This window comes from Pempheris klunzingeri, chromosome 6 (genome assembly GCF_042242105.1).
Source record: "Pempheris klunzingeri isolate RE-2024b chromosome 6, fPemKlu1.hap1, whole genome shotgun sequence".
Taxonomy (NCBI): Eukaryota; Metazoa; Chordata; class Actinopteri; order Acropomatiformes; family Pempheridae; genus Pempheris; species Pempheris klunzingeri.
This window is the reverse complement of record NC_092017.1, coordinates 27,239,317-27,308,334: the sequence shown is the minus strand read 5'-3', so window position 1 is coordinate 27,308,334 and position 69,018 is coordinate 27,239,317. Positions and strand designations below refer to the sequence as shown.

Below are 69,018 nucleotides of genomic sequence, written 5' to 3'. Positions count from 1 at the left end.
CACCTCGGTCTTCAGCAGCACCGGGTCTCCCCAGGTGGACAGAGCCGGAGACTTTGAGTGCTTCTCTCCATACACCTGACCTGCAATCCCACACAGTCAGCTGGTCAAGCCAGGTAACTCTACAAAGCAAGCTCGATCAGATGGTTAAACTGTTCTCTTTCTTTTTTTCATGTCCAATATAAACAGACACCAGTGTGTTGTGGTGAAACTGGACAGACATGTTGCTGTTCAACACACAGGAACACAAACTTGTGCTCATCTCCTCAGTGTCAGGACGGACATGAGGAGACGCCGCTGACTGTGCAACATGTGGACAGAGCAGCGTCTACTTTTTAAAGACAGTTTGCTCGTCTACCTCCTTTCTTCACCACCAGAGTCCACATGTCCCTCCAGCTGAGGTTGAGGGACACCTGGCTGCCCAGACTCTTCAGCAGGTTCTTCGCAGCGTCCTTCAGGTGGAACGTGCCCTCGTCCTGCAGGACAAAGACGCACTTTCTTTTCATCTGTCACATGAATAGAACCAGAATAACCGATATCTGATTCATCCCCGCAGCTGCGGCAGCGACTGACCTTTATGGTGAAGATGAGGACTCGACCCCGGGTCACCATGTTGAGGAAGAGGATCATGGCTTCGTCCTCGTGGGGAGAGTAGGTGTCGAATATCCTCTTGGCCATCACATGACCCTGAGCAGCAGACACACACACCGCAGACAGTGACTGATGTATCCGACCTTTCCACTGACCCCATTTAATTAAAAAAAAAAAGATGATTTTCTTCCATTAAGAAGCAAAAATATCTTTATTTGCATAAGTCTGCAAGACAGTGTCATTAACGGAGTGCCTGTCGTTTGTTGTAGCATTAACATTAAACAAAGAACACATAGGAAATGCTTACAGTTGCCTGGTTGAGAACAATCACATGGATTCCTCTGCCCTGCTCCCGCATATCATCCTCCAGCACCTGCAGCACAAGAGCAAGATAAGAAGGTTTTACCGATTTCCTGGACTTCACAACAAAGCTTGTGCTCTCACTTAGCAGCACGCCCTGAAGAAGCACCAAGATAGTTTCTGGTTTTATTTAACTTTGAGTAAAAACTGGATCTGAAGTGTTTAGCTTAGTGGTTTTGTAAACACAGAGTGATGTCATAGGAGGCCAATGCCCACGTGTGAGCGATCCAATTACATCTTAAGCATTTGATAGAAATCCTTCTAATAAATAAACTCCACCTGCAAATTTAGCTTCACATCACAGAAGGTAAAGTTACACTCTCACTTTAAAAGGTAATTCTGGTTCTTACTATCAAAGTGTGAAAAACACAAGCAGCATTTATTTGTTGGTAATAACTAAGGGACTGCAGAGGAAAACTACACCTTAGTTAAAACAATCACACACAGAAACTTCATCATGTTACATCATTTTGTAACGTTACTTACTTTACTTCATTACAGGCACTTAATATGAGCAAACTCAGATCTTTTACTACTCTCAGGTTTTGACGTTGTCTCTTTAGGTGCTTTGTGTTTTTGTCTGACTTTGTCTGTCTAACAGTTTGTCTGTACTTGTGCTGAAGACACATTTTAACTGTACACTTTAAAACTGAAATGATAAATAAACACAAGCATGACTTAAACGCTGGAGGTTTATTATAATTTTTACTGTTTGCCATCAGTTCTCTCCCAAATAAATCCAGTTACTCTGAAGTTTTGCTTCCAACCTGTGTCCTCTTTTTAAGCAAAACTGCTGCCTTCCCAGGATTAACTTTGTGAGTAAAACACCATTATTACTGATTAAAATAACAGGTACAAGACACAAACGATAAGACTCAGCACGTTTTAAACCAGGAATATTGATTTGGGACTGATTGGAATTGAAAGGATTTCTGCGGTGTTGAACTCACAGTGGTGCCGTCCACTGCCACGTAGACCTTGGAGCGGCTGGAGTACACTTCAATGTCCAGGACCTTGCGTCCATTAGCCGGCCTGCGTGGTGTCTCCATGTTGGGTATTGTGTCATCTGAAAGGGGAACAAGATTAAGTTCTCCACAATATAAAGCAGAGATGTGACGCATATTCAGTCTCAAACATTTACTCAGTACAAAGAAAAAAATCTGGCTCTAAACAGACTTGGAGGTGCCAGAAAAAAGGAGATTCATACTTTGTTAATCTGCTGGACGGACACACAGGCCCAGCCTCACATTCTCATAGAGCCTAATCATCGTTCAAACACACTGAACTTCTAGAGAACACATTCCTGTGGATATCCTGATGTTTCCAAAGATGCCAAATACGTCCGACAGAGTTTTGAGGAAATTGTGTACATGATATCTAGAGTCATGGTTTTACCCATGTCGCTCCGTTAGGGGTTAGGACCAGCTGGTAAATAAAACATGTGATCCTGACGGTGCAGAAAATGTTTTATGTGCTAAATTTAAATGGCGGGAAAGAAGGTAACACTGATAGTTTAAGAGGGTTACAGATTTAAGAAGGTGGATTGTCAAATTTTGCTCATTTTTGCCCAACAAAGCAAAAGACAAAAGCCTTATAGAAGAAACACTAAGAGGGGAGATGATCTCGAGAGACAGGCCCAAAAAAATGTGGTGGACCAACCAACGAAAGAGGCATGTGTCCGACCAAGCCCATCTAATTCAACTTCATTTATAAAGCAACAGCAGTTAAAACCCAAAGTGCTGCACAATCAGCATAGCAAGACACCAAAAGACAACAAAGGAAGTGAAACAATTTAAAATATAAAAGGACATAATGATAAAAACAACAGGACAAAAAGAATCATACAGATTTAAGTCAGGCAGTGTAGGGGCAGCCTAACAAGCAGAGGCAACTTGTTCCAGAGTTTAAAGGCTATAAAAGCACAACCAGAAGAAGCTGGTCAACAGATCTGACTGACTTTGATGGGATGTGGTGGTGTAGGAGATCAGACAGACAGGTTGGAGCTAGTCCACTCAGAGTAAAATCTTAAAAATCAAATCCTAGAACATACGGGGAGCGAATGAAGGGAGGCCAGGACGGGAGAAACGTGGAGATATACATCATATTTTAGCCTAAAGCTGAAACTAAAGCACACAGCAGATGAAAGGAGCACTGGACGTGTTTCTCACCGTAGTCTTGAGCTGCTGCATCTTCATTAGCTACTCTTCTTGTGTCCAAGATGAGCTTAATGTTGACGATGACGGTTATCAGCAGAAACAGCACAGCGCCGGCCTGCAGATGGAGAAAAAAAAAAACATCATTTAATGTCATGTGGGTCTCATTAGCTGTTAAAACTAGTGTGTCACTGTGGAGGAGCCTTTCTTTCTCTCTGTGATCAATATGTTCAGCTCTACTAACTGAACAATCCCATCACAGAGGCAGAAACCATTCACCTCTTTACCACACCAACCGTCTTTCTTGTTAATCTTATAAATTTGCGACTACGAGGTTCATTTATTTTGTAAATTCTACAACACAAGGTTGCATAATGAAATACAAGTCGTAGTCGCCATAAGAAAAAACTATGATTCATGGTGCAGGATGAGAAAGAAGCTGCTGTGTAAAATGGTGGTGAGACAGACGGCAGCAGGGCGAACCGGCTGCTGTCTTCAAGTATCTTTGGGCTTCAGAGGAATTAAAGGAAATGTAACACAGCATCGTAAAACTGGATTTCTTCTGTGTACAACAAGGAAAAATAAGATTATCGAGACTGAAGTCTGCAAAGATTTTACTTTGGCAAAGACAAAAGCAACCTTTTCTAAGAGTAGTTTCCATTTGTGTGCAGTTCAAACCTTAAAATTGAGAAAGTATCTACCACAGTGCAGTTTTTGAAACTCAATGTGGCACCAAAGCGTCAGTTTTAGTCTCATTTGGATCAAACTGCAGGATGCAGACAGAGAGCACCTCCTTCAAAGACAAGACTCACCTGACAGAACCGACGGATCGTCCTCTTGTTGGTCAGTTTGTATTTCCAGGTGAGGTACAGGCTTCTCTGTTGGCGGGGGATGAAAGGCTTGGCGCGGGGATTTGGGGTCCAGGTCTCCATCCCGGACACCGACACCGATCTCAGACCCTCCGCCTGCCCGCCTCCTCCTCCACCTCCTGCGGCCGGGACATGCACTGCTCCACAACACCACGTCTGGCTGTCACATCGTCATCTGGAAAGAAACAAAAACACGGGTCAGAAATAAAGTCAGCTGACCACCAAGTTCAGCTAACGACAGCTAGCTAACTATTTTTACACCAGCGAAGTAACGAAGTACTTCTAGCTCACTGAGCCAGGAGTTTAAAACACTCCAGCCGCCTCTTTACTGGTGAAACATTAACGTTAGTACTCACAGAGTGGCCATTAATCCTCGCTTCGTCTTTTTAATCTGACAGCAAGAGGCAAAATCCAGCAAAGTCACTTGTATCTGCTGCTACATGCTACAAGCACGGTGTTTCTGTCGCACGACAATGACGTCACGAGCGTCTTCTTCTTCTTCTTTAAAAAAAAAACTCTCCTCTTGCTTCTTCTTCTGTGTTTTCTTTGCTGTATAGAAGCTGTTAGGCTCATTACTGCCCTCTAAAGGATTAATGATAAATTAAATAAAATTAAAAAATGTGTGTTTCTTATGTAGGCTACATTAAATATTACATAAATCAATATTATCATTATATTAAGTTAATTTTTAAGGGAAAAAACCTTAAACCTTCTGCAGTGTTGTGCCTGAAAATCTTTAATAATCAAAGCCACCTTAATGTAGCCGTGTGAAATACTACTGATGACGAAGGTTATTAGTTTTGGTTCTCTTTTTAGGCATATCATGTATCACATGTCCAGCTACCAGCTCAGTTCAGCCCCATGAATCCAGTGATCTGCACACCCAGGTCCCCACTTTGTCTGCTGCGTGGCTTACAGTGCACCACTGCCTGTCCCTGCAGGTGGTGGGCCACAAGGTGACACCTCCATGTAGATCCACATTGGTTGGGGCCAGGTTACCAGATGCTCTCCGACAAGCTCCCCTCCCACGTCTGGCTTCAGGTGGGGACCTTGGTTTCTCTGTTGCAGGTAAAGTACAGCCGCTCCTTCTCAGCTCCCCCAAGCTGGCTTTTCTTAGGGGGCTGTTATTAACAAGACATCTCAAACACTGGCTCAGGGGGCTCCAAAGCCAGTCACATAACTTGGACTCAATATTTGATATTCAGGTCATAACTAAATTTAAAAAATATGTGTTTCTGGACTCTTTGACTCACTACTTCTCTTAGACTTTAACCTTTTGACATTTGCCTTTTGGTTTAGAATTTAAATTGTGCTCCAAAGTGTGGAGTGAACCGATTCTTCATTTTCCTGACTCCAGATCACAGCAGCCACATTCAGACTGATAATGGCAGCATGCAAAACATTCAGCTCAAAGTGTATCTGTCAAAAAGGCACCGCTGAGTGTCACAACTACAGTTTTTCTCTGTTTATCACTTTTCTGTGTGATTACATTTTGGTAACTGGTGTGATATAATTCCAAGAAAGACTTTCTGGGTAAAAAAAACTCCATGTCAAGTCTACTGAGTCCTGACTTTTTTCAGTATGGCAGACGTGTCACACTATTACTACATAACAGGGGAAAGAAAGTCTGAGAGTCCAAATCTTGTGTTCAACGTGACATCTTTTACAACCTGTTAGAAGTTAAACATTACTGATTTCATGATGCCGCACCCAAAGCAGCACGTTACACAAAGAGCTGGAACCAGAAGAATATCTAGAAAAGCACAGGAAACAGGTGGATGATGAGGTGAGTATCTGCTTCTGGATGTCACATTGTTGATGTGTTAAATAATGTGGATAACAACCTTCTGACCTTTATGCTTTCAGTCTGCACCTCATTCCCTCTTTCAGTTTTTCTTCCTCTCCTTTTTGTTTCTTCTGATAATTTTTTCCGTCGTTCTTTCCTTCCACTCACACACTCCCTCCTTTTATTGCCCCTTCCTTCTTTCATTCACCGAAAAAAAATTGTTAATGATCTCTAAAAAGCGCCTGATCCAGATCCTTAACATGTTAGACAAACAGTCCTTCCTTCCTTTCAGCTCGCTACACATGTGATTTAACATTTGTTGTCCTTATTATCCATCAGTGCTGCTCAGAGTCCGTCCACAGCGGAGGCCAAGCTGCAGGCGCTGCAGTGCCACTTCACCTGGGATGTCGACCCCAGCAGGTCCAAACTTGTCTGTCTCAGGGACCAGCTGGAGGACATCGGCGCAGTGGAGGGGTACAGCTGGCTGGGTCACATCTACAACCTGCAGGGGTTCATCCACTACCAGCTGGGGCTCACCGATGACGCCCAGCGTTTCTTCGGCAGGGCTGCAGAGGCCTTTCGCCAGATGAGAAACACCGTCTCAGATGAGGGCCCCTGGTTGGTGGTGAACCATGGGAACCTGGCTTGGCTGCACTACCATAGAGGAGAGCAAGCAGAGAGTCGGGCTTACCTGTCCAAGATCGATGCCCTGATGGATGAATACCCTTCTCCGTCACAGGACGAGCCCCACCCGGAGGTCTACGCTGAAAAGGCCTGGACCCTGATGAAGTTCAGTACAGACAAAAAGCGGCTGGCAGCTGATTACTTCCAGAGAGCCATCAGGATGCAGCCTGACATGGTGGAGTGGCACAGCAGCCACGTCTTGGCGTCAGTCAGTGCCTTAAAACACAGCAACAAAAAGTTACGGGCTGACGTCTTGGAGAAAATGAAAATCGCCAAGGAACATGATCCAGAGAACTTGTACCTTGCTGCTCTTTACCTTGAGGCATGTGCCGAGAAAGGAAATATTGAAGATGAAGCACGTGAGCTGGCCAGAAGGGTTTTAAGAAAGCCCGTCAGCAGCTACAGTGGCATCAAACCATTACTGAGGCTGTACAGAGAGTATGTATCTGCCGACGAGGCTATTGATTTGGCAGAGGAGGTTCTGGAAAGACATCCAGATGAGCGTTACCTGAAGAGGTGTGCTGCGATCTGCTACAAGAAGAGGCTCTTTTCACACAGGGACAATCCTCTGGAGCACAGCATGGTCGACAGAGCAATCAGTCTCTACAGAGAGGTGATTTCTCTTTACCCTCATTCTTCAATTAAAAGAAGAATATCTCTCGCAAAAATATACGCAGAGTCAAATTACCAGGTTGAAGCTGACCAGATCTACAAAGACCTGCTAGAGAGTGACCTGGATCCTGAGGGGGCACAGATGCTTTACAACAACTATGCAAAATATGTGCATTTAATCCGAAAGGAGAGCTACAAGTCGATAGAGTATCACATGAGGGCAGCGGCGATACCGTTACAATCTCTCTATCGGGAAAACAGCATAAGAACACTGAGGAGGATCAGAGACAGAAACAGGAACCGAATGTGTGGACAAATACAGGAATTTCTGACTGACCTGCCAAACTGAGAGCCTCTATAAAGAGGGAACACTTCCTGTACCGACATCAGGCCTAAAACCAGAAGAATCTATTAATAAATATGTTGAAAACTGTGGTAGAGAGGTTGTGTTTGTGTGGATGTGTAGAATTCGGATAAGGAAAAACTCCCCTCAAAAAGAATTAGCATGAATTTGAAGAACATCAACTAACTTTAACTTCTCACTCACTATTTTACTTTGAGCGTCCTCACGAGATGCATGTTCGTTGGTTGTCACTGTCAATCAAATGTTTGTTTATCAGAAGTACAACTTTGACTGTTTGGTGAAGGACGACTTATTGATCTAGAGGAAAACTTTAGCTTGTAGTCAGCGTGTGTGTATTGCAGCATGTTTCTATAGAACGTGAGGGCTCGACATGTGTTGGTTGGATCACTGTTAATGAGCAGAGAGAGCAGGACTGTTGTCCTCATTGGCTTCACAACCAACACACTTCCTTGTTACTCACTCACATGTGACTGAATTAACCAATCAGAGGCCAGAACAACTTCGCTTCAGGTAAAACTACAGAGGTAGATTCTGGACAATATCTGAACACTACTAAAGATGCTTGAGTTAATATTTAAACATGTAAATTATACCTCTAAACACTAATATGTAAATAATTAGCTTGTAAACACTTGAAATATTTATTTATTTGAATTAAAACCTTTTTCTTCTGCATCATCAGGTTTCTGCTGCCTGAGGTTTTCACTGAGCAGCTCACAATAAATGCACAGATAAACCAGGAAGCCTTTTATTCACATACAGCAGAGAACCTCATTAGAACAGTTTGAACACTGAAGAACAGCTTTCACTAAATAAATCAGCAATTACAGCTAAACTACCCATGCAGCAAAGAGGAAAGATGCTTTATTTATTTATAACTACGCTTGCTGACAGATCATGATTTAGATATTCTTAACTACTGTGGTGTGTGGCTGAATTAGCTGTAGCTAGATGTGTCCAATAAACTGGAAAATCACCGTATATTTGCTTCATTAGATGGAGGAGTGCTTGTTGTTCTAAGTGCAGTTGCTGTGGTTAAAAATCAAACTCAAATGCTTTAACACTGTGTGAGAAACAAGTAAAGACATGTTCTGGCTTTTTATATCTGGTCTTGGCTCTAAAGGACAAAATGCACAATGAGACCAAACAGTAAAGGACCAACACTCAGCTTGGCAGTCCAGGCCGAGTTACAGAAGCTGGTTCCACAACACTGTAGTGTACTGGTGAAGTTCAAACCGTGAACATGAGCAGTTTGTAGTAGTCGAGGGAAATCTTCACACATGCTTGCAGATGCGCAGCCAATGACCGGAAGGATGCGGCCTTCTGCTCTGCCGTCGACCACTGTGGATGACAAAAATCACTGTTTTACAAACCCACTTTGAACCAGTTATTTCAAAGTCCCACATGGAACACTTGAGGGCAGGAGTGGTACATTTTGTGACACGGTCTTATTTATATTCTGTTGTACGGAATGGGACTGGCTGAACCCACAACGGAGACCGACACAGAGACACTGGTTAGGAGGTTGGTAAATGTATTTGTAACCAGGCAGGTGGTAGTAGCAGGGAAGAGCAGGCTGGTGGAGTGAGGGACTGGACCGCGGTGGAGACCGGGGGGAAGCGGGCAGGAGAAGAGGGAACCGGGCCGGAGTGGAGACCAGGAGGGAGCAGGCTGGAGATGAGGGAGCAGGGCCAGAGTGGAGACCAGGAGGGAGCAGGCTGGAGATGAGGGAGCAGGGCCAGAGTGGAGACCAGGAGGGAGCAGGCTGGAGATGAGGGAGCAGGGCCAGAGTGGAGACCAGGAGGGAGCAGGCTGGAGATGAGGGAGCAGGGCCAGAGTGGAGACCAGGAGGGAGCAGGCTGGAGATGAGGGAGCAGGGCCGGAGTGGAGACCAGGAGGGAGCAGGCTGGAGACGAGACGAGGGACGAAGACAAAAGCTAGCACAAGGAAAACTGGAGAAGAGGAGCCGAGAGTTACCATATGGGAACAGACAATCTGGCAGTGAGTGAGAGAGTGAACCAGGCTTATAAAGACTGGGGAGGACTAGGTGGCTGATTACTGATGAGGAACAGGTGTGTGATTATTGCAGGTGTGTGGGTGGATGACTGGGAGTAACCCTCCTGACTCCGCTCCAGCAACAGACAGGGGGAGACAAAACACACAAGAGGGAGAGAGACAGCAGGATCATGACATATTCAAGGATTCAAGGAACTTTATTATTCATACCAACACACGTTTACACACGGGGTGGCACTAAATTACGCTCTCAAGTCCTGGTTTAAGCCACAATAAATATATAGAACACAATGTAAAAAATAGAGGTACCATATGAAATTGAAGTACTAAAAGAAGAAGAGCAGTAGAAAATAAAATTGAATGCAATGTACATGTCTAGAACAAGCAGCCAAATTTAGCTTAGCTGACATGTGTGTATGTGCAAGTATGCAGTGTGAATATGAAAAATATGCCCCATGAAGTCTCACCAGTTCCATTAATGCAGCGGTCCTGGATTCCTAAACACTTTACTGTCATGTTGCAGACGTTATGCAGGGGATCACTGCAGCCAAAACACTGCAAGCCGTTTTCATTTGTATTTGCATCTTGCATCTTGGAGTCTGAGACAGGAGACACAAGGTTTACAGAGACACTGAGAACTGTCTGTTGGAAAGATGACGCCATGTGTCTGTGGGCGTTGGCAGCAGTATTGGTGTACAGCAGGCAACACGTTGTCTTTAAGCTTCATCATTTGATTACTTATCCACAGAAAGTTTCAACAGTTCAGACAGGCTTTATATTCTCAACTATCATGAATCAAATTAAAATATACTTACGATGGAAAACTTCATTGCAGCCGTCTGTGTTGCAGCAATGAAGAGATACAGCCAACAAAGCAAAGCCAGTTCTGTATGACAATGTCTGACCATGTAGAGCGCAGAAAGAGGACGCCACACAGGAACTGTCGGTGCTCTGTTTGACCTCCTCAGACTCATTTACTGAGAACCATAAGCACATATTGGTAAATGTTAAAAACACACACACAGACCAATAATGCATGAAATGACTTGAGCACAACAGATTTATTTTTTACCCTGAATGTGAGTTGTTATACACCTCGCATCATCAAAGCCACAAGTCTGAAGGTTTGTATTGTTGCTTATTCCATGTAGACACTGAAGAGCTTCAGCTGCAATGAGGGAAAACATGTGAATGTATACAAAAAAAAGGTTGATACACATTAAACATTATTATCTTCAGGTAAAAAGTGAGCTCCTGCATCCATCTTTACATCCATCTTTACTCACATTAAATTTAAGAGTTACCTGTGCTGGAGAGGGTCCAGATGAGCGTGAGAGACAGGATCAGCTTCATCGTGAGTGAGGAAATGTTCTGGTCAGTGGTTCCACTGTGGTGCTGCACCTTATACAGCGAGGCTTGGTTTAAAAAGAGGAAGAGACTTTTTTATTTTTTTATCATACTTTGAACTGATCAGATGGAATAATTTTCCCCAATGCATGAATGCACTTGAGGAAGAGACGGTGCATACATGACAAAAACAAATATAAACTAGACATTTCAGCAGTTTTATCATAATTTGCAGAGAAAGGTTTGTGACATTCATCTCCCTCTTTTGGTGCAATGCACATGACTGACAAATCACTAATAGTTCTACATACATGTGAATTTAGTCTAGTTTTTTTTTGGGCTTACTTTCTTTGTTATACCTGCTCAGGAGCTGTCACACATCTTCCATTTACTTTTCAGTGAGGCTTACCTTACCGCCACCATACCCTCCATCTGGAAGATGTCCACCATAATCCCTGTCCCCAAGAAGCCGCGGCCCACTGAATTCAACCACTACCGACCTGTTGCCCTCACATCCATAATTATGAAATGCCTGGAGTCTGCCCACAACTGGACCCCCTCCAATTCGCCTACAAGACAAATAGGGGCACAGAGGGCGCTGTAGCCTGTCTGCTGCACCTCCTTCTTCAGCACCTGGACTCTCCAGGCCACTTTGCTTGGATACTCTTCGTGGACTTCAGCTCTGCTTTTAATTCCATCCAGAGGCATCTGATGATCCAGAAGCTGCATCACCTCAACATCCCCACCCGGCTGATACATCTCATCCACAATTTCCTCAGCAACAGGCAACAGGTGGTACGGCTGGGCTCAACTACATCTCCTGCTCTCACCACCAACACAGGAGCACCGCAGGGCTGCGTGCTAACTCCATTCCTGTACACACTCTACACAAATGACAGCATCACCCAGGATAACGTATCTAAAATATTCTGATGAAACAGCCATTCTTGCCCTACTCAAAGATAATAACTCCGTCATGGACTACCACACTACTGTCACACACTTCACCCAGTGGTGCAAGGATAACCACCTGGACCTCAATGTCAGCAAGACAAAAGAGCTGATAGTCAGTCCCCCCTCACCGCAGCACCCCACTGTCATTCATAACCAACCAGTTGAAATAGTGGGAGTAACTTTAGACAACACACTCACCTTTGATCAGCACATTATGGACATTCAGAAAAGTCATCAGTCATCCGTAAACTTAAAGGACTTCATGTTACTCCTCATCATCTTCTACTTCTACTCTATCAAAGCATCATGTATTGTCTGTATCTGTATTGTTCCACCTGTTTCTTCACCACGCTCACTACCAAAAACCGGACCACACTCACAAGGGTAACCAACACTGCTGCTAAAATAATAGGTCTTCCCACACCCAGTCTCACTGAACTCAATAACAGAGCCATAACACGCATTGCAAACTCAATAGAACGGGACTCCACTCATCCACTGAATGAACATCTCGCCCCGCTGCCCTCAGGGTGCAGGTCCAGAGCTCTGAGGGGCAGGAGAGCCTGATTCCTGCTGTCATAACAGTCCTGAACAACAGACCCTGCTGAGTGTGACTATGGCTGTTTGCTTTGTTGGTGTTTTTCTATGTGTAAAGGTAGTGGGAAGTGTTGTATTGTGAAGTATTGTTAAGTCTGCTGTTGTTGTGTTGTCATGTCTACTGTCTGACTGTCAGTTTGTCAAGCAGAATCAGTGCTGTGAAAAAGAATTTCCCCCCCGGGGACAATAAAGTCTAATAACAATACATTTCCTGGCAAACGTTTTTTCGTTCCTTTTTTTCTCTCCCCAATGATAGTTGTTGCACGTACCACATCCTGCCACATGTTTTCAGCTGAGCCTGCTGACTTTTTCACTTCCCTATAATCTTTCAATAATCTTCTTCATATAATCTTTTTCTTCCTGTACCTCTGACCCACTTACTGTATAAAGACACACAGAGAAATCAATAAAATGTGCTAATATTCTACTCTCGTCAAAGTTAAGTTCATTAGGTTTCTGTCACTGCATCTGTGGACACAGGAGACGTTTTGAGCTTGAAGATTTCAGAACTCAACATTTCAAATGTTATTAACAAAATGAAACGTGCTGGTGAATGATCCTTTGCTTGGTAGACAGCTGCCTCTGGAGACAAAAGGCCTCATACATCTCTTTTACATAGGCAGTAGTGCTCACAAACATCTGTAAACAGACTTTGATATGTAGAATTAAAAAACAATCACATTCCTGCTCTAACAGTATTTAAAGTATCTTTTGTGTGTGTAACATTCAGCATAAACTGGTTTTTACCACACAGTGCAGTTTGCTGACACAGGCTTACACCCAAATCACACAGAGAAACAACTCAAGGTTAAGTACTGAATAAGGGAATAGTGGTAGTTAGAGAAGTTGAACCAAAGCACGTAAAGAGACCCAAAGATGAGGGAGTGTAGGGTTTCCTCCCCTTTAGGGCGCTGTCTCTGCTGACTGGATGATCTGTGCACCAAACCAGGAGAGCTGAGTCTAAACCACGGCTCCTCCCCACCTTTGATGAACCAGTCAGATAGTTGCACATTTTGAGTATATGACATTGTGTCATGCTAAACTAGCTCGCTCTCTTCTGGGACGTTGGCTGCAGCTAATGGTTTACCAACTGTGGTTTTCAGAACAGAAGAGATCCTCGTACAAGCCATTTTGATTGTCCAATATAGCTGATCTCTGAACTCCTCTTCTGCAAATAAATGAACATGCCGACAAGAGGCCTGAAAAAGGCAGATGTGAAACTCTATGGACTCATACATCCACAACCTTCAACTGAGTGACCAGCGGCAGACGATTAGAGAGCAGCTGGTGAACACGGTCGACTATTTAGCAGCTGGAGAGACACATATTGAAACAGAGCAAAAGCAGCGCACCACAGAGTCCAACAAAAGATAAACCAGGAACCCTTTTATTCACATACAGCAGAGAACCTCATTAGAGCAGTTTGAACACTGAAGAACAGCTTTCACTAAATAAATCAGCGATTACAGCTAAACTACCCATGCAGCAAAGAGGAAAGATGCTTTATTTATTTATAACTACGCTTGCTGACAGATCATGATTTAGATATTCTTAACTACTGTGGTATGTGGCTGAATTAGCTGTAGCTAGATGTGTCCAATAAACTGGAAAATCACCGTATATTTGCTTCATTAGATGGAGGAGTGCTTGTTGTTCTAAGTGCAGTTGCTGTGGTTAAAATTAAATTCAAATGCTTTAAACTGTGTGAGATTTGTCGCGTGTTCGTTTTTTTCGATGAAGGACAGGCAACTTCTCTCATTTAAGGTGTTTTATTCTCTGTGTGAATAAGTATTGAGCTTGATCAAGGACTCAGTCTGAGCTCTGAAAACCACAGTCAGCAAGCTGTTAGTCTGCAGCCAACAGGTCACAGAGTGAGCCCCGAAACACGTATGCAGTAACAGTATATACATTCCACCAAGAATACAATTAGTTTTGATTGGTTGTCTAGGTGGGGAGTAGCCGTGGATTTATGCTTGGCCCTCCCTTCGTTGGTGCACAGGCTGGTCCCAGCCTCTTGGCATCACCACCTTCATCCAGCAGCCGTACCTGTAACAAAATGGTTCTAATGGTTGATTATATAGTGTTATTAGTTCACTCACAGGTCACTTGGTTAGTTCAAATAAAGGTTATACAGTTTACTGTTAATATAATGTTAGTCATACAGTTATTATTGCTAATTCAAATCCAGTGTTCGGTAATTAGTTTTACATATAGTGTTGTTGGTACAAGTTTAAGGCACACAGTATTATATATTTGGCCTTTTTATAAGTAGTGATTAAAAGTAGTATTAAAAGTAGTATTAAAATTCCTCACAGAAACAAGTAAAGACATGTTCTGGCTTTTTATATCTGGTCTTGGCTCTAAAGGACAAAATGCACAATGAGACCAAACAGTAAAGGACCAACACTCAGCTTGGCAGTCCAGGCCGAGTTACAGAAGCTGGTTCCACAACACTGTAGTGTATTGGTGAAGTTAAGATTGTGAACATAAGCAACTAGTAGTTGGTTAGAGAAATCTTCACACAGGCTTGCCGATGCGCAGCCAGTGAACAGATGGGTGCTGCCTTCTGCTCTGCCGTCGATCACTGTGGATGAAAAAATCACTGTTTTACAAACCCACTTTGAACCAGTTATTTAAAAGTCCCACATGGAACACTTGAGGGCAGGAGTGGTACATTTTGTGACACGGTCTTATTTATATTCAAGGATTCAAAGAACTTTATTTGTCATACCAACACACGTTGGTATGACGAAATTACGCTCTCAAGTCCCGGTTTAAGCCACTATAAATATATAGAACACAATGTAAAAAATAGAGGTACCATATGAAATTGAAGTACTAAAAGAAGAATAAAATGTACACATCTAGAACAAGCAGCCAAATTTAGCTTAGCTGACATGTGTGTATGTGCAAGTATGCAGTGTGAATATGATGAATATGCCCCATGAAGTCTCACCAGTTCCATTAATGCAGCGGTCCTGGACTCCTAAACACTTTATTGTCACGTTGCAGACGTTATGCAGGGAATCACTGCAGCCAAAACACTGCAAGCCGTTTTCATTTGTATTTGCATCTTGCATCTTGGAGTCTGAGACAGGAGACACAAGGTTTACAGAGACACTGAGAACTGTCTGTTGGAAAGATGACGCCATGTGTCTGTGGGCGTTGGCAGCAGTATTGGTGTACAGCAGGCAACACGTTGTCTTTAAGCTTCATCATTTGATTACTTATCCACAGAAAGTTTCAACAGTTCAGACAGGCTTTATATTCTCAACTATCATGAATCAAATTAAAATATACTTACGATGGAAAACTTCATTGCAGCCGTCTGTGTTGCAGCAATGAAAAGATACAGCCACCATATCAGAGTCAGTTCTGTATGACAATATCTGACCATGTAGAGCGCAGAAAGAGGACGCCACACAGGAACTTTGGGTGCTCTGTTTGACCTCCTCAGGCTCATTTACTAAGAAACCTAAGAACATATTGGTAAATGTTAAAAACACACACACAGACCAATAATGCATGAAATGACTTGATCACAACAGATTTATTTTTCATATTTTTTACCCTGAATGTGAGTTGTTATACACCTTGCATCATCAAAGCCACAAGTCTGAAGGCTTGTATAGTTGCTTATTTCATCTATTCCATGTAGACACTGAAGAGCTTCAGCTGCAATTAGGGAAAACATGTGAATGTATACAAAAAAAGGTTGATACACATTAAACATTATTATCTTTAGGTAAAAAGTGAGCTCCTGCAACCATCTTTACATCCATCTTTACTCACATTAAATTTATAATACCTGCAATAAGCCTTCCTTAGGAGGCGTAGAGTTACCTGTGCTGGAGAGGGTCCAGATGAGCGTGAGAGACAGGATCAGCTTCATCGTGAGTGAGGAAATGTTCTGGTCAGTGGTTCCACTGTGGTGCTGCACCTTATACAGTGAGGCTTGGTTTAAAAAGAGGAAGAGACTTTTTTTCATCATACTTTGAACTGATCAGTTGGAATAATTTTCCCCAATGTACGAATGCACTTGAGGAAGAGACGGTGCATACATGACAAAAACAACTACAAACTAGACATTTCAGCAGTTTTATCATAATTTGCAGAGAAAGGTTTGTGACATTCATCCATCCGTCTATCCATTTTCAACCGCTTATCCGGGGTCGGGTCGCGGGGGCAGCAGTTTTAGCAGAGATGCCCAAACTTCCCGGGCCCCAGACACCTCCTCCAGCTCATCTGGTGGGACCCCGAGGCGTTCCCAAGCCAGCCGAGAGACGTAGTCTCTCCAGCGTGTCCTGGGTCTTCCCCAGGGCCTCCTTCCGGTGTGACATGCCCGGAAAACCTCCCCAGGGAGGCGTCCAGGAGGCATCCGAAACAGATGCCCGAGCCACCTCAGCTGGCTCCTCTCGATGTGGAGGAGCAGCGGCTCTACTCCGAGCCCCTCTCGGATGGTCAAACTCCTCACCCTATCTCTAAGGGTGAGTCCGGCCACCCTGCGGAGGAAACTCATTTCGGCCGCTTGTATCCGAGATCTCGTTCTTTCGGTCATGACCCAAAGTTCATGACCATAGGTGAGGGTAGGAACGTAGATCGACCGGTAAATCGAGAGCTTTGCCTTTTGGCTCAGCTCCCTCTTCACCACGACGGACCGACACAGCAACCGCATTACTGCAGATGCTGCCCCGATCCGCCTGTCGATCTCACGCTCCATCCTTCCTCCACTCGTGAACAAGACCCCGAGATACTTGAACTCCTCCACTTGAGGCAAGGACTCTCCACCGACCCGGAGATGGCAAACCAGTGCACACTGGAGGTCTCGGCCCGACGAAGCCAACATGACAACATCATCCGCAAAAAGCAGAGATGCTATCATGCGGTCCCCAAACCGGAGACCCTCCGGCCCCTGGCTGCGCCTAGAAATTCTGTCCATAAAAACAATGAACAGAACCGGTGACAAAGGGCAGCCCTGCCGGAGTCCAACATGCACCGGGAACAGGTCTGACTTACTGCCGGCAATGCGAACCAGACTCCTACTTCAGTCGTACAGGGACCGGACAGCCCTTAGCAAAGGGGCCCGGATCCCATACTCCCAAAGCACCCCCCACAAGATGCCACGAGGGACACGGTCGAATGCCTTCTCCAAGTCCACAAAGCACATGTGGACAGGTTGGGCAAACTCCCATGAACCCTCGAGCACCCGATGGAGAGTGTGGAGCTGGTCCAGTGTTCCGCGACCGGGACGGAACCCGCATTGTTCCTCCTGAATCTGAGGTCCGACTATCGGCCGTATCCTCCTCTCCAGTACCCTGGAATAAACTTTCCCGGGGAGGCTGAGGAGTGTGATCCCCCTATAGTTGGAACACATCCTCCGGTCCCCCTTCTTAAAAAGAGGGACCACTACCCCGGTCTGCCATTCCAGAGGCACTGTCCCCGACCGCCAGGCGATGTTACAGAGACGTGTCAGCCAAGACAGTCCCTGTACATCCAGAGACTTGAGGTATTCAGGGCAGATCTCGTCCACCCCTGGTGCCTTGCCACCGAGGAGCTTTCTGACCACCTCGGCGACTTCGGCCTGGGTGATGAACGAGTCCACTTCTGAATCCCCAGCCTCTGCCTCCTCAATGGAAGACCTGGCGGTGGGATTGAGGAGATCTTCGAAGTATTCCTTCCACCGCCCGACGACAACCCCAGTCGAGGTCAACAGCTCCCCACCCTCACTGCAAACAGTGTTGGTGGGGTACTGCTTCCCCCTCCTGAGGCGTCGGACGGTTTGCCAGAATCTCCTCGAGGCCGACCGGTAGTCCTCCTCCATGGCCTCCCCGAACTCCTCCCAGGCCCGAGTTTTTGCCTCCACAACCGCCCGGGCTGCAGCACGCTTGGCCTGCCAGTACCTGTCAGCTGCCTCAGGAGTTCCACGAGCCAACAAGGCCTGGTAGGACTCCTTCTTCAGCTTGACGGCATCCCTTACTTCCAGTGTCCACCACCGGGTTCGGGGATTGCCGCCACGACAGGCACCAGAGACCTTACGGCCACAGCTTCGAGCGGCCGCGCCAACAATGGAGGTGGAGAACATGGTCCACTCGTACTCAATATCTCCAGCCTCCCCCGGGATCTGTGACAAGCTCTCCCGGCTTCCTCCCCTGCCAGCGGATCCAACTCACCACCAGGTGGTGATCAGTTGACAGCTCAGCCCCTCTCTTCACCCGAGTGTCCAGAACACACGGACGGAGGTCAGATGACACGACAACGAAGTCGATCATCGACCTCCGGCCTAGGACGTCCTGTTGCCACGTGCACCGATGGACGCCCTTGTGTTCGAACATGGTGTTCGTTATGGACAATCTGTGACTAGCACAGAAGTCCAACAACAGAACACCACTCGGGTTCAGATCGGGGAGGCCGTTCCTCCCAATCACGCCCCTCCAGGTCTCACTGTCGCTGCCCACGTGGGCGTTGAAGTCCCCCAGCAGAAAAATGGAGTCCCCAGTCGGCGCACCATCCAGCACCCCTACCAGGGACTCCAAGAAGGCCGGGTACTCTGCACTGCTGTTCGGCCCATAGGCCGAAACCACAGTGAGAGACCTGTCCCCGACCCGAAGGCGCAGGGACGCGACCCTCTCGCTCACCGGGGTAAACTCCAACACATGGCGGCTGAGCTGTGGGGCTATAAGCAAGCCCACACCAGCCCACCGCCGCACACCGCGGGCAACACCAGAGAAATGGAGAGTCCAGCCCCTCTCGAGGAGCTGGGTTCCAGAGCCCAAGCTGTGAGTGGAGGTGAGCCCGACTATATCTAGCCGGTACCTCTCAACCTCCCGCACAAGCTCCAGCTCCTTCCCCCCCAGCGAGGTGACATTCCATGTCCCTACAGCCAGAGGCTGTCTCCGAGGCCCAGGTCATCGGGGCAAACCGCCTCGACCACCACCCGTGCCACATACCACCTGACCCCTACGACTCGCTCTGCGGGTGGTGGGCCCACAGGAGGTCGGACCCACGTCGTCCATTCGGGCTGGGCCTGGCCGGGCCCCGTGGGCAAAGGCCTGGCCACCAGGCGCTCGCATGTGAGCCCCAACCCCGGGCCTGGCTCCAGGGTGCGGCTCCGACTGCGCCATACCGGGCGACGTCACGGTCCTTGTTTTTCCTCTGTCCATAGTAGTTTTTGAATCCATCTCCCTCTTTTGGTGTTTCCAAAAGCACCTATACATTATAGTTATATTGTATGTGTTGCGGTAGCCAATGCACATGACTGACAAATCACTAATAGTTCCACATACATGTGAATTTAGTCTAGTTTTTTTTGGGCTTACTTTATTTGTTATATCTGACGCAAAAGTTTTTTTCTTTTCTTTTTTTCTCTCCCCAACAATGTTTTCAGTTGAGCCTGCAGACTTTTTCACTTCACTTCTATAATCTTCATTTTCTCTCTGTACCTCTGACCCACTTACTGTATAAAGACACACAGAGAAATCAATTAAATTGGCTAATATTCTACTCTAGTCAAAGTTAAGTTCATCCATCTCTTTGACAAAACAAATGAACTTGTGCACACTGTTGTGTTTGTGTAGATTAAATGATTTGAGCTCTGAGAGTCACTCACAGCCCAACATGACAGTTTCACTTTGCTACAAGATCCAAACAGGTCAGTCACCACAGTCCTCTTTCCTCTGTGGTGCTCGGCCTTTGCATGATTGCACACAGTGAGTGAATCCACAGTACAGGAGGGTTTCTCTCTCTGGCATGAAATCTGCATGTGTCATACTTGCACTTGTTATGTCTCGTTGTGTTTGGAAGTTTCTGGTGTCATCATGCTTTTGAGTCCTCTCTGGTTCAGTGCCTACACCTGACAACACTAAAGGGTTTGCAAACCTCAAGGTTTCTGTCACTACATCTGTGGACACAGGAGACGTTTTGAGCTTGAAAACTTCAGAACTCAACATTTCAAATGTTGTTAATGAACCAAATGAAACGTTGTGTGGAGCTGAATGAGAGTCTGGCTCTCCAACTGATGCTTTAGTTTTCCCTTTAATGCAACCTTGTACTAAACACACCGTAAGAGCTGATGGAAAGAAATAAAAGAAACAACTTCAATCTTTTCCTGACCGATGCAAACTTTCAAATCGATGCCAGCAAGAGGGCTCGTATAACGACGTCCCCTTCATTCACAATACATATTATTCCATTTAATAAGTTACAGAACTAAACTAAAATGTGCAAGATATAAAATAAAACACAGCCAAACCTTGTGCCCTCGTCAGCCAGATGCTGAACAATACTTAACAATGCTAATTCTTTGATTATGAACGTAAATAGAATATTTTCTCGTTTTCCTTCCTTTTTTAACTTTCGGTTTGTTATGGCCTTCAAAATAAAAGCACCTGTTCGTAAAATGAATTTAACATAAAAGGAACATTGTTTGGGTCATTTACATTGTGCTGACTTTGCTTGGTAGACAGCTCCCTCTGGAGACAAAAGGCCTCATACATCTCTTTTACATTATGCAGTAGTGCTCACAAACATCTGTAAACAGACTTTGATATGTAGAATTAAAAAACAATCACATTCCTGCTCTAACAGTATTTAAAGTATCTTTTGTGTGTGTAACATTCAGCATAAACTGATTTTTACCACACAGTGCAGTTTGCTGACACAGGCTTACACCCAAATCACACAGAGAAACAACTCAAGGTTAAGTACTGAATAAGGGAATAGTGGTAGTTAGAGAAGTTGAACCAAAGCACGTAAGGAGACCCAAAGATGAGGGAGTGTAGGGTTTCCTCCCCTTTAGGGCTCTGTCTCTGCTGACTGGATGATCTGTGCACCAAACCAGGAGAGCTGAGTCTAAACCACGGCTCCTCCCCACCTTTGATGAACCAGTCAGATAGTTGCACATTTTGAGTATATGACATTGTGTCATGCTAAACTAGCTCGCTCTCTTCTGGGACGTTGGCTGCAGCTAATGGTTTACCAACTGTGGTTTTCAGAACAGAAGAGATCCTCATACAAGCCATTTTGATTGTCCAATATTTGGAATAAATGTTTGACTGAGAAATAGCTGATCTCTGAACTCCTCTTCTGCAAATAAACGAACATGCCGACAAGAGGCCTGAAAAAGGCAGATGTGAAACTCTATGGACTCATACATCCACAACCTTCAACTGAGTGACCAGCGGCAGACGATTAGAGAGCAGCTGGTGAACACGGTCGACTATTTAGCAGCTGGAGAGACACATATTGAAACAGAGCAAAAGCAGCGCACCACAGAGTCCAACAACAGATAAACCAGGAAGCCTTTTATTCACATACAGCAGAGAACCTCATTAGAACAGTTTGAACACTGAAGAACAGCTTTCACTAAATAAATCAGCGATTACAGCTAAACTACCCATGCAGCAAAGAGGAAAGATGCTTTATTTATTTATAACTACGCTTGCTGACAGATCATGATTTAGATATTCTTAACTACTGTGGTGTGTGGCTGAATTAGCTGTAGCTAGATGTGTCCAATAAACTGGAAAATCACCGTATATTTGCTTCATTAGATGGAGGAGTGCTTGTTGTTCTAAGTGCAGTTGCTGTGGTTAAAATTAAACTCAAATGCTTTAAAACTGTGAGAAACAAGCGAAGACATGTTCTGGCTTTTTTATAGCTCTGTTACACTCTGGTCTTGGCTCTAAAGGACAAAATGCACAATGAGACCAAACAGTAAAGGGCCAACACTCAGCTTGGCAGTCCAGGCCGAGTTACAGAAGCTGGTTCCACAACATTGTAGTGTACTGGCGAAGTTAACATCGTGAACATAAGCAGCTTGTAGTTGGTGAGCTTCACACAGGCTTGCAGATGCACAGCCAGTGAACAGATGGGTGCTGCCTTCTGCTCTGCCGTCGACCACTGTGGATGACAAAATCACTGTTTTACAAACCCACTTTGAACCAGTTATTTCAAAGTCCCACATGGAACACTTGAGGGCAGGAGTGGTACATTTTGTGACACAATGTAAAAAATAGAGGTACCATAGGAAATTGAAGTAGTAAAAGAAGAATAAAATGTACACATCTAGAACAAGCAGCCAAATTTAGCTTAGCTAACATGTGTGTATGTGCAAGTATGCAGTGTGAATATGAAAAATATGCCCCATGAAGTCTCACCAGTTCCATTAATGCAGCGGTCCTGGACTCCTAAACACTTTATTGTCATGTTGCAGACGTTATGCAGGGGATCACTGCAGCCAAAACACTGCAAGCCGTTTTCATTTGTATTTGCATCTTGCATCTTGGAGTCTGAGACAGGAGACACAAGGTTTACAGAGACACTGAGAACTGTCTGTTGGAAAGATGGCGCCATGTGTCTGTGGGCGTTGGCAGCAGTATTGGTGTACAGCAGGCAACACGTTCTCTTTAAGCTTCATCATTTGATTACTTATCCACAGAAAGTTTCAACAGTTCAGATATTATATTCTCAATTATCATGAATCAAATTAAAATATACTTACGATGGAAAACTTCATTGCAGCCGTCTGTGTTGCAGCAATGAAAAGATACAGCCAACAAAGCAAAGCCAGTTCTGTATGAGAGTGTCTGACCATGTAGAGCACAGACAGAGGACACCGCACAGGAACTTTGGGTGTTCTGTTTGACCTCCTCAGGCTCATTTACTGAGAAACCTAAGAACATATTGGTAAATGTTAAAAAAAAACACACACACAGACCAATAATGCATGAAATGACTTGATCACAACAGATTTATTTTTCATATTTTTTACCCTGAATGTGAGCTGTCATACACCTCGCATCATCAAAGCCATAAACTACTAACACATACCACATCCTGCCACATGTTTTCAGCTGAGCCTGCTGACTTTTTCACTTCCCTATAATCTTTCAATAATCTTCTTCATATAATCTTTTTCTTCCTGTACCTCTGACCCACTTACTGTATAAAGACACACAGAGAAATCAATAAAATGTGCTAATATTCTACTCTCGTCAAAGTTAAGTTCATTAGGTTTCTGTCACTGCATCTGTGGACACAGGAGACGTTTTGAGCTTGAAGATTTCAGAACTCAACATTTCAAATGTTATTAACAAAATGAAACGTGCTGGTGAATGATCCTTTGCTTGGTAGACAGCTGCCTCTGGAGACAAAAGGCCTCATACATCACTTTTACATATGCAGTAGTGCTCACAAACATCTGTAAACAGACTTTGATATGTAGAATTAAAAAACAATCACATTCCTGCTCTAACAGTATTTAAAGTATCTTTTGTGTGTGTAACATTCAGCATAAACTGATTTTTACCACACAGTGCAGTTTGCTGACACAGGCTTACACCCAAATCACACAGAGAAACAACTCAAGGTTAAGTACTGAATAAGAGAATAGTGGTAGTTAGAGAAGTTGAACCAAAGCACGTAAAGAGACCCAAAGATGAGGGAGTGTAGGGTTTCCTCCCCTTTAGGGCGCTGTCTCTGCTGACTGGATGATCTGTGCACCAAACCAGGAGAGCTGAGTCTAAACCACGGCTCCTCCCCACCTTTGATGAACCAGTCAGATAGTTGCACATTTTGAGTATATGACATTGTGTCATGCTAAACTAGCTCGCTCTCTTCTGGAACGTTGGCTGCAGCTAATGGTTTACCAACTGTGGTTTTCAGAACAGAAGAGATCCTCATACAAGCCATTTTGATTGTCCAATATTTGGAATAAATGTTTGACTGAGAAATAGCTGATCTCTGAACTCCTCTTCTGCAAATAAATGAACATGCCGACAAGAGGCCTGAAAAAGGCAGATGTGAAACTCTATGGACTCATACATCCACAACCTTCAACTGAGTGACCAGCGGCAGACGATTAGAGAGCAGCTGGTGAACACGGTCGACTATTTAGCAGCTGGAGAGACACATATTGAAACAGAGCAAAAGCAGCGCACCACAGAGTCCAACAACAGATAAACCAGGAAGCCTTTTATTCACATACAGCAGAGAACCTCATTAGAACAGTTTGAACACTGAAGAACAGCTTTCACTAAATAAATCAGCGATTACAGCTAAACTACCCATGCAGCAAAGAGGAAAGATGCTTTATTTATTTATAACTACGCTTGCTGACAGATCATGATTTAGATATTCTTAACTACTGTGGTGTGTGGCTGAATTAGCTGTAGCTAGATGTGTCCAATAAACTGGAAAATCACCGTATATTTGCTTCATTAGATGGAGGAGTGCTTGTTGTTCTAAGTGCAGTTGCTGTGGTTAAAATTAAACTCAAATGCTTTAAAACTGTGAGAAATAAGCGAAGACATGTTCTGGCTTTTTTATAGCTCTGTTACACTCTGGTCTTGGCTCTAAAGGACAAAATGCACAATGAGACCAAACAGTAAAGGACCAACACTCAGCTTGGCAGTCCAGGCCGAGTTACAGAAGCTGGTTCTACAACATTGTAGTGTACTGGCGAAGTTAACATCGTGAACATGAGCAGCTTGTAGTTGGTGAGCTTCACACAGGCTTGCAGATGCACAGCCAGTGAACGGATGGGTGCTGCCTTCTGCTCTGCCGTCGATCACTGTGGATGACAAAATCACTGTTTTACAAACCCACTTTGAACCAGTTATTTAAAAGTCCCACATGGAACACTTGAGGGCAGGAGTGGTACATTTTGTGACACAATGTAAAAAATAGAGGTACCATAGGAAATTGAAGTAGTAAAAGAAGAATAAAATGTACACGTCTAGAACAAGCAGCCAAATTTAGCTTAGCTAACATGTGTGTATGTGCAAGTATGCAGTGTGAATATGAAAAATATGCCCCATGAAGTCTCACCAGGTGCATTAATGCAGCGGTCCTGGATTCCTAAACACTTTACTGTCGTGTTGCAGACGTTATGCAGGGGATCACTGCAGCCAAAACACTGCAAGCCGTTTTCATTTGTATTTGCATCTTGCATCTTGGAGTCTGAGACAGGAGACACAAGGTTTACAGAGACACTGGGAACTGTCTGTTGGAAAGATGGCGCCATGTGTCTGTGGGCGTTGGCAGCAGTATTGGTGTACAGCAGGCAACACGTTGTCTTTAAGCTTCATCATTTGATTACTTATCCACAGAAAGTTTCAACAGTTCAGACAGGCTTTATATTCTCAACTATCATGAATCAAATTAAAATATACTTACGATGGAAAACTTCATTGCAGCCGTCTGTGTTGCAGCAATGAAAAGATACAGTCACCATATCAGAGTCAGTTCTGTATGAGAGTGTCTGACCATGTAGAGCGCAGACAGAGGACACCGCACAGGAACTTTGGGTGTTCTGTTTGACCTCCTCAGGCTCATTTACTGAGAACCCTAAGCACATATTGGTAAATGTTAAAAAAAAACACACACACAGACCAATAATGCATGAAATGACTTGATCACAACAGATTTATTTTTCATATTTTTTACCCTGCATGTGAGCTGTCATACACCTCGCATCATCAAAGCCACAAGTCTGAAGTCTTGTATAATTGCTTATTCCATGTAGACACTGAAGAGCTTCAGCTGCAATTAGGGAAAACATGTGAATGTATACAAAAGAGGTTGATTCACATTAAACATTATTGAAGTCTACAGGTAAAAAGTGAGCTCCTGCAACCATCTTTACATCCATCTTTACTCACATTACATTTATAATACCTGCAATAAGCCTTCTTTAGGAGGCGTAGAGTTACCTGTGCTGGAGAGGGTCCAGATGAGCGTGAGAGACAGGATCAGCTTCATTGTGAGTGAGGAAATGTTCTGGTCAGTGGTTCCACTGTGGTGCTGCACCTTATACAGTGAGGCTTGGTTTAAAAAGAGGAAGAGACTTTTTTATGTTCATCATACTTTGAACTGATCAGTTGGAATAATTTTATAAACTTGAGGAAGAAACGGAGCATACATGACAAAAACAACTACAAACAAGACTAGTCAGCAGTTTTATCATAATCTGCAGAGAAAGGTTTGTGACATTCATCTCCCTCTTTTGGTGTTTCCAAAAGCACCTATACATTACAGTTATATTGGATGTGTTGCGGTAGCCAATGCACATGACTGACAAATCACTAATAGTTCCACATACATGTGAATTTAGTCTAGTTTTTTTGGGGCTTACTTTATTTGTTATATCTGACGCAAAAGTTTTTCCTTTTCTTTTTTTCTCTCCCCAACGATGTTTTCAGTTGAGCCTGCTGACTTTTTCACTTCACTTCCAGAGCTCTGTTCTTTGTTCAGTTCCCAGATCTACGCAGTTCAGTCTGTCTTCAGATAGTCATTCACAGAGCAGAAACATAGAAACAATGAACACAACAATCATCATGCTCCCTAAATGCACATGCCAGACACCACATATCAGACACCACAATAGTTCCACCCCCCCCCCCATCCATCCCGCACATTAGCAACTTTTGCACTAACTTCTTGCACTGAAATTCTGCACTACACCTCCCTCCACTGTATATACTGTTGTCAAAGAGTTCTATATTGTTTATATTGTCCTGTTCTTTCCTTCTTTGTCCTGTTCTTTCCTTCACTGTACATAGACAGTCAAGTTTTACGAAGTCAAATTCCTTGTTTGCCTGTTCAAACTTGCTCAATAAAGTTGATTTGATGTTTGATGTAAGTCACCAGTCCAGTACAGGAGGGTTTCTCTCTCTGGCATGAAATCTGCATGTGTCATACTTGCTCTTGTTATGTCTCGTTGTGTTTGGAAGTTTTTGGTGTCATCATGCTTTTGAGTCCTCTCTGGTTCAGTGCCTACACCTGACAACACTAAAGGGTTTGCAAACCTCAAGGTTTCTGTCACTGCATCTGTGGACACAGGAGACGTTTTGAGCTTGAAAACTTCAGAACTCAACATTTCAAATGTTGTTAATGAACCAAATGAAACGTTGTGTGGAGCTGAATGAGAGTCTGGCTCTCCAACTGATGCTTTAGTTTTCCCTTTAATGCAACCTTGTACTAAACACACCGTAAGAGCTGATGGAAAGAAATAAAAGGAACAACTTCAATCTTTTCCTGACCGATGCAAACTTTCAAACCGATGCCAGCAAGAGGGCTCGTATAACGACGTCCCCTTCATTCACAATACATATTATTCCATCTAATGAGTTACAGAACTAAACTAGGATACATCCTGAAATAAAGATATATGTTGTCATTCTATTTCTGTGTGATTTTTCCTTACCTCCAGGACAACATAAGTAAAAAGCAGCTCATCTTACCCCACTCTCCCTACATATTATTCCATTTAATAAGTTACAGAACTAAACTAAAATGTGCAAGATATAAAATAAAACACAGACAAACCTTGTGCCCTCGTCAGCCAGGTGCTGAACAATACTGGTTGTGAACGTAATCCGCAACTTTTCTCGTTTTCCTTTTTTAACTTGGCCTTCAAAATAAAAGCACCTGTTCGTAAAGGTAAAATGAATTTACCATAAAAGGAACATTGTTTGGGTCATTTACATTGTGCTGACTTTGCTTGGTAGACAGCTCCCTCTGGAGACAAAAGGCCTCATACATCACTTTTACATAGGCAGTAGTGCTCACAAACATCTGTAAACAGACTTTGATATGTAGAATTAAAAAACAATCACATTCCTGCTCTAACAGTATTTAAAGCAGGAGCTGAGAGTTGCAGTATCATGCTTCAAACTTGTGCACTGCTAAACGTGCTCATTGTAGCCATTAATCCTGACTTCCTTGATAAAAAAAAAAAAATCAGCACAAATTGTTTTATTCATTTTTGTTTTGTAGGTTAAAAAGTTTTATATATTGTCCTCCTGAGTTAATGCTGCTGATCAATTTGAATTTATTATTATTTATTGATTTTATTTAATTTTATTTTTCAGTATCAAGCGGTTAAATTAGTCGGTCAAAAATGTTTATAGTTTAAATAAGGATTTAATTTTTTTTTAATTTCAGGCAAATTGATGCACTTTAAATCTTTTCTGTTACAGACTAAAAAACGATGTTAATAAAGCTATTCTTTGTTGTAAGTTGATCTATATTTCTTTCTTTTTTCTTTTTGTTGTTTTCTTTAATGTTAATAAGGATACAATGTTATGCAGAGGTGTACTTATAACAATTTTATAGACAAATGATACTATTTATAGTTTTGAAGTCTATTTTTTCTTCTTCCCGGGGGGGCGTAACAGAAAATAATTGAGAAGCACTGATTTAAAGTATCTTTTGTGTGTGTAACATTCAGCATAAACTGATTTTTACCACACAGTGCAGTTTGCTGACACAGGCTTACACCCAAATCACACAGAGAAACAATTCAAGGTTAAGTACTGAATAAGAGAATAGTGGTAGTTAGAGAAGTTGAACCAAAGCACGTAAAGAGACCCAAAGATGAGGGAGTGTAGGGTTTCCTCCCCTTTAGGGCGCTGTCTCTGCTGACTGGATGATCTGTGCACCAAACCAGGAGAGCTGAGTCTAAACCACGGCTCCTCCCCACCTTTGATGAACCAGTCAGATAGTTGCACATTTTGAGTATATGACATTGTGTCATGCTAAACTAGCTCGCTCTCTTCTGGGACGTTGGCTGCAGCTAATGGTTTACCAACTGTGGCTTTCAGAACAGAAGAGATCCTCGTACAAGCCATTTTGATTGTCCAATATTTGGAATAAATGTTTGACTGAGAAATAGCTGATCTCTGAACTCCTCTTCTGCAAATAAACGAACATGCCGACAAGAGGCCTGAAAAAGGCAGATGTGAAACTCTATGGACTCATACATCCACAACCTTCAACTGAGTGACCAGCGAGTCCAACAACAGATAAACCAGGAACTATTTTATTCTTATTTATCCTTATCTTGTTTGCTCTAGCCATGAGCATGCTGGTGAAGGCAGCTGAGACGGAGTGTAGAGGCTCCCTATCAAAGTCTGGAATTCGACAGCCCCCATCCGCGCCTTCATGGACGACCTCACGGTGACCACTACATCAGTGCCGGGATGCAGGTGGATCCTTCAGGGCCTGGAGAAGCTCATCCGCTGGGCGAGGATGAGTTTCAAGCCAACAAAATCCAGATCCATGGTCCTGAAGAGAGGGAAAGCTGTGGATAAGTTTCGTTTTGCTGTGGACGGCGTGTCAATACCATCTAACACTGAGAAACCAGTCACTAGCCTAGGAAATGTTTTTGACTGCAGCCTCAGAGACACAGCGTCAGTCCAAGCGACCATCAAGAAGCTTGAAGCCTGGTTGTCTAAAGTGGACAAGTCTGGCCTACCCAGCAGGTTCAAGGCATGGTTATACCAACATGGCATCCTGCCCCGTGTACTCTGGCCGTTGCTGGTCTATGAGGTGACTTTGTCCATTGTAGAGACCCTGGACAGAAAGATCAGCTCCTACCTCCGAAGATGGCTGGGTCTCCCACGTAGTCTCACAAGTGCTGCTCTGTACGGGAGGAGCAATAAACTCCAGCTTCCCTTCAGCAGCCTGGAAGAGGAATTCAGGGTTTCCCGCACATGAGAGGCACTAGCCTATCGAGACTTGAGTGACAGCAGAGTGGCATCAGCAGGCATAGTGGTGAAGAAGGACAGGAAATTTAGAGCTCAAAAGGGGCTGGAGCTTGCGGAGTCCCAGCTGAGACACAAGGCGCTGGTGGGCTCGGTGGCCGTCGGACGAGCAGGGCTGGGAGCCATCCCTCAGCCACGGTGTGACCTGGCCCAAGGCAAGGACAGACGCCATCTTGTCCTGGAGGAGGTACGGGCAGGTGTTGATGATCAGAGGACCAGCAGGATGGTGAGCATGCAGCAGCAGGGGGCTTCAACAAGGTGGGAAGGAGCGCTGGAGAGAAAACTGACCTGGAATGACATCTGGAAGGCAGAGCCACAGCGGATCAAGTTCATCATCCAAGCTGTCTACGATGCTACCCAGTCCATCTAACCTGCACGTCTGGGGAAAGAGTGACCTTCCAACGTGTCCTCTCTGCCCAGGACGGGGCACATTGGAGCACATCTTGAGCAGCTGCCCAGCATCCCTTGGCGAAGGACGGTACTGTTGGCGCCACAACCAGGTGCTGAAGACAGTGGCCAAGACCATCTCCACTGCAGTGGCCAACAACAGACAGACCCACACAGCCAGCCTACTCTCATCGGCATCAGACTGGGAACTGCGGGTTGACTTGAGCAGGCAGCTCAAGTTCCCAGAGCATGTAACACTTACCTCTTTGAGACCAGATATGGTGCTAACATCTGTTTCCTCTAAGCAAGTTCTCTTGTTGGAGCTAACAGTCCCCCGGGAGGACCGCATGGAGGAGGCCAATGAGCGCAAGCGGCTCAAATATCACGAGCTCACAGAGGAATGCCGGAGGAGAGGCTGGAAAGCCCGCTGCGAGCCAATAGAGATAGGATGTCGAGGCTTTGCTGCTCGCTCCCTCAGCAAGATCTACACCCTGCTTGGCATCACAGGGGCTGCAAAGAAGAGAGCCATCAGGTCCACCACAGAGGCTGCAGAGAAAGCCTCGAGGTGGATCTAGATCTGGATCAAAAGGTCCGAGAAGCGGGCCAACGCTGCTGGGACACAAGTCGGGGTCTGATCATCCCCGACTGGGTCGCCTGACGGTGTCCACGGATGTATGCATACACCTTATATATGAGTAAAGCTTTATTAGGATGGTTTGAACATCACAGAACAGCCTTTACTAAATAAACCACAGACTACAAGTTTACTAAACTACTGTAGCATCAGCTCATCGTTCACATACAGTTGTGCTTTAAATGAAGGTGGAGAACAAAGGTAAGAGATGAAAACACCTAACTGGAGGACAGCTGGGTGTCGTAGTTCCTCTAACTAAGCATTTGTACATAAACAGAAGCACTCAAACAGACGCTGATGGATTCATGTAGAGAAAGTGAGGGAGGGAGATGGAAAACTTTCCTCTGTCCTCTTCAACCACCACACTTCCTTGTTACTCGCTTACATGTGACTGAATTAACCAATCAGAGGCCAGAACAACTTCGCTTCAGGTAAAACTACAGAGGTAGATTCTGGACAATATCTGAACACTACTAAAGATATTTAAACATGTAAATATGTAAATTATACCTCTAAACACTAATATGTAAATAATTAGCTTGAAAGCACTTGAAATATATTTTTATTTGACTTTGAATTAAAACTTTTAGGGGCTTGTCCCTCCAGGAAGGTTCATCCTCCTCTTCTGCATCATCAAGTTTCTGCTGCCTGAGGTTTTCACTGAGCAGCTCACAATAAATGCACAGATAAACCAGGAAGCCTTTTATTCACATACAGCAGAGAAAATCAAACTCAAATGCTTTAACACTGTGTGAGAAACAAGTAAAGACATGTTCTGGCTTTTTTATAGCTCTGTTACACTCTGGTCTTGGCTCTAGAGGACAAAATGCACAATGAGACCAGTACAGTAAAGGACCAACACTCAGCTTGGGAGTCTAGACCGAGTTACAGAAGCTGGTTCCACAACATTGTGGTGTACTGGTGAAGTTCAAATCGTGAACATAAGCAGCTTGTTGTGGGTTAGAGAAACCGTCACACAGGCTTGCCGATGCGCAGCCAAGGAACGGATGGGTGCTGCCTTCTGCTCTGCCGTCGACCACTGTGGATGACAAAATCACTGTTTTACAAACCCACTTTGAACCAGTTATTTCAAAGTCCCACATGGAACACTTGAGGGCAGGAGTGGTACATTTTGTGACACGGTCTTATTTATATTCAACGAACTTTATTATTCATTCCAACACACGTTTACACACGGGGTGGCACTAAATTACGCTCTCAAGTCCCGGTTTAAGCCACTATAAATATATAGAACACAATGTAAAAAATAGAGGTACCATATGAAATTGAAGTACTAAAAGAAGAATAAAATGTACACATCTAGAACAAGCAGCCAAATTTAGCTTAGCTAACATGTGTGTATGTGCAAGTATGCAGTGTGAATATGATGAATATGCCCCATGAAGTCTCACCAGTTCCATTAATGCAGCGGTCCTGGACTCCTAAACACTTTATTGTCATGTTGCAGACGTTATGCAGGGGATCACTGCAGCCAAAACACTGCAAGCCGTTTTCATTTGCATCTTGCATCTTGGAGTCTGAGACAGGAGACACAAGGTTTACAGAGACACTGAGAACTGTCTGTTGGAAAGATGGTGCCATGGGTCTGTGGACGTTCTCAACTATCATGAATCAAATCAAAATATACTTACGATGGAAAACTTTGTTGCAGCCGTCTGTGTTGCAGCAATGAACAGTCACCATATCAGAGCCAGTTCTGTATGACCATGTCTCACCATATAGAGCGCAGAGAGGGGACGGCGCACAGGAACTGCGGGTCCACTGGTAGACCCCGTCAGGCTCATTTACTGAGAACCCTAAGAACATATTGGTAAATGTTAAAAACACACACACAGACCAATAATGCATGAAATGACTTGAGCACAACAGATTTATTTTTCATATTTTTTACCCTGCAAGTGAATTGTTATACACCTCGCATCATCAAAGCCACAAGTCTCAAGGTATGTACTGGTGCTTATTTCATCTTTTGCATGTAGACACTGAAGAGCTTCAGCTGCAATGAGGGAAAACATGTGAATGTATACAAAAAAAGGTTGATTCACATTAAACATTATTATCTTCAGGTAAAAAGTGAGCTCCTGCAACCATCTTTACATCCATCTTTACTCACATTAAATTTAAGAGTTACCTGTGCTGGAGAGGGTCCAGATGAGCGTGAGAGACAGGATCAGCTTCATCGTGAGTGAGGAAATGTTCTGGTCAGTGGTTCCACTGTGGCGCTGCACCTTATACAGTGAGGCTTGGTTTAAAAAGAGGAAGAGACTTTTTTATGTTCATCATACTTTGAACTGATCAGTTGGAATAATTTTATAAACTTGAGGAAGAGACGGTGCATACATGACAAAAACAACTACAAACAAGACCAGTCAGCAGTTTTATCATAATCTGCAGAGAAAGGTTTGTGACATTCATCTCCCTCTTTTGGTGTTTCCAAAAGCACCTATACATTACAGTTATATTGTATGTGTTGCGGTAGCCAATGCACATGACTGACAAATCACTAATAGTTCTACATACATGTGAATTTAGTCTAGTTTTTTTGGGGCTTACTTTATTTGTTATACCTGACGCAACAGTTTTTATTTTTATTTTTTTCTCTCCCCAACGATGTTTTCAGTTGAGCCTGCTGACTTTTTCACTTCACTTCTATAATCTTCATTTTCTCTCTGTACCTCTGACCCACTTACTGTACAAAGACACACAGAGAAATCAATTAAATTGGCTAATATTCTACTGTAGTCAAAGTTAAGTTCATCCATCTCTTTGACAAAACAAATGAACTTGTGCACATCGTTGTGTTTGTGAAGATTAAATGATTTCAGCTCTGAGAGTCACTCAACATGACAGTTTCACTTTGCTACAAGATAGAACAGGTAACAGGTGCCGACCAGATAACAGAAGTGGAGAAAAGACACCCAGACTCCCTGCTCATCATTCTGGGGGATTTCAACAGAGCAAACCTCACCCAGGAGCTCCCAAAGTACAGACAGCACATTAAGTGTCCCACCAGAGAGGCTCACACTCTGGACCACTGCTACACTGTGTTAAAGGATGCTTAAAATAACCAATGATCTCCTCCTTGCTGCTGATTCTGGTCTGTTATCCATCCTCATCTTACTTGATCTGATACTTGATCCTTTGACACCATCTCCCACACCATCCTCCTGGACAGACTTCACACTATTGGCATCACACAGACACCCCTCACCTGGTTTAAATCCTATCTCTCCGGCCGCACTCAGTTCATCCACCTCAAATCCTTCACTTCCCAGTCCCAGTCACCACAGGTGTGCCCCAGGGCTCAGTCCTGGGGCCCCTGCTCTTCATCATCTACATCCTCCCTCTTGGCCACATCCCCCGTAAACATAAGATTCAGTTCCACTGCTACGCGGATGACACCCAGCTCTACATCTCCACTAAACCCGACTCCATCATCCCACCTTCCTCCCTCACCAACTGCCTCCTTGAAATAAAGCTCTGGTTCACACTAAACTTTCTCAAATTAAACAGTGATAAAACAGCCTAGTCACTTCCCGTCTTGATTACTGTAACTCCCTTCTGTTCGGTCTCCCCCAAAAAACCCTCCATTAGCTTCAACTGGTCCAGAACTCAGAAGCTCGTATCATCTCTAGGACACCTTCCACTCATCACATCACACCCGTCCTGCAACAGCTTCACTGGCTCCCCATCACCTATCACATTCAATATAAAGTCCTACTTCACACATTCAAAGCCCTCCACAGCCTCGCCCCTCCATACCTCTCTGACCTCATCCACGTTTCTGCACCTACCCGCACCCTCCAATCCTCTTCCTCTGTCCATCTCTCTGTTCCCTCTGCTCGCCTCGTCACCGTGGGGGGCCGAGCGTTCAGCCGCTCGGCTCCCCAGTTATGGAACTCACTCCCCCCCGACCTCCGTAACACCGACTCCTTACTGCTCTTCAAATCCAGACTCAAAACCCATCTTTTCACACTTTCCTACTCCCTCTGATTCATTTTGCACTGCTACTGTATTTTATTGCTTGTTTTTATACCTGTTTTACACCTGTTTTATCTATTATATTGTATGTTTTATGTGTATTCTGTACCTTGTGAGCTTTGAAAGGCGCCCTAAAAATAAAATGTATTATTATTATTATTATTATTATCGCTCTATCCCCCGTGCAGCCTTAGGACTCTCCAACCACTGTCTGATTCATCTCATCCCGACCTACAGGCAGCAATTAAAAACTTCTAAACCTGTGGTAAGGACCATGAGGAAGTGGACAGAGGAGTCAAAGCTGAAGTTACAGGCCTGCTTTGACTGCTCTGATTGGGGCGTCTTTGAAGCTGCAGCAACTGACCTGAACGAAGTTACAGACACTGTGACGTCCTACATCAGCTTTTGTGAGGACGTGTGTGTGTGTGCAGACCAAGACCATCTGCACATACAACAACAATAACCCTTGGTTCACACCTAACCTCAGGAAGCTGCGTCAGACCAAGGAGGAGGCCTACATCACCAGCTACAGGAGACCATCCCCCCACCCTGAAGGAAACCTCAGACTGGCTGACGACCTCAACAGCTTCTACTGTAGGTTTGAGAAGCTGTTCAACCTTCCAACCACACAGCTGGACTCCCTGGAAGCCTGGGAAGACGCTAAGACAATTGTAGGATCAGACAGCGTAACCCCCGGCCGAATCTGCTGTCTCTGTCCTCGTCTTCTCCCGAGCCAATTCTGCGGTCACTTTTTCTACCCATTTGACCACCGAGCTCAACATCTGGTTTCCATCAATATCAAGCTCTGTTCTTTGTTCAGTTCCCAGATCTACGCAGTTCAGTCTGTCTTCAGATAGTCATTCACAGAGCAGAAACATAGAAACAATGAACACAACCATCATCATACTCCCTATATGCACATACCAGACACTACATATCAGACACCACAATAGTTCCACCCCCCCCCCATCCCGCACATTAACAACTTTTGCACTACCTTCTTGCACTGAAATTCTGCACTACACCTCCCTCCACTGTATATACTGTTGTCAAAAAGTTCTATATTGTTTATATTGTCCTGTTCTTTCCTTCACTGTACATAGAGAGTCAAGTTTCACCAAGTCAGATTCCTTGTTTGCCTGTTCAAACTTAGTCAATAAAGTTGATTTGATGTTTGATGTAAGTCACCAGTCCTCTTTCCTCTGTGGTTGCTTTTGAGTCCTCTCTGGTTCAGTGCCTACACCTGACAACACTAAAGGGTTCGCAAACCTCAAGGTTCCTGTCACTACATCTGTGGACACAGGAGACGTTTTGAGCTTGAAAACTTCAGAACTCAACATTTCAAATGTTGTTAATGAACCAAATGAAACGTTGTGTGGAGCTGAATGAGAGTCTGGCTCTCCAACTGATGCTTTAGTTTTCCCTTTAATGCAACCTTGTACTAAACACACCGTAAGAGCTGATGGAAAGAAATAAAAGGAACAAATTCAATCTTTTCCTGACCGATGCAAACTTTCAAATCGATGCCAGCAAGAGGGCTCGTATAACGACGTCCCGTTCATTCACAATACATATTATTCCATCTAATGAGTTACAGAACTAAACTAAAATAAATATAAAATATAAAATAAAAGACAGACAAACCTTGTTCTCTCGTCAGCCAGGTGCTGAACAATACTTAACAACGCTACAACTTTGGTTATGAACGTTTCCCGTCTTTTTTTAACTTATGGCCTTCAAAATAAAAGCACCCGTTCGTGAAGGTAAAATGAATTTAACATAAAAGGAACATTGTTTGGGTATAAATATAAATATGTATATATATATATATATATATATATATATATATACATATGATATATGATCCTCTGAGCTGCCTTCACCACTCTGAACAGGGCCGAAACCACACGGTGATACAGTTTGTGAGGATGCTCTGGATGGTGCTGCAGTAGAAGTTGAGCATCAGTTCTTTGGGGAGTTTGGCTTCTCAGCTTTCTGAGGAAGAAGAGTCTTTGCTGAGCCTTCTTCACCAGGTTTGAGGTGTTGGTAGTCCAAGACATCTGAGTGGAGACACTGACTCCAAGAAATCTGAGAGTCTCCACACTTTCCACAGCTTGTCCATGGATGTGGAGGGGGGGGGGGGGGGTCTCTCCCCTTAGACCTCCTGAAGTCAATGACATTGTGTCATGCTAAACTAGCTCGCTCTCTTCTGGGATGTTGGCTGCAGCTAATGGTTTACCAACTGTGGCTTTCAGAACAGAAGAGATCCTCGTACAAGCCATTTTGATTGTCCAATATTTGGAATAAATGTTTGACTGAGAAATAGCTGATCTCTGAACTCCTCTTCTGCAAATAAACGAACATGCCGACAAGAGGCCTGAAAAAGGCAGATGTGAAACTCTATGGACTCATACATCCACAACCTTCAACTGAGTGACCAGCGAGTCCAACAACAGATAAACCAGGAACCATTTTATTCCCATATATCAGTAAAACTTAATTAATACTAAATAAACCACAGATTACGTAGTTCCTCTAATTAAGCATTTGCACATAAACAGAAGCACTCAAACAGACGCTGATGGATTCATGTAGAGGAAGTGATCAGCTGTGAATTGTGGTGTGGTGATTGATCTGCAGTTTGTGGTGCTGTTGAATTGTAATGCATTCTCATTTAATGAAAGTAGGCAAATACCAGAAACACAACTCTGTTTCTACATCTTCCAAAGGGATTTCACTGATACAAATTATGACAATGCACATCTGTTGACTCAGTTTGTTTCAGCCGGGTACTTAATAAACTGCATTTGCTTCATATTTGCTCATGAAAGACTGTTTTTTCTTTGATCTCGGCTCTAAGAGACAATAAGGGCAACGAGACCAAGCAGCAAAGAACCAGCGCCCGCCTCGACAGTCCAGGCTTTACTACAGAAGCTGCTTCCACAACATTTTGGTGCGCTGGTAAAGGTATAGCCGTCATCAAAAGCAGTTCGGACTCTCTTCTGAGACAGAAGTTCACACATGTTTGCAGATGCACAGCCAAGGAAGGGATGGATCTTGCCCTCAGCTGCCACTGTGGATGACAAGAAGACCGTTTTTTTTTTTTTAATCCTAGAAGGAACACTCAAGTTCCTGCAGTGACAGTCAGTATTCACCATGAAGACTCACCTGTTCCATTAATGCAGCGGTCCTGGATTCCCACACACTGTACTGTGGAGTTACAGGCACCACGTAGAGGATAGCTGCAGCTGATGCACTGCAGGCCATTTTTATGTGTCTGTATCTCAGTGTCTGAAACAGAGCAGGAGACACAAAGTTTACAGACGAACTGGGTTTTCAGCAGAATAGTGTAGGATATACAGGGTTCACAAAAAGTTAGGGATATTCGACTTTCAGGTGAAATTTATGGAAAATGTAAAAAGTGAATGCTACAGTGATATTATATCATGAAAGTAGGACATTTAAGTATCAGCATGCACTGGTGATTTTATTCATCTTAAACAATTTATTGAAAGAAAATCTAACAACAGTGGAGGGTAAACGTAAAATTGGGACGTGGCCAAAGGACGTCCACTCCTCTCCTTTCTGTGACTCTTCCAGTCTCTGTATCTCTGTTGCAACCTCCTGATGACACTCTGTGACCCTCTAAGCTCAGTGAACACCTCCGTCTGAGGACTTCCTGTTTGAAGCCTCCAGTGTTGAGGTGCTGCTGATCAACTGTTAGGTGTCGTCTTGGTCTCATGATGTCAGAATGTGAACAGCAGGATGAGGAGGACTGTTTAAATACCAGTTCTACCTGAACCAGGAAATGTATTGGTGGTGGTTCATCCTGAAATTTCACCTGAAAGCCGAATATCCCTAACTTTTTGTGAGTAGTGTATGTCATGTGGTGTGATGACAACGACTTTATTAGAGAGGGCAGAGCAGGCTTCATCTGCTCAGGATGCTCAGGACTTTTGGAGTGCAGTGGGGTTCCTCCAGACTTCTATGACTCTGTAGAGTGGAAGGTCGGTGATTCGATCCCTGGCTAGGAGTCAACATGTCGAAGTGTCCTCGGGACAGACACTGAACCCCAACTTGCTCCTGAAGCAGCTTCAGTGAGTGAATGAACTGAGATTCCTCCTGAATGAGGATGTGATGTAAAAGGGCTTTGAGTGGTCCAAATGTCTATACAAATACGGACCATTTACATGGAGTGGTCTGCAGGGGGAGCAGCATCACAGCTGTGGACAGGAAGAGACTGGAGGCCAGCTCTGTCCTGACCAGGTGGTGGGAGAGAGGAGGATGTCATCCATGAGACAGAACCACTCCCACAGCACTAGAGAGCTCCTCCAGCGACAGACTCCTCCACTTTCAGTGTGCGAAGGACCAATATCACAGCTTCTTCCTCCCGGCAGACTTGCACTGCTCCCAGTAGACCGACAATAACACCACTATGATGCACACCAGTGTGCAGTGTATTCATTCAGAACAAGGACATAGTAGTTTAATGCATTTCTGTAATGAAGTCTGTTGGCAGGATGTGATCTGTAAATCAGATGTCTGTTGCTTTAAGTGATCATAAAGTGATTTTCTGCCCCGGTCCAATTCTGGAAATCATTTCTCTGTGTCAGTGGGTTATAGCTAGAGTTTTAGTCATACTTATATATACAGTGTTTAATAAATTTATCAGACCACCTGTCATAAAAATGAGAAAACACAAATATCTTAGAAATCTGTCAAAAATTCACATATTTTAACCAAAAATCTTAATATCTAGTTTGACCTCCCTGATTGTTTTCATGGACTTTTCCACTGTCTCTTTTGTTATTGAGCTCCAAATAGTTCCCAGCTGTTCCCTCAGACTTGCTTTGGATTAAATTAGTGTGTGATCTATTTTTTAATCCAATAAATCCCAGATCTGTTCGATAGGATTCTAGTCTGGACTCTGACTTGTCCAGTCCATCAGTTCCTCTACTCCAGATTCCTTTTCCATCATTTCAAATCCATCATTGTGATTAAAGAGCTGCACATACTGGAGGTTAACCATCACAGGAACTAAAGAAATAATCTGGTGATCAGCAATACTGTTAATTTAGGGCAGCGGAGGCAAACACCTTCCACTAGGTGGTGGTCTAATACATTTGTTAAGCTCTGTATATAGTTATAGTTATAGTTATAGTTAGAGGAAGTGTTCACAGAGTGGTGAGAATATGCAGCAGGATGTGGCCAGACCTGTTGCTTTCAGCTGAAGACCACAATGACAGTGTTTAGTATTTTACTGAATGTGTCTGCTCAAACTCGTGTAGGTGCAGCTGAACTCAGAGGAGCCAGAGCAGCTCAGAGGTGACCAACAACAGAAGCTGCATCGCATGTACAAACATCACTAACGGCCTGCTGAATATTTGTTTTTATCCATAAATTACACAAAATGCTTTCAAATACTTACGAAATAATTTTTGCTTGCTGTGGTTGCAGCGGTAAGTGTCGCAGCAATGAACAGAAGAAGCCACCGTGCCCAAACCCTGGTTGTATGAAATGATCTGATTGCAGAGGGAGAACGGCACACAGGACCTGCGGTAGACGACCCAAGCCCTAAACAGACCTGTGAAACCCGAGCACAGTTTCATTAATGTTAAAAGACACAAGCGTGGTAAAGCAGAGATCTCATCTAGCTTTCGAACTGATGGAAATGACTTGAGGATTGATATTTCTTTACTTTGTCTTGTAGTTGATGCACAGTAATCCCCATATGAGTCACAAGTCTGCGTGGCAGCACTGGTGCAGTAGCTGGCTGTTTTCAGACACTGAAGAGCTCCTGCTGCAAAATATATGAAAGACAATAATCTGAAATCCCTCTGCTGTCAGTAAATCATCGAATGAGACAGTTATTTAGAGTTACCTGTGCTGGAGAGCATCCAGATGAGAGTGAGAGACGGGATCAGCTTCATCGTGAGGAGCAAATGTCCAGATTTCTGGTTGCACTGCGGCGCTGCAGCTTCTACAGCGAACCTCGGTTTAAAAACACACTTCTTCTTTATCATACTTTGAACTGATCGGTTGGAATAAGTCACGTTTTTGTGGTGACAAATGTACTTTCTAAAAACAAGGCTGCCAGATCACATTTCTGAAGATAGTTCTAGAGGACTAAACTAGATTTAATGGATCCTTATGAACGTCTAAACCATGATTTGTGTTTGAGGCTGTATTAGTTGGCTGAAGCTGACAATCAATTCCTCTTCTTCTTTAAAGATACTTTATAAAGATTATAGACAAGGAGAATTAACATACATCGGAGAAAAGAAAGGAAATACATAAAGGAGGCAGATTTGATAATGTCATAAAATACAAATGCACAGAATTGTGATGCGATCACGTGCTCAGGTGAGCATCTCTTTTGTCTCACCTCAGTTGAAATAGCGACTTGGTGAAGAACCACTGCACACCTCGTCTTCCATATGTTTATTACAACGGTGCACATTTTCATCCACTTAAAAAAACTTGATGCAACTTGTGCGAGACCACGTACGTCACTGCATTGCAGTTCACGTTGATCTCGAAACCAACACCTCCACACGCCCTTGAGCCTCTGACACCAATACTCTGACTTCAATTCTTTATTCTTCACCACAGATGTCAATATTCGATGAATTTGTCCAACACGTCATGCCACATACTTACCAGAGCCCTCCCACTTATCATCAGTGACCACTGCTGCCACACGTTTTCCTTCTGTTTCTATAACTATTATCCACTAAAGTGTTTAAAGACACACAGAAAAGTTGTATTAATGCATTTGTAGAGATATTTTACTCACCCAGTCAAAATTAAACACATCCGGTTCTTCAATAAACACGTTAACATGTGCACACATTTGTTGTGAAGTGTCTCCCAGCTCATTCAGCTCCTGATCTAACCTGAAAGCTGGCAGGTTTTCTACACTAAAGCTTTGGCTGTCGCTCAAAAAGATAAACGCCAGCGTATCAGATCACACTCTCAGTTTTTCCACCCGCTTCAGACATTATCAGACCATTAACTGGCCCGTTATCAGCTATTATCACCACAACTGGTTGAAACAATTGAAATTTCTGTTTGCACGTTGTAGAGGTCCAGTGATGAGAGACAGTGAAACTTGTGTTTAATGTTGACGCTTGGTTTCACAAAATGAACCGCAGTCGCCTGAGTGACCCACCCCAACATGGTAAATAGAAGGTGGGACATTCACTGAGTACAATACATCAGCTGACTTCCTCCTTTTTGTGCTCCTGTTGTAATCACTATGGACACTAGGTGACAATAGTCACTAACTCAACCAGGAGGTAGCGTAGGTTTCACCTGGTTAAATGAAAAAGCAGATAAACCAAGAACCACTAGATTCTTATATATCAGAAAAACTTTATTAGTACAGTTTGAATATCAAAGAACAGCTTTTACAGAATAAACAAGAGATTACAGCAAAAAGGTGGGAGAGAAGGGAGAGAGAGAAAGATTGTGATTTGAATGCACTAAAAGAGATGAAAACACATGAACAGGTCGGGCAATAACTAAAGCGCTCAAATGTTTTAATGTAGCTCGGATAGTTCAGAGGGAGACTAGACTGCTATACTTGTTTATTCTAATGCAGACACTATTTCTACCAGCCTGCAATAAGTCCTCCCCTCACGAAGGTTGTAATTCTCAGGGTCTGTTGAAGCTGTTTTCAGGAAGTGTTGAGAAATCTGTAAGATGACTTTGGAGGCTGTAGTTTGAGCTGCTGTTGAATTACACTGCATCATACTGACAGCTGTTTCTATTATTCTGTCTACTTCTTTATATCGATGAAGGAAGACAAAAAACAGGAAACACCTCTCTGTTCTCACATCCTCCAGAGTGACTCAGTGGTCCAAATGTTGATACAAGTAGCCAGGTGCACCTAATAAACTGGCAACTGAGTGTATATTTCCTTCATTACATGGGGGAGCTACTTTTGCTAAACCACACAAATTAAGTGAATTCAGTAGTTCTGCTCTGGTCTCGCCTCTAATACACAATACGGGCAATGAGACCAAGCAGCAAAGGGCCGACACTCAGCTTGGCGGTCCAGGCTGAGTTGCACATCGGTGCACTGGTGAAGTTCAGATAATGAGCCAAAGCAGATCGTACCCTTAGCTCAGAAAAAGCTTGACACATACTTGCAGACGCACAGCCGAGGAACCGATAGGTGAATTCCTGAATTTCCGCTGTGAATGACAACATCACTGTTTTACAAGACGACAGTAAAAATCCTACAAGGAACACCTGAAGGCAGCAGTGACACATTTTGTGAGACGGTCTTTGATCAGTGCACAACATGAGAACTCACCGGTTCCATTAATGCAGCGGTCCTGGTCTCCCATACAGTCTACTGTGACATTACAGCTGGCATCATTTCGGGGACTACTGCAGCTGGCACACTGCAGGCCGTTTTTTTGTAACTTCGCCTCTGGGTCTGAAACACAACCGGAGATCTTTATGAAACGCAAAGTTTACTGAGGAACTGAATACTCTTTTGAAAAGAAGGCGTGTGTGTGGGGGTTGGCAGCAGTATTAGAGCACGGTCGAAGCTGGTTTTGTTAGTTTAGTTGAGTGATTCTAAAATGTATGTAATGTGAGTAGATTGGACTGAACTAGAGCATCTGTTAAGAGCTAGTTTTACACCAGGTGGTGGTATTGGGATGTGAGCTGCAAATCTGGGTCCCTGGATCTTGCCTTTAGTGATCATAAGGTGAGTTTCTGCATTGGTAAAGTAACTTGATCCCAGATAAATCCCTCCCTCTGTGTCTTTATAGTTCATAGAAGAGAAAATGAAGGTTACAGAACAGTGAGGACAGTGAGCAGGCTCAACTAAAGATGAGCAGCTCAGGGTCGAGCTAAAGCTGCATCGCATGTACAAACATCATCAATTGGCTGCTGAACATTTGGTGGTTTTGTAGAAAATCAAATTTAAAAGAATACTTACTAGATACATTTTGACTGTTGCAGTAATCTGTGTTGCAGCAATGAACAGATGAAATCGCTACATTAGGACCCAGGCGGAATGAAAACTTCTGTTTAGGATTGGTGCAGAGAGACGACGGCACACAGGACCTGACGATGGACGATGAATTCTGTCCGTTCAAATCATACGAGAGACCTAAAGACAATTTAAAAAACACACACAGGATAAAGCGTAATCTTCATCTAAAACTAAGTAAACAGATTGATGGCAGCACTTTTTACCTGGAATGAACGCACACATGTCACCATCAGAGTCACAGGTCTGGTTGACTCTAAGATTCCCTAGGTCTGTGTATAGACACCGAAGAGCATCAGCTGCAACGAGGAAAAAACAAAAACATACAAGAAATAAATCTTAAATCAAATTTAAGTACAAGTCTTCAGGCAAAAAGTGAAGCTCATGTTACAGAAGTTATGCGAAGAGAAGTTCTGCAGCTTTGAGTCATTTGGTGCCGGGAAGTGTCTGATTTATTACGCTGCCACCACACTTCATATTTCTTAACTGATTTTTCCCTCAAATGACTTCATTTCCCTTTAAAGTTATATTCTCAAAGATTTTCAATCAAATATTTGTCAAGTCACCACATGAGTTGAGACACAGGATCCGCCAAAGAGGACGGAACAAAGATCTTCCAGACTGCCACTTTAGATTAGATTGTAGTTCACATTAAATGTCTAATACCTGCATAAACCCTGATGTAAAAGGAGCAGCGTTACCTGTGCTGGAGAGCATCCAGATGAGCGTGAGAGACAGGATCAGCTTCATCATGAGGAGCAAACGTTCAGGTTACTGGTTCCACTGTGGCGCTGCACCTTATACACTGAACCTTGGTCCGTACAATCGTGATGAAAACAGGAACTGTATGCTTTTGAACAGTATGCACAGGAAGATCGAGCTGCATAACCCTAACTGTCAAAGTGAAATGTGAGGAAGCGACTGCACAGGATAAAAAAATTGGATCACGAAAGTTCAGCCGTTTGCTCATAACTTGCATTATCAACTGACAAAGACTTCTTCAGGTGTCTCTCATTATGTTGGAGTGAAATCATGGTACTTAAAAGTAATTTCTGAGAGACAGGGTTGCCAAAAGATTTCAAAAGATATTAATTGAAGCCAAAACTAGGGTTAAAATGGTTCCTCTGTGATCCCCTAAACCATGATTTATAATCAAGGTAAAGGTAAACTTATCCGTGGAGGGTCACAGGAGGCTGGAGCCGAGCTGAAGACAGGCATCACCAGACAACCACTGGGCTGATTACTTCGACTTTGACTTTTTCTTTAGTGATCCCCCATCCATCTAATCTGTATATTATATTTATCCAACCTGTATATCATGTCTATATTCATTAATTCATCCATATAACCACATATTATGTCCACTAGCACACATGTTCACAGCACTAATCTGTATATAGCATCCGTAAACATCCTTACTCTGTATATTCTGTACATACTGTACAGGTGTAATGACAATAAAGTTGAATCTAATCTAATCTAATCTAATCATAGGGGGGAATTTACATGTTACAGCAGTGACAGAGGCAGGGACAAGATGAGCTGTAATAGAAAAAAGAAATAAAGAAAACAACAGTAGATAGATATATATTGTAATGATAATAAATAAATATTTACACCATGAACATAAATGCACAGTGTGGAGAGGTATATGAAATTAGATGTAGTGACTATGGACTGTTTCTCAGTGTATTAACATCAGCCGGTGATGCTGCTGTTCCATGATACATAACCAGCTCAAATGTTTTTCCCAAGAGTAGCTGTAGCATTTTGCCGCTGAATTTGTCTTTGAAAAGCACATCACACAAATTGTGAGAGTCCTCTGAGTAGATAAAATTCATCAAACTGCTTTAAAAAGTTACGTAAAACATTTTAGCAACAAGAAATACTGAAAGGGATTTTATTTTAGTCTGAGCAGGAGGGTTTTCAGGCTGAGGATGGTCTCTGCCGTCCTGATGTCAGCGGGGAGCCATTGTGGAGCCAAGACTGCAAACAGTGCACATTGTGTTGAGCAGTAGTCCCCCCTTTGTAGTGAGGGAGTGGTGAGCCGATTGGCAGGAGTGTAGTGGACGGGCTGGGGTGTCTGCTTTTGAATGTGATTACTGAACACCTTATATAGTGAACCTGTGCTTAAAGAGAGGAATGGATACTGTGCACACGTGAGAGAGAACAAGAACTTTATTCACTGCTTTGACTTTTAAAGCAGGAACAACTAATAGGCATGTATTTCTCTAATCATTTGCATTAAACCTACAAAAAGGTTACAAAAACCACAAAATCACAATTAATCATGCACTAATCACGTATGCTGTCGTGCTTAGAAATGTCATCGATTGATTTTCAGTGATGTTACTGTGTTTATTTTCAGGGTTTTAAAACAGTTGGTTTGGCAACAGAGTAAAAAAAACAACGGTTAGAGGAAGTGTTGCTGAAATAGATGGTTCCCATCTGCAAGTGACTTTACCTCCGTATTGTTCTAACACATTACACACCAAACTAACACAGCACATAAGCAGGTGATAAGAGTTTCGTTTTGCACATTTCTGTGAGATCAGGTTGTGAAAAAAGGGAACACGTCTAATTAGTGACTTCTGTGAAATGTCAAAGGGTACATTTGTCACCATAAAAGATGCATGTAGCTTCTGCCAAGTGACAAAGAAAAGCAATATCTGCGTGCTGCTGAATTGTAAACTGGGCTTGTTTGTTGCAATTCTGTGACGTGCAGCAGTGGATGTGATCTCCACTAATCACTGCAGTGAGGTGATACTTTTCCCCTTCTTGTCCTAGAAATTACGTTTGTAAAAAAAGTGGCGGTTATCTTATATTCAAGGCCCCGGCGATTATCTCTCCACAACATGAGAGTGATGCAGCAACACCAGCTCCGACAGGAAGTGTTGCACTATGTATTGTTTGGTTTATAGCGTGTGAGTTAGAGAGTTAGTTGTTTCTCCATGCCTTCTGTAATCTTAAATGGTTTGCACAATAGATCACATGGAGAATATCATTGCTGTAACTGGCTAAGTTTGTAAAAGCATGACTGAACTATGACTAGACCACCAACAGCTGAGGACTCTGCATCATCTTGGACCATTTTTAGCAATTTAGTTCATTTATTCATTTCAGTTATAAACAAATGTATATTTGAAATTAAATGTAGTTTCTCCAGCATGGTCCTCCATTAAGATGTAGACAGTTCTAGTAATCTGAACTTCTTTTTATACTGTTAGTGGAGTATTGCCATAAGGTGGTACAGGTAAGGTAGCTGGACAATATAGAGAAGCGGTAATAAGTGACAATAGAACGGAAAAGACATAGATATGACTTAAAAGGATTAAAACAAAGTAAAAGATGATTCAATTAAGAACAAATAGAATAAACCAGAATTAACATTAGAATAAAAATTACAGTGCAGTGCAATGTATCAATATATAGTCCCAAATTGAATATTTTCACATTGTGTTACTGACACTTACAGTAACTGTAGGCTGAAAAGCAAAACAGCTGCTCTCTGTGGTTGAAATATTCAAGCCTATATTACCTCTTACCACACGCAGCATCACTGGTGGATGTGGTCGGAGGCGTGTAACCACACCCAACAATGATGTTATCAGGTCCCAGAGTGCACCTGTATGTCACTGCAGCAAAGTGAAACTGCTGGATGAGGTTAAAGTGGCTCTTTAAAGTAAAGGATATGACTACCTTCTGCTGAAATGAGCTAAATGATTAGTTCATAGAGCAGATACACAGTGATTGCTCACCCACAGTGATGATAGGATCCCTCACTTCACCACTCTGTGGCTGCACATCTGTTTCATAGCGGTCAGACAGTGTTGGTAACTTCACCATCCTGTTGTTGGACCAGTTTGTGTGATATCTTTAATGCCAACAACCACAGCTGCCCCGACAACTAAATCTAGCAGTGACGTCTGTCTGGACATGTATTATCTTTACTCTCTGTGAGAACTCAACAACAATGGAGGAAGCACCTCAGCAGAATGACTCAGAAAGGATGATTTGAAGCCTGGATTTAAGTTTACTGAGCTTGAAAATAACACATCCAGGGGAAAAAGGGGATGGAGTCGGGGTAACAGACTTACATTCATGTGCTGTGGGGAGTTTCTCTCTGTGTGTATCTGAACTTTGAATGTAGTAATACTAAAAATTTGAATAATATTACAGATTAAACGTGTTTTTGTGACTAAACTTTTGTGACTTCCTTCATATTTTATGGGGAAATTACTTCATCTGATGACTTTGTTGTTCTTACACATCTGGACAGGTACAAAGTGCCGGTGTAAAATTCAAATCAAGTTTCCATCCAGTGAATGCAACATGTGACAGCAGGCAGAAAAGGAGACATTTTACTGTATGATGGCAGTAAAGTGGCATGAAGTCCACACAAAAAGTGACTCTTATATAAGATACCAGTGATTAAAAAAAATGCTGCTTTGGAGGATTCTAAGTGTAAAAACCTCATCAATCTAAATATAAATAGATAAATAATAGACGACTATGCACATGACGGCCCATGGTCAAATAAATGTCATTTTCTTTTTTCTTCTTCCTCATGTCTGCCCCATCTGTTACGTATGTTTGTTTTTTAAACTTTAACGGTATTCTTAACTGTCATTTTAAATATTTAAATGTAAAACAGAGCTTTTGCTGTTTTGTCCTCTTACCTGTGTCTTTTTAAACTTCATCATGTCAAGGATCTTGACTCACCTGTGCATAAGAATTGTGCTATATAAATACATTTGCCTTGGCTTTCTACATCTAGTGCTTTCTCTAGTGACAGCTGTACACTATCATAATAGCTACAGTGGCTTCTGCCAATAACACATTTTTTCAGTGGGAAAGCACGTTGGCTTGTCTCAACAGGGAGCAGAAAGAGAAACAACACATACGGTGAGTCACAAAAATATTATTTCTGCTCTTAAAATGTCTTTTAAAACAGGACAGTGTCACATAAAGTCCACAGCAAGGCGTCACTCTCATCACAGTAAAGGTTTATTCCACAAATTCAAATGAATAAAAGAGCAAACACTTGATCCACATGACTAACAAATAGGGAAACAGACGGTCTTTGGCTTACAGCTTCAAACACAGCTGATATAAAAACTTGACATTGGATTAAAGACAAAGTGGTGTTTCATCAGTGCTTTCAGAGTGCGAGTCAAATTTGCTTTCGTTATGTGACTTGAACTGAACGATGTGACAAAAGGTCTGATTGTAAAAGCAAAATAAATGTGTTCAGTTCATCCCTTCGGCTCACGTTACCAATACAATGAGATGTTAGGCTGCGGGACGCTGTGCAGCGAAGGGTTAAAGCTCCTCTTTCTTCTTTAAGATGATCTGCCGCACCATTTCTGCTATCTTGGGTCGGATTTCTTTGACAGAAACTTTTGGTCCCCATGCGTCCACCGCTTTGCCGTTTACATCAATCAGATACTTCCAGAAATTCCAGTCGGGCTCTTTTCCAGAAGACTCTGCAGAGGACGAGAGAAGAAAGAGAAGTTAAGGCCGTCGTCGTCAACACGAGGGTGCAGAGTTCTGCTGTTTTCCATCCAAAAACACCTCCACGCTTTTTTCGATTCATTCTTTTAGTTTTAGGAACTGCAGTGATGATCCCCTCCTCCTCAGACGTGTATATCTTCACTTGGTAAGACCACATTTCCTGACTCATGACTGTTTTCATTCTCTATTTGCTGAACGGGGGTGAACTTCTTCATGTGTCTGTCTTCATGCTTCCCTTCTTTCCTACTCTCTTTATTTTATTGCCCCCATTTATATACTGTTCTACATTTTTGCCTTCATTCCTTATTCCTTATTTCTTTTCTAACCCCTTCCTTTGTTTCCTGTCTTTTCCTGTTTTATTCTCATAATTCTTTTTCAGTTTTTCCTTTCTTGTGTCTCCTTTCTCTGTCGAGTCTTTCTTCTCTTCTTTCCTTCCTGCTGTTTTTAGTTTCCATGTCCTTTATTCCCTTCTGTTTTTCTTTTGTGATACTTTGAACTCTTCTCTTGCTGCAGTTTTACAGGTTGTAACTGATGCGTTTTATATCGTGGGATTATTATTTCATGGTATTTAGGTTGTCTTTCAGGCTGAAACGCTTAATAAAGAAAACATTTTCACAAGTGCATCAACAACATTACATCTCACTCACCAACGAGGTACTTGTACACATTGTTGGCTCCAGTTCCAACGACGGCTATTTTGCTGAACAGAGGGAAGGAGACTCCGTAGACTCTGCGCACGAAGCTGTCGATCTCCTTGTCGCTGCCGGGCTCCTGTTGCCCAAACTGGTTGCAGGGGAAAGCCAGCACGTTGAAGTGATACGGCCCAAAGTCCCGCTGGAGCTGCTGCAGGTCTTTGTAGTGTTCCTCAGTGAAGCCACACTCACTGGCCACGTTCACCACCAGGGACACCTGATGCCACACAAACACCACGTGAAAACGCTGCAGTAACAGTCCTGACAGCATCGCCTGTTACATCTGTTAGTTTATGAGTTCATGTGAAAGGAAGAACAGAACATATTCTCTATTTTCATACCGGCACAAACTATTTCCTTCTGATTCCTGTCTTGAATTAAGAATAACTTAATACGAGGAGTGCCTTCCCTGAGTGACCAGTTTCTGGTTTCTGTGGTCAGAAGTGTTGCTTTGTTGCACATGCAACCATGAAAATCTACACAAAGACAGTATGTAAAAATTATAAAAGCATCCCAAATTACACCGTTTAAGAATTAATACAAAAACCTAGCCAGCGAAAACAAAACCAAGCGATGTCTCTTGCGACTAATAAACAAGCTTTAACTGTTTTACATAAAGGAAAGTATGATAAGATAACAGATTATTAGAGATTAAACTGTTGGTTCTCAGCCTTTATGGCTTGTAACCTCACACAAACCCTCTAAACTTCCCACATAGATTCATTTGAATAACTGCTGAAGGCCAAAAGAGTGAGTGTTATCCAATATATCACAGAATAAAGCAAAAGTCCAAAATATTAAAACTAATTGTGTATCAGAACTTTGTTTGCTCTTCATTCCTCCTTTAGAGGGCCCCACCCCCCAGGTTGGGAAACACTGGACCAAACTGTCTAACTGTATATGAAGTAGTTGAAACTAGCTCCACCTCCACCAGCTACAACAGCTACAACAGTAAAATGTTATTTATCTGCAGGAGTATTTTTACACAGATGAACTGGTACTTTTACTTAAGTTAAGGTTTTCAGATAAGATTTTTTTTAGCTGCTATTAAACGGAGCATATAAACTTTAAAATAATAATAAAAAGTAAAAAAAAAAAAATGCAGATCACAAGTTCATAACGACCAAAAGTCTTGTTTTGTTTGACAAACAGTTTTAAATGAAACAATATTCAATTTACAGTCGTATAAAAGAGAAAAAAGCACCAAAACGGCACGTTTGCTTGAAAAATCACTTAAAAACTTAATCAGTTATCAATATTTTTGTTGATAATTTGTCTGCTGACTAATCATTTCAGCACCAGATCACATTTAGACAAACATTTTTTCAGTCTCTGAGGAGATCAATTCTACTGTTGTTCACAGTAACTCGGCACTAAACAGCTAAATGATGTTAGTGTGCAGATTGAGTCGTGTTACAGCTTCATGCTTCAGCGTGCAGTCTCTTGCATTCTTTCATTTACTTTTCCCTCAGTCAGACCACAGCTGGATGATCCCATCATCCAGTGCTGACATCTAGTGTCCCAACGAAGCAGACAGGAGACATCCTAAGTTTTAGTTTTCACACTGGTCCACTGGTCCAGACCTTCACTGAGACTGTATGACTGCCAGTCAAGGTGTTGTGTCTGTATTGGAATCCTGAACTTCTTAAATCTTTCCCCTGACAAATTCCTCCTCTATTATATTAAAGAAAACTATTTTACACAATAAAAAATGAAACTTAAACAAGAAAACTCAGTCTGGAAACTAACTAGAACATGTCCACTCTCATGTGCTGCTTCTCACTGACTGAAGAACAGCAATCATAAGACCTGCAAACACAATCCTGACTGTTCAGTCTCGTTTAATGAATAAAGTCTGCAGCGGATGGGCCTGCTGCAGGCGGACTGGTCTTCCGTACCTCGTTTGAATGAAAGCTCGGACGGAGCCTCTGCAGGCCTCTTGCCACGTAGGCTGCACGATGGGACGTCCCGCTGCAGCCACACTGAACTATGTTAGACACATCTACAGAACCAGCGTGTTAGGTGTGAGAAAGAAGCAGGAAAAACAAGGAGTCCCGTGCAAAACCCCACTCGTGCAGCCGGCCCACATGCAGAGAGAGACACAGCTGCAGTCAGCTGTTCGGACCCAGACTCACCGAACCCCGGTACTTTTCCAGGGACACTAACTTCCCCCTGCTGTTCACCACTTTAAAAGAGTAAAAGTCTTTGTGTTTGCCCTCCGTCAGGCTGCACAGAGTCAGCAGCACGGTGAGCGCTCCGGGAAGCATCTTCACGGTCAGACTGCCAACACTGCAGCGGGGAGACTCCTTCCACCTCCTGTTGATCTCCTCCTCCTCTTCCTCCTCCACCTCCTCCTCCTCAGTCCCGGCCAGTTAAGGTGAAGGACAGCACTTCCTGAACCTTACAAAATAAAAGCCTGGTTGAGGGATTTGCCCTGCAGATGACTGAGGGTGAAGTGTCAAAATACAAAATCTGTTTTTATTTATTTATTTATTTGGTTGTTTTGTTTGGTGAAAGGTGAAAAAACATGATGAGATTGTTCAGTAAATCAAAATTATGAGATAATATAGGTGCATTTAAATGTAGGCCTACTCTAATATGAAAAGTCAAAAATATGAGATAGTTAATAAAGAAATAATGAAAACTAAAATGTTGACTTATTATCTCATGTTGTAAAAACACCCCTCATGTTTGGCAAAATGTGCACTGCAAATTGTTTTTTTTTTTCATTTATTTATTTATTTTATTGTATTTTATATTTGATTATCTCAGTTTTTATTCACTTATTCTAATGTGTCAGTATTTCTCCTCCACGTGTTCCTGCACATTTCTGTTTTGTCATAATTATTGATTTTGACCTGTCGTGAGTATTGTTATCAGCCTGTTGTTATTAAAATGTCTTTATTTTTATGTATAGTTTGCTTGACAGGGATAATAACCAGTACATGAATCAGAGTTTCTGCAGAATAATAAAGCTTTTGTTGGACTTATATCTGAGTATGACAGTTATCTTCACTTAGAGGAATAAACATAAGATATATTAGTATTTAGTAGCCTACAGAAAGCTACAAAACTTTAAAAGCCTGTAAAACCGTGGGACATTACTGGTGCTTTGCTGGACTTAATGTGTGTCTTGTTTTGAAGACGAATTGGACCGAGAAGAGCTGGAAGTGGAACAAAAACTTTTCTTCCTCTCACTCTCAGCTCATTAGGCAAATGAAGGCATGCACACCACCATGGCCTACTTCTTTCTAGAGCAAAACTAATGAACACAAGCCAAGAATACAGAACAAGAACCAAACTCTCTGCATATTCATTGCAGGCTTGTTCTCAGGCTCATTTGTATGGCAATTTAGGCGTTGTCACATTCTTATTACGCAGACTTGAGAGGAGGATTTTCTTAGTTCAAGTCTAGTTTTGGTTTGAGGCAATGTCCTGCTTTCTGTGTCATTTAGTTTTTGTTGCATCGCACTACCCAGTATACAGAGTTTTCTGATAGTCTGCTGCATCTCCATCCTTCGATCTTACATCAGATCAACAGGTTTCTGAAGAGAAACGAGATCACAGCTGCTAATAAACCTCAGTTAGACATTTGGAAATGCCTTGCTTTGCATAAAGAAAACCTTTTATAGGATTAAAAGTGAGTCTGTAACAAAAATAATTCTACTTTCATGCCAATCAGCCCTATAACCTTACAGAGAAATGCTTATTAGTTATATAAGTTATATCAGACAAATCAATGAACAAATAGAAATAAAAAGTAAAACAGAAGAAGACTTATTATCACATATTCCACACATCTCTTGATTGAGTGAAATCCTTTGTTGCCCCATCAGTACTGTGTCTAAATATCCAAAAAATAGTTATAATATATGCAAAACAATATGGATTAATGATAATTTATAGCCCATTTTATTCATTTATTTGTTTATAGTTCATACTGTGAACATTTGCACACTCCATTTTTAATATGTTGCACAGTCCTGCACAGACTGGACAGCTCTTTCATTTAAAAAAACAGACATATTCCATGTTCTTTACATCTTTTACACTACGTATTGATTCTGTTTTATTTTTATGCTGTCTTGACTTGCAAAGGCCTACTTGCTTTGTTATGTTCTGTTACTATGGTGATTTTCATACACAAACATGTCCAGACAAAGTTGTTTGTGTACAATTTTTATTATTAAAAAAAAAACAAATCCTCTGACTCTGATTTTGCAGCCCAAGAAAATGTATAAAACAAAGACGGGAAGCATGTGCAAACAATGGGGTAAGAAATACAATTTTAAAAATGATGTCTAGACTCTATGTGCAAAACATATTAACATTGGAATTAGCAAATGTTCACAGTATGAAATATTTTTTAAAAATGAATAAAATGGGCTTTACATGATCATAAATAAATATTGTTTGACATATATTGTAAGCTAATGCTTGGATTTTTAGGCACAGCACTGATACTGTAGAAAATCTCTATTATCCTTTTATCTATTATCTGTTTTTTAAAAGTATTAAAATGTGTTTTCTTGTTTATGATACAAGTGTAAAACACACCAAATATGCATTTTTTACAATTTATTTTATTTTTCTTTATCTTATTTTATGTTATTTTTTTTATTTTACTTTATCTTATTTTGCGTTATTCTTATTTTATTTTACTTTATCTTATTTTACGTTATTTTTATTTAATTTTACTTTATCTTATTTTACGTTATTCTTATTTAATTTTACTTTATCTTATTTTACGTTATTTTTATTTAATTTTACTTTATCTTATTTTGCGTTATTCTTATTTTATTTTACTTTATCTTATTTTACGTTATTTTTATTTAATTTTACTTTATCTTATTTTACGTTATTCTTATTTAATTTTACTTTATCTTATTTTACGTTATTCTTATTTAATTTTACTTTATCTTATTTTACGTTATTTTTATTTTATTTTACTTTATCTTATTTTACGTTATTTTTATTTAATTTTACTTTATCTTATTTTACGTTATTCTTATTTAATTTTACTTTATCTTATTTTACGTTATTCTTATTTTATTTTACTTTATCTTATTTTACGTTATTCTTATTTTATTTTATTTACGTTATTCTTATTTTATTTTACTTTATCTTATTTTATTTGTGCCCCTGTAGTTTCCTACTGTTATTTTTTTTATGTTATCAGGGTTGACAGGGTGACTACTGTAGTTACTAGCTGTACCTGAACGCAGCACACCTCACGCCCCTCTTCGTCGTCATCACTGGCACTCCCACAATGCAGCGGGGTGATGTATTAACATGGCGTCAATGGTTGCTGTTTTGAGCAGGGCCGTGGGATTTGAAAAACATTATTTAGAGCAGAACCATGGAGACAGCTAAACAATAATCCGAAATCAACTTTAGAGCCCGAAAGTAAGTTAAAACGCGCCTCTCTGTGTTGTAACGGTCGAAGTGGGTTTTGTCTGCTTTTAATGACTTGCTGCTGTGTGGCAACTGTGTGCCACTATTATTTATTTCCCGTTAGCTAGCTCAGCCGGACGATCGTTAGTTAGCTTAGGCAGCTAACAGCAAAGTCGGCTAAGCAAAGAGTCCCCTGGAAGTCGGCGTGGAGCCTTCCTATAACACAGGAAACACATTTGGGCTCTAATGGTGAGCATTTCTCCCAGTCGATCATTTATACGTGTGTGGTTAAGCCCCGTTTTCTTCCGCTTCTGTTTGCTGAAGTTCAGCTAGCATCAAGTCCCGCCGGTGTTATGTCGAAGTCTGTCTCTCCTACAGTTTCGTTTCAGCCTCACCTGAAACCTAACTAGCGTAACTTGAAGTCACGTCTGCGACACCCAGCCACAGCCTAACCTCAATCCCTAATTAGCTCCCAGCGCCGGTTCCCAGTGCGGGTTAGGGCTAACCAAGCAGGGGGGAGCAGACCTGGACATCAGTCTGCTCTGGCTCTGTCCTTGTGAGGTGTGTTTGTGTTCAGGGGGTCAGTCAACGCAACTGAGTTTGAACGACCTCACTAGATCCAATGAAGCCTCTTGTTTTTTCAATGCAATGGTCATTTTCATCACAAAGTTAGGCTGTTTGTTACTGTGTTTATCTAATGTTTAAATATAGATTTAGTCCATATATAGAGGAAAATACCAGGCTCACTTACTTAATTCTAATACTCAAATTTGACCAACAGTCCAAAGATATTCAAAGTATATAATATATGTAATTCTCTCATTTGAGTAGGTATTCTGAATTGGTATATTGTTGATTGAATGTTCAGGTACAAGGAGTTTGCTTTGGTATCTTTGGTGCATAAGAAATGGATTCAAGGAGCTTTACTGTCATACCAGCACACATTTACACATGAGATGGTACGAAAATTTCGCTCTCAGGTCCCAGTTTAAGCCACAATAAATATATAAAATAGAAGTCCTATATAAAAAAGAAGTACTTAAAAGAAGAGCAGTATAAATATCTAAGAAAAACAAAATATAACAACTAACCAACATGATAAAACAAGCAGCTGAATTTAGCTCATTAAATAAATATGTGTGCATGTGCAAGATGCAGTGGGAGGTAGTCCAGGTGGCCTATATTGCACCTATGTAATAAAGTGTAAACGTAGTAAGAAGAGATGAGGAAGTTAAAAGCAAATACTGGAAGTCAGGAAGCAAAAATATCACACAGAAACATTTACACTATAAATATATGTAACAGATATTTTTATAAAAAGTAAGCACAGTACAGTCTGTGCAGTAATGTGCAATCATCACATATCATCAATGTGCAGTCCTCAGCTTGGCCTTAACTTATTACTTGTTTCTGCTCTGTGCTTTGTTACAGAGAAGGTCAAGGAAATGTCATAAAAGATCCTTTTGTAGAGTTTGTTCCAGTAAAAAAAAAAAGCATTCTTCTTGAACTATAGCTGAATCATGTGTGATATAAAGAAAAGGTCTCCTATCGCTCCTGTTATTAGGTCCCTGCACTGGCTGTCAGTTAGTTTGAAGTTAAATATATTTATGGACTTTCCCTCCACTGCACAGTTTATATGATTCAAAGTTATGTCTCTGGAGGAGGATGTAAATCCACAGACTCTGTGCTGCACACTGTACCGAAACTAAGCACCGTGACACTGCTTTCGGTAGTTGTATACCCAAACTGTGGCTCTGTCTTTCTCTTACTCTGAGGACACGAACTGTAGAAAAACTCACCTCTTTGCTTTCTTTTGACCCAGAATGTGATATTACCTCTCCGCTGCTGCTGTTTGATTATGTACACTAGCTCTAAAAGGTTAAATCAGTTCATCTCTGGACAGAAATGTGAGCGGCAAATACTTTTTTCTTATATCGATGAATTGTATTATCCATTCAAGACATTGAGCAAAGATTCTGTGCTTCCAGTTTCTTGACTGTTTTGGATATTTGTGGCTTTTGGAAAGTAATTTAATGACATCACCTTGAGCTTTATTTCTGATGAGCACATTGAACTGTTTTCATACATTTCATATACAAACCATTTATTTGTTAATTGAGAAAATAAAAGGCAGATTAACCAATTAAGTGAAAGTAACTGGTAGTTCCAACCCTATAAGACACGACATAGACTTTATCCTGTAAACAATGCACTTGAAAGATATAGAATAATACATTCACCATGGTTTTTGTGGACTGATCAAATCATCTCCCACTGCTCCTCCATTGTGTTAAGACATTTTGTAATAATTTAGAAAACTACTTTTCACTGAAATAGCTTCCCCTAAGGCACACAACTTTAGTATAAAAGTTACAAAAGCCTTTAAAAAAAAAAAGCCGTCATCTTTTCCATAATTTATTTTTAGCACACACCATATACATTAAAAGAATGCGCTTTATAATTCACTTGTATACTTTACTTGGGAAATATCATATTTTCAGAGCAAAATAGTCAAATTTCATGCTTTTGTTTACTGTATTTAGGTGATTAAAGCAATCAGAAGATGCTGCATTTTAGTTAAGTAAGACCTGTACCTTGGTTTTCTTTTGTTTCAACTGTAGAAGATCCAGAGTCATTTCTTTATATTTTTGAAATACAGAAAAATACTTGTATAAGTTCGATGCAAAATAAGTTTGCAGGTATATTTTGTTAGTCAGCTTCACCTGAATTGTTAAAGCAAAACTCGACAGGCTGTCAAAATGCTTTTCTGTTTTTGTGTAGACTTTAGGTGGCCTGCCTCCCCGGTCATCCTCAGTGTGGTGTTGACTCCACCAGGACAAGAGCAGCAGGACAAGAGGGATGGATGAGTCCAAAAGTCCAGTTAAAGCAGTCAAACAGTCACAGCCCAGAGGTGGCAAAGCGTTGTCCGGTGAGAAGTCGAATAAGGAGGCTCCTGTGCTGAGAGATGTTACAAAGTCTGCGCCCCGCAGCAAAGAAACCCTCACAAAGGATGAACATAATATAGGCATCCAGGGGGGCCGCGGTCCAGGCAAGACTTTAACAGATATACCCCAGGACAAGAGGAGAGGACGGCCCTCCAGGCTCACGAGACTGACTGGAAGAACGAGTTCTGGGGAGAGAAGCAAGGGGAAAGTGCTGAGCTCACAGCAGCAACTGGTGGCACAGGCTCCTGACTCCAGGGCCTCTCTTTCTGCAGACAGCAGCCCCTCAGCAAACAGAGAGACCAAATCTCCTGCAGTGCCTGGTACACCTGAGAAAGGCCTCACAGAGCAGGCCAAGAGCTCCGCTGCAGGCCCAGCAAAGGAAAAGTCCCATGGTGGGTCTGCACGCTGGGATCATTATCCTGGGACGATTATGTCTGCTTCACTAGATGCTTCTCTGGTAAACTGCTTTGCCTTTGTTGTTCGTAGGGGCGAAAGCTGCCGCACTGATGCATCAGTCCGTTGACGAGGGCACAGAGGTGAGACCCACGGTGGACGAAGGGCCCCTGACTGAGCAACAGCTGGGCCTCCGACAGGCAGAGGAGCGCCTCTACAGAGACTACATCCACCGACTGGTGAAAGTAAGGAAACAATCCAGTCGTGTCTGATATACAGAAAATATATGGCCCTCAGAACTTATGTGAATTCATAGTTTCTGGGTTTTTCCATGAGAGAGAGTGAGCTGATGTAATTTAAAGACTTTTCTGACAAGGTAATGAAACCCTTGTGTGGAAAAAACAAATCAATGGTCATAAAAATACTCTGATGGGGATTGTGGAATTTTCATAGTCACTTGCTAATCATTTGAGGATTAACATAACAACATGGTGTTGTTTTCCCAGTGGGATATGTGGACTTTACTGTGTTTGCAACTTTTCAATCCACCCAGTATTCAAACACCTGTCTGCTCATCAATACTTTGATCATAACAGAGTAACTTTCACCACTTTAGACAGGCTAATGCTACCGCTAGCAACATAGCTACTATCCAAAGCAAGGAACAACAGTAAAAACCACAATTTGAACTGGAAGCTCTGATCTCAGTTCTCACTTATCTTCATTATCGATTTAATCTGCTGATTATTCTCTTGAGTCATTTATTATTCTATAAAATCTCTATCTTGGTTTCCTGGAGCTCGAGCTGACGTCTCCAGAAGTCTTGTTTTGTTCCATCCAAAACCAGAAGATATTCAATGTACAATGTTCTAAAACAGAAAAGCAGCAAATCCTCACATTTAAGGATTATTATCAATTTTCAAAATGGTTGCTGCTTAATTTTCTGTTTTCTAGTAACCGACTAATCATTTCAGCTCCAGAAGTCATGCTGATTGATTTTTTTCCCTCTCTTTGTCTTCACAGCAGTCTCCTGAGTACCCAAACTATCAATACTTATGCAAGCTCTGTTCTGTGCACATCGAGAACATCCAAGGAGCACACAAACACATCAAAGAGAAGAGACACAAGAAGAACATAATGGTAATCCCGGGATTAGGATTTTATCGACGCTCCTCTGAATGGACTTTAAAGTAAGGCTGTTTTCCTTACTTTACTCTGCTTGTGGTGTGTCAGGAGAAACAGGAGGAGAATGAGCTGCGCGCCCTGCCGCCCGCCTCCGCCGCCCAGTTGAGGGCCGTGGACGCGGCCGTCCTAGAAACAGCCAGATACCACGGGGTCTCAGAGGAGGACTTTGAGGTCCGGAAGGCCGTGGTCACCAGGATGGAGGGGATCATAAAGAGACACCTTTCAGGTTGTCGCTCGGCCTGCTCTATTGCACCTTTGTTTATATTAAGAGCAGTTTGTCAAATATCCTCTAAATGTTTTCCGATGTCTTTTCTTTGGGTTTCCAGCTTGTTCTCTCTGTCTCTATGGTTCATGTCTTACCCGGTTTGCCTTCAAGACGAGTGATATCAACATTGATGTCACCCACCCTTCCTCAGTGAGTTCTGCTTGTGCTGTTTCACAAAACAGTGATGAGTGTATTTTTTTTTTTTGTCCAGTAACATGAAGAGGACATTGTAAATCTCACTTTCTCTCACTGCTTTTCTCCTTTCAGATGACACAACCAGAGGTCTTGATTCAAGTGCTGGAAATCCTTAAGAACAGCCGTAAGTTTTGCTCAGTTTATTTCAGATCTTCCACGATTGGTTGTTAGCAAGTTTTGTGCACACTTGCTCCGTTCCACAAAAGTTTAAGTATGACAATGTTTCGGTCCGAAGAGGGCTGACGTCTTCCGTTTGGTTGGTCAATATGTTCTTGTTTGAGCAAATCCTCGTTGTTACTGGTGTTACGTTCACACAGAGAAAAACCTTAATCAATATTCATTACACTGCAATACTGTAACTCACCACCAGTGGAGGACTGGTGCTGGATTGAAGGACATGATAGATATGAGAGAGCCCAAGAGGAAAATGGATGGACAGGCGATTATTCCACTTCTTGTGAAGTAAATGAACTAGCGTAGAGGTTTGCTACAGCTGGTGGACTTACAGCCCTAGCTCCTACTTGGATCTCACCCCTTCTTCCATTGATGCTGGTTTCTTATTGAGCCTTGCAATGTGCATATACTTACTTCAGTTCAAGACCGCATAAACCCACTGTTCTGGTTTCTCTGGATTGTTGGCCTTGCCGATTCATCCCGCATGTCTGATAGCGTTTGCACGTGATTTAGCAGAACATTTGCAAAAAGCAGATTGGTTGTAAATTCCTCATCTGCTTCAGTCTGATTTTTGGATTCATGTTTCTCCTCTGAGTGGTTTGAATGGTTAATGCTGCCTTTCATGTAGAAGTCCTGCAGTGAACCAACTTTCTTAAAGGTCATTACCTGGTTTTTCTGTCTCCCTTTTCTCCAGCTGAATTTTCTGAGGTTGAGTCAGATTTTCATGCCAAAGTTCCTGCCGTGTTTTGTCGGGATGCTACCAGGTGAGTTTGGGTTTAAATGTATGGATTTATATTTGTATATGTTTGCTTTAGTCACTTCACTCTCATCAGTGTTTAGGTTACTTCATGTCTAAAAAAAGAGTTTTGGGTTACTTTTTATTTTTGAAAATATTTATTTGTGACTTTACAAAATGATTTTATTCTTTATGACTGCAGCCTGGTGCCTTTTTAAATTTTCTCCGACAGCACAGAGTCAGCTGTGTTAGGTTCATTTTAGTGTACATGTGTACAGTAATAATAGCAACTCCTACCTGCCTGACCTTTGGTGCCTGCAGTTCATTTACAGTCACCAAAAAGAAAGCACAATGCATCCAACGTGAAGCCTTCTGTGTAGCTCATGTGTTCATATTTTTATTTAATGAATAAACATATTCCATATTGTTCCCTCATTGAGCCCCTGTAGCCATACAACAGATAAACTGAGTTCTGTTCAGTGTCAATTTAAGCATTTGATCTAACTTTTTATTGTTGTCTGCTTCTGTGCAGCGGCCTGATGTGTAAAGTGAGTGCAGGCAATGACGTCGCTTGTCTCACCACTAATCACCTGGCGGCTCTGGCTAAACTGGAGCCCAGACTGGTTCCTCTGGTGCTGGCCTTCCGCTACTGGGCGAGGGTAAGGCTGACACTGACGCACGCCTCGGCTGAAAGAGGAAACGAGTAGAGAAATGCAGTCGGTTTCAGTGTGTTCAGGTGTTTTAGTTTCTATTAATGTTCTATGTGTATCAGCAAAGCCTGCTTGTTTTAGTTTTTTTTCCAGTCTAGTAATAATGTACTGAAACTGGACACATTAGATTTTATAGCTGACAGACTAGAGATAAATGCTTAACTTTATATTTAAATAATAAATAGAAAATCAGTGTTCCATATAATGCACCTAATGTTTAGACTGTATTGAGTGAGAATTTGTAATTGAAAAAATTAAATGTAATCCTATAGTTTGGACTGAGGCTAAAATGCTGACTAACCAAAAGCTATTTGTTCCTTGTATGTTTATCTCTGCAGCTGTGTCACATCGACTGCCAGGCTGAAGGTGGCATCCCCTCGTACTCCTTAGCCCTCATGGTCATCTTCTTCCTGCAGCAGAGGAAAGAGCCCATCCTCCCCGTCTACCTGGGACGCTGGGTAGGTGGCGCAGTGTCACGTTTTCAGCTCCTCCGGGCAATTCCCATAGAGGGATGACAGGAAATGAGGGGGGAGAGAGCTGGGGAGTGACGTGTAACAACCGAGACCTGTTTTGAACTAATGTATCTTATGACAAAGACAATTGTTATCAGTGAAAAGACTACAGATATAACCTTTACTCTTAAAAAACCTTTGTCAGGAGGCTGTAGGATCCTGAACCCCAGTATTTAAGATTCTACAGAAGAAAATATGATTCACAAAAAGTGCTTACGTCACTCCTGTAACTTAAGATTTGCTCATTTGTTGTGTCCTGTTTCTGCTATTTTATTTAAATGGGTACTTTCCAAGTGGCTTTGCGTCATTACAGTGTTGGTACAATGTTGGAGCTCCCTGGAGCTCTCTGTGTGACATTTAATGGCTCCAGGGCTGCTGTTTGATTGAATTACTGACTTAACAGTAAAATAATGGTCATAATTTAATTGTTAAGTCACTTAGTCAGTTGGACAAGAGCCAAAGAGTGCCGGTGCTCTCACATCAGGCAACATGGATGAAAGTTGGTCATTTGCATATACTAACCACACTGTTATCATGCAAAGCTGGTTGAAAATTGGCAAAGTATCCCTTTAAATCTGTTATACCATTTGCATTTGAGTCAAGTGCTCATAATGCAGCCCTAATTATCTTACAAACTACTGTGCACTGCTAAATGGCTCAATGGGGCGCACAGATGATGGAGCTGCTGAGGCGGACATGATTGCAGCCTGAATATGTTTTTAATCACAAGGAATTACAGGAAAAGAGACGTGTGCTGACATAGCATGTGCTGTAAACCTGTTAATCATAAAACTCATCCTAGCTAAACAGCGTTATTTACACTTTGTTGGCTGTTTGAATGCAATTTGTGACAAACTTAATGTTTACCCTCTGAGTCAGTAAGGAGCGGAGAAGACACCGTTAGTCTGGCTGAGTGGCTCCACTGTCGTCGTCCTAAGCGGAGATCTGACTGTGAACGCCTCGAAGCAAACAGCATTTGGTCTATAAAACATTAGAAAACAGTGAAAACTGTTCATCACAATATCCTAGAGCTACGGCGACATCATCGGACGTCTGGGCATTTAGTTTAATGATTTATTAACCAAAGAAAGCAACACATTTTCACATTTGAACAATGACATTTATGGAATTCTTTCTTGAAAAGGGACAACGATCATCAGGTTGCCGGGTAGTTTTCTGGCATCAAATATTCTTCATGTAATGGCTTTAAAAATGTATCTTTGTTTATTTTCATATCTTTCGCCTATGAAATTATTTCACTGGTTCATCGCTGACATAGGCAGCAACACAAGCTGTGAGATGACACTAACACACATAACACTGGGTGTTCTGTAGCAAATCACCACCACCAGCAGCATAAATACAGCATAAAAGACTGTCTGCCATGAAAGAGCTGCAGGGATTACCTGCCTTAGAAAGAGCTGCTCAGATTACCTGCCTTAAAAAAACAGAACACAAAACTAGCAGTAAACAAAATTATGAGTGACTACATTTTCCTCTTTCAGATCGAAGGCTTCGATGTGAAACGTGTGGACGAGTATCATCTAACTGGAATCTCGCTGGACATGTTTGTCCGATGGGAGCACCGACCTCCGAGCTCCGACAGTCGAGGGGAAAACCGAACCGAGGGCAGATCCAAACCAGAGCAGAAAAAACCTGATGATGCTCATTACTCAGAAGGCTTGGTGAGTCTCACAATCGTATCCTCTGAGGACAATTCCCTTTGATTCAGGTTTCAAATCGTACTATATTCTTGCTTTGTCTTCTCTCCTTCAAAGACCCGCCTAACCTTGGAACAGAGTAAAAGTGTGTCGCTGGGCCAGTTGTGGTTGGAGCTCTTGCGTTTCTACACGTTGGAGTTTGCTCTTGAGGAATACATCATCAGCATCCGCTTAAAGGAGCTCCTGTCCAGGGAAGTGAAGAACTGGCCGCGTCGCAGGCTCGCTATTGAAGGTAGGAGGCTGCTCGCTGGGGAAAATCATCTTACAGGTTGAACAAGTATCAGAAATTCACTGTGTATGTTTTCCTCTTCTTTTTTTTTAGATCCTTTTGCCTTGAAGAGGAACGTTGCACGAAGCTTGAACAGCCAAATGGTGTTTGAGTACATCCAGGAGCGCTTTCGCACGGCTTACAAATACTTTGCTTGCCCTCAGAGAAGGGGAACCGGGGGCCGCCACAGCAGCAAGAAGGCAGGCAAGCAAGGTGCAAAAGTGGCGGGAGTTGAGACGACGGACGGCGTGTTGGTGAACAAGGAAGAAGACGAGAGGAAAGGTGAAAAAAGTCTGAGCGCCCAAAGGGGGCCCCGGAGCTCGAGGGGGGGCGAGGAGCCGGATAGCGACGACGAAGAAGGTTCAGATCCGTCCAGGAAGAGGCACGAGAAGACTTTAGACGCCAGCCTCGTGGACATGGTTCTCAGTGAGGACGGCAAACCTTCCTTCTCCCCCAACGGCCTGCTGGACAGTGACAAGGAGGGGGAGGAGGAGGACGAGGAGGAGGAGGAAGAGGACGAGGAGGAAAGCAGTGTTTCAGAAAAGGATGGCCCTGTTGCACCAGAGGATCTTCACTATGTGTTTGATAGGATGATTTTCACTGGGGGGAAGGTAATTATGATGAACACCATTGGCTCTTTGTATAGATGTTAGTTTACAGAGTCAGTAGCATACTTCAATTGAGATATTTTGATTGATTACTGACGATAGTAAAAGATCTTAATCCACTGTGTTGCCAAAATCACCTCTTGTCCTCTAGTCCTGTATTTAATACTATTTTAAATGGCTTCTGTAGCAGCAGCATCATCTTTTCTTGCTGTTTAAGGAGGTCTTTGTTGGTTTATTAACACATGGTGAGTCCATCCATTGGCTGGTGAGAGTATAACGCAACCCTTTTTAAAACATTTAAGTTTTGAAACGTGGGATGTTGCCCCACAAAAGTGTCTTGTCACAGCGATGTTATGTAACTAGTGTAGGGTGGTTACAACATTTTGGATTTTTTTTTATTTCTGCCATTATCTCCTGACACTTCCTCTGTGTTGGTAAAGGCCGTCCCGTCTAATTGGGTTTTTCCATTTGTGCTCCATGAACTCCTCCGCTCCAGCCTCCAACTGTTGTTTGCAGCATCTGCAAACGAGATGGTCACCTGAAGGACGAGTGTCCGGAAGACTTCAAGAAGATCGAGCTGAAGCCCCTGCCGCCCATGAACGACCGCTTCAGAGACATCCTCGATGGGCTCTGCAGGTTGTGCTACTGTAAGTAGTCCAGAGTGCAGTTCTCAGTGCTCACTGAGTCTTTTCTAGAGGGTAATTCCACTATAAAGTACATTCTCCCTCAGAGGACAAGCACAAACACATGTAGACCTATCTGCTCTTCACATTAAGTATGTTTGATAACAACTGGCATTGGCTCACATTCTCTACCAATATGAACTGTAAGAGGTTCCCTCTCTGTCTTTATTATCAAATCAAACTGTTTTATTGCAAGAAAACAAGTTTATGATTAAAATGTATTCATCCAAATCCAAACGTTTGGAGTCCAGTAGTTTTGCTTGCTGTTGACCTGAAGCTTGTGCTGAAAGAGGACGACTCGTCTCTGCTGGCCAGTCGATCTGAGTGACGGCTTGGTAGCCTCCTCCGTCCTTTCCGTGGTCCTGCCCACGAGATTCAGCTCTATGACGAGCAAAACTTTGGGACTTTTTGTTTTACATTAATAAATTTTTAATGTATCAAGTCATTCTAATTGCAATTAAACATCTTTTGCTCAACTCCTAAGGAATAACTATGACCTGGATGACTGAAAATCTTCAGACATTGAACATCTTTGACTGATTTTGATTGGAGCATCAGTAGTTTGCTCTATAATCTATGATATAATCTATTTTCTCTGTTTGCATAATAAAGACAGATTATTGGCATTAGATTATTGAACATGATCTCATCTGTTTCGTCAAATGTTGGAATAAAAAAACAAATAAAAAAGACACATTTTATTTTGTGTGTCCATCAAAAAGTAAACTGCATAACATTTACATTTAACTGATGTAAAGTATCGAATAGTCGGCATTATACGATTGTAGGGCTGAAACTACTCATTTTCATTACAGATTAATCTGACCATCATTTTCCAGATTAAACAGTTAATCGTTTAGTCCATGAAACCTCAGTAAACTGTGAAAACAGCTCCTTCACAAAGTGACGTCACCAAATGTCTTGTTTTGTTACAAAACCTCAAATATTCAATTCAATTTGTCACATTTCTGAACCTGGAACTATCAAATGTTGTCATTTTTGCTAGAAAAATGCTTAATTGATTAATTTGCGAGACTTTATAGTGGATTTACCTTTTAGTTTGACTGATTCGGCTAATTGTTGCAGCTCTGTGTGACTGAATTTCTGTTCTGCTGTTTGTAGATGAGTTGTCACCCACACATGCTGAGCAGCAGAAGAGGGAGCAGATCCTCGGGAGCCTGGAGAGGTTCATAAGGAAGGAGTACAACGGTGAGAATGAAACAGAAACGACCACAGACTACAAATACTCCGATATTGACCTGAGCCTTTATGCATGTTTCCCCAAAGACGAGAGAGCCGGTGATTTCTTTCTAATCCTCCTCTGTATGCTGAGCGCTTTCTAGCAGTTCACAAGACTTAATAATGTCTTCTTTGGAAGGTATTTGCTGTGAAACATTTGCAGCAGTTGTTGAGTTTCACTACCAACGGCTTAACACTGAGAATCTAGTAAAGTAGAATCAATCAGAATGAACAAATCAGACAGAAATAACATTCTTTCAGAAGAAACTCTGAACTCATGACTGCTGTTTCTGTATTTCACCCATGTTATTTCTGATAATGATACAGTGAGTGTGTGTTACACGAGAATAGAAATTTAAATTATATATTTAAATAAAATACATTTCTTCCCGTGTGTGTGTGAATCCACAGATAAAGCTCAGCTCTGCCTGTTTGGCTCCTCCAAGAACGGCTTCGGCTTCCGCGACAGTGACCTTGACATCTGCATGACTCTGGAGGGTCATGAGACCGCAGAGGTAGGAACACACACAACACACACAACACACACAACACACACACACACACACACACACACAGACACACACACGCTGCTATTTGATGCAGCTCACGCTTCCTCAGTGGGATCAGAGATATGTCCTTTAAATTCTGTTCGTGTTGCATTTAAATGTTGATCTGTCTGAGCAGAAGCTGAACTGCAAAGAGATCATTGAAGGTCTGGCAAAAGTGCTAAAGAAGCACACAGGTGAGTTAAAGTTTTATTGATTATCTCCCTCTAACTGGGTGGTGCTTGGTGTTTGAATGCGACTGGTTGTGATCTCCTGCTCTCCCGACATCACAGGTCTGAGGAACATCTTGCCTATCACAACAGCTAAAGTGCCTATTGTGAAGTTTGAACACCGACAGAGTGGTTTGGAGGGAGACATTAGCCTGTATAACACCCTGGTGAGTGAATTAGGCCCTCACGCCTTCACAGTTATATAAAGTGCTTAGACCTGCCTTTTGCTGAAAGTGCTGAATGAGCGAGTTTGGCCGTGTCGTCTCTGTAGGCTCAACACAACACCAGAATGCTGGCTACGTATGCAGCCCTGGATCCACGCGTGCAATTCCTGGGGTACACGATGAAGGTGTTTGCAAAGGTATCGACAAACTGATAACGTAGCTAACTGCTGGATTAATTCAGTCTGTTAGCTCTTCCTTCAAGGGTTTGTTAGAAACTCGTATGTCGGTCTTATTGATGTCCGGCCAGAACTGTCCATTAGCTGCTCCATCCTGGCACCAAAAACATTTAGATATATTACAGCTATTCATAAATTCTTAAACGGTGATTCACTTAACTGGTGTGAACCATTAAAACTGGATAAAACTCTCACCCTACAAATAATAAAGTAAACAGGGACGTCTGTACAGCATCACAAGCTGTAACAGGACTTCCAAAACTGAAAATTCAAGGCCCATCAAACTAAAAACTGCCAATACTCTGTAAAGTTAAGTTAAGTTTTCATCTATGTAAGCACAGACAGAGAAATATACAGTGTTGACATGAAGCAGAATACATGTGGGAAGTTTTAACAAACCTTTTTGCCCTATTGTGTCATGTTGTGAAACATAATTCTGTGTTACTTAAGGTCACTCAACAGCTTAATCATTTCAGTGTCAAGTATGTCTTCCAAATTACCTTCCTCCAAGTGGGAATATATATATATTTGTCAAAAGTAATCTGAACTCCACAGGCTTGATTTGTTGGTTTCTTCAATCAGCTGCTCAACAGTTGAACCTGAACTTTAGTGGCTGTCTGTATTTGGACATAATGTTTGTATGCAAGAACTAGTTTGTACAGTAAAAAGCATTTTAATTCAATGACTTTAAACTCTGCTCTTG

The 69,018-nt window shown here is 42.4% G+C and overlaps 6 protein-coding genes and 3 long non-coding RNA genes across 11 annotated transcripts in view; 2 read left to right on the top strand and 7 right to left on the bottom strand.

Annotated features, from left to right (window-relative positions):
* pomgnt1 (protein O-linked mannose N-acetylglucosaminyltransferase 1 (beta 1,2-)) overlaps window positions 1-4,431 on the bottom strand; it is a 13,318-nt gene extending 8,887 nt beyond the window's left edge. The window contains exons 1-8 of the mRNA XM_070831694.1: window positions 4,327-4,431; window positions 3,914-4,145; window positions 3,117-3,219; window positions 1,899-2,014; window positions 896-961; window positions 571-684; window positions 356-473; window positions 1-80 (exon numbers count right to left, since the gene is read on the bottom strand). The exon at window positions 1-80 is cut by the window's left edge and continues 19 nt beyond it. Of these exons, the coding sequence (XP_070687795.1) occupies window positions 1-80; window positions 356-473; window positions 571-684; window positions 896-961; window positions 1,899-2,014; window positions 3,117-3,219; window positions 3,914-4,033 (717 nt within the window). The 5' untranslated portion in view covers window positions 4,034-4,145; window positions 4,327-4,431. The remainder of the gene's footprint in view (window positions 81-355; window positions 474-570; window positions 685-895; window positions 962-1,898; window positions 2,015-3,116; window positions 3,220-3,913; window positions 4,146-4,326) is intronic.
* Window positions 4,432-5,679: 1,248 nt separating this feature from the next.
* LOC139202285 (interferon-induced protein with tetratricopeptide repeats 2-like) lies at window positions 5,680-7,562 on the top strand. Its single transcript, XM_070831693.1, has 2 exons — window positions 5,680-5,756; window positions 6,096-7,562. The coding sequence occupies exons 1-2, from the start codon at window positions 5,749-5,751 to the stop codon at window positions 7,399-7,401; spliced, it is 1,314 nt and encodes a 437-aa protein (XP_070687794.1). The 5' UTR covers window positions 5,680-5,748; the 3' UTR covers window positions 7,402-7,562.
* A 588-nt stretch (window positions 7,563-8,150) lies between these two features.
* Window positions 8,151-10,845, bottom strand: LOC139202358 (uncharacterized). The gene is made up of 5 exons (XR_011584356.1): window positions 10,737-10,845; window positions 10,505-10,600; window positions 10,248-10,409; window positions 9,900-10,031; window positions 8,151-8,757 (listed from the first exon to the last, which is right to left on the bottom strand). It is a non-coding gene; the product is annotated as an uncharacterized lncRNA (long non-coding RNA).
* A 4,816-nt stretch (window positions 10,846-15,661) lies between these two features.
* LOC139202360 (uncharacterized) lies at window positions 15,662-17,262 on the bottom strand. Its single transcript, XR_011584359.1, has 3 exons — window positions 16,174-17,262; window positions 15,901-16,005; window positions 15,662-15,805 (listed from the first exon to the last, which is right to left on the bottom strand). It is a non-coding gene; the product is annotated as an uncharacterized lncRNA (long non-coding RNA).
* Window positions 17,263-21,614: 4,352 nt separating this feature from the next.
* LOC139203280 (uncharacterized) lies at window positions 21,615-33,198 on the bottom strand. The gene is made up of 9 exons (XM_070832974.1): window positions 33,047-33,198; window positions 32,807-32,911; window positions 32,547-32,711; window positions 32,307-32,432; window positions 24,690-24,898; window positions 23,099-23,195; window positions 22,829-22,999; window positions 22,485-22,616; window positions 21,615-22,227 (listed from the first exon to the last, which is right to left on the bottom strand). Exons 1-9 carry the CDS (start codon window positions 33,093-33,095, stop codon window positions 22,010-22,012), a joined length of 1,272 nt encoding a protein of 423 aa, XP_070689075.1. The 5' UTR covers window positions 33,096-33,198; the 3' UTR covers window positions 21,615-22,009.
* LOC139202359 (uncharacterized) lies at window positions 25,156-27,683 on the bottom strand. Of its 2 annotated transcripts, none has more exons than XR_011584357.1 (5): window positions 27,655-27,683; window positions 26,040-26,150; window positions 25,774-25,869; window positions 25,504-25,674; window positions 25,156-25,287 (listed from the first exon to the last, which is right to left on the bottom strand). It is a non-coding gene; the product is annotated as an uncharacterized lncRNA (long non-coding RNA). The 2 variants fall into 2 exon arrangements; XR_011584358.1 differs by lacking the exon at window positions 27,655-27,683 and adding an exon at window positions 26,462-26,614.
* A 9,052-nt stretch (window positions 33,199-42,250) lies between the features above and the next one.
* On the bottom strand, window positions 42,251-44,716 carry LOC139203058 (phospholipase A2 inhibitor and Ly6/PLAUR domain-containing protein-like). 2 transcript variants are annotated; one of them, XM_070832694.1, is made up of 6 exons: window positions 44,608-44,716; window positions 44,113-44,205; window positions 43,853-44,026; window positions 43,217-43,342; window positions 43,047-43,094; window positions 42,251-42,302 (listed from the first exon to the last, which is right to left on the bottom strand). In XM_070832694.1, exons 1-6 carry the CDS (start codon window positions 44,657-44,659, stop codon window positions 42,292-42,294), a joined length of 504 nt encoding a protein of 167 aa, XP_070688795.1. In that variant the 5' UTR covers window positions 44,660-44,716; the 3' UTR covers window positions 42,251-42,291. The 2 variants fall into 2 exon arrangements, with proteins under 2 accessions (XP_070688795.1, XP_070688794.1); XM_070832693.1 differs by having other exon boundaries at window positions 42,251-43,094.
* Window positions 44,717-48,915: 4,199 nt separating this feature from the next.
* On the bottom strand, window positions 48,916-52,401 carry gpx7 (glutathione peroxidase 7). The gene is made up of 3 exons (XM_070832583.1): window positions 52,248-52,401; window positions 50,068-50,329; window positions 48,916-49,392 (listed from the first exon to the last, which is right to left on the bottom strand). The coding sequence occupies exons 1-3, from the start codon at window positions 52,377-52,379 to the stop codon at window positions 49,229-49,231; spliced, it is 558 nt and encodes a 185-aa protein (XP_070688684.1). The 5' UTR covers window positions 52,380-52,401; the 3' UTR covers window positions 48,916-49,228.
* A 2,977-nt stretch (window positions 52,402-55,378) lies between these two features.
* Window positions 55,379-69,018, top strand: part of tut4 (terminal uridylyl transferase 4) — a 19,042-nt gene continuing 5,402 nt past the window's right edge. The window contains exons 1-19 of the mRNA XM_070832035.1: window positions 55,379-55,518; window positions 58,288-58,843; window positions 58,938-59,089; window positions 59,868-59,984; window positions 60,078-60,255; window positions 60,356-60,444; window positions 60,562-60,613; window positions 61,358-61,427; window positions 61,932-62,058; window positions 62,448-62,567; window positions 64,127-64,306; window positions 64,400-64,574; window positions 64,665-65,221; window positions 65,715-65,865; window positions 67,024-67,110; window positions 67,552-67,655; window positions 67,825-67,882; window positions 67,979-68,082; window positions 68,187-68,276. Coding sequence (XP_070688136.1) covers window positions 58,366-58,843; window positions 58,938-59,089; window positions 59,868-59,984; window positions 60,078-60,255; window positions 60,356-60,444; window positions 60,562-60,613; window positions 61,358-61,427; window positions 61,932-62,058; window positions 62,448-62,567; window positions 64,127-64,306; window positions 64,400-64,574; window positions 64,665-65,221; window positions 65,715-65,865; window positions 67,024-67,110; window positions 67,552-67,655; window positions 67,825-67,882; window positions 67,979-68,082; window positions 68,187-68,276 — 2,889 coding nt within the window. The 5' untranslated portion in view covers window positions 55,379-55,518; window positions 58,288-58,365. The remainder of the gene's footprint in view (window positions 55,519-58,287; window positions 58,844-58,937; window positions 59,090-59,867; window positions 59,985-60,077; window positions 60,256-60,355; window positions 60,445-60,561; window positions 60,614-61,357; window positions 61,428-61,931; window positions 62,059-62,447; window positions 62,568-64,126; window positions 64,307-64,399; window positions 64,575-64,664; window positions 65,222-65,714; window positions 65,866-67,023; window positions 67,111-67,551; window positions 67,656-67,824; window positions 67,883-67,978; window positions 68,083-68,186; window positions 68,277-69,018) is intronic.

Excerpts from the sequence above, each read along its gene's own strand:
- LOC139203280 (XM_070832974.1), bottom strand. The coding sequence starts at position 33,095 with ATGAAGCTGATCCTGTCTCTCACGCTCATCTGGACCCTCTCCAGCACA. Across the intron at positions 24,899-32,306 it reads CCGCTGCATTAATGGAACTG|TGATCGACGGCAGAGCAGAA; the intron begins GTGAGACTTCAT and ends TGTCATCCACAG. Across the intron at positions 23,000-23,098 it reads TATGACAGCTCACATTCAGG|GTTTCTCAGTAAATGAGCCT; the intron begins GTAAAAAATATG and ends ATATGTTCTTAG.
- LOC139203058 (XM_070832693.1), bottom strand. The coding sequence starts at position 44,659 with ATGATGAAGCTGATCCTGTCTCTCACGCTCATCTGGATGCTCTCCAGC. Across the intron at positions 44,027-44,112 it reads CATGTGTGCGTTCATTCCAG|GTCTCTCGTATGATTTGAAC; the intron begins GTAAAAAGTGCT and ends AATTGTCTTTAG. Across the intron at positions 43,095-43,216 it reads CCGCTGCATTAATGGAACCG|CGGAAATTCAGGAATTCACC; the intron begins GTGAGTTCTCAT and ends TGTCATTCACAG.
- gpx7 (XM_070832583.1), bottom strand. The coding sequence starts at position 52,379 with ATGCTTCCCGGAGCGCTCACCGTGCTGCTGACTCTGTGCAGCCTGACG. Across the intron at positions 50,330-52,247 it reads TGGAAAAGTACCGGGGTTCG|GTGTCCCTGGTGGTGAACGT; the intron begins GTGAGTCTGGGT and ends GTGTGGCATCAG. Across the intron at positions 49,393-50,067 it reads TGTGTACAAGTACCTCGTTG|AGTCTTCTGGAAAAGAGCCC; the intron begins GTGAGTGAGATG and ends CGTCCTCTGCAG.